This window comes from Chiloscyllium plagiosum, unplaced genomic scaffold, assembly GCF_037043375.1.
Source record: "Chiloscyllium plagiosum isolate Xiang-an unplaced genomic scaffold, Cpla_swu_hap1 HiC_scaffold_27, whole genome shotgun sequence".
NCBI classification, from domain to species: Eukaryota; Metazoa; Chordata; class Chondrichthyes; order Orectolobiformes; family Hemiscylliidae; genus Chiloscyllium; species Chiloscyllium plagiosum.
In genome coordinates, this window is record NW_028270165.1 from 51340080 (window position 1) to 51412168 (window position 72089).

Below are 72089 nucleotides of genomic sequence, written 5' to 3' on the forward strand. Positions count from 1 at the left end.
TACTCTGTGTCTGGATGGTTGACAGGCTGGGAGATTGTGGGTTGGACTTTGATTGACTTTGATTGTTCCGGACGGTGTCAAAGGAGGTTAAAGCTTCAGCAGAAATGAAGCAGAGCTGAGAACGGACAACAACTGTGTGGGAACAGGGAGATCAATAGAGGACAAAGAAACCAGGACCTGAAATCCGAGCTGACACCAGACTACCCTGTGATCAGTGCTTTGATTAGCAGCGTCAGCCCTCTACGTTTACCTCGCTTCCCATTCGACTTGAATGCCACATCTCCCCTCAATATTTAGGATCCAATCCTTGTCATCCTGAAGCTATGTCTCTGTAAGGAGTCCCAGATCATAATTATTCTCTTCAATGTGTGCAGTCAATTCATTCACTTTTGTTACATTGCAGCGCTATTACGACACAGAGTAACCCCCTCTGCTAAATTAAACCAGAAACACAGAAATGATTCACCCCACGCAGTAATATGTAAAAGTTTGAGAGGCAAAGTACTATCCCAGAGGTAAATATTTAAAGTAAGAATTAACAACTTTACTCTTTATGTCCAACACAGAGTATTAAAACTCACAAAAATGCCTGGTTTTATAATCCAAAACATCGGATCATTTTATTGGTATCAATATTATCAAAATACTTAATTCAAACTTGATTGGACTTTGGGGCAAAATTTAAACTGATTGGCCAAATTTGAATTTGTTTGTGCCTCATGGCAACCCAGTTGCTCTATTTGTGTTGACCAAATATTACATTCTCATCTTGTTTAGAACACTTTGTTTTGCTCAGCTTTTTAACTCCCTTCAAGGTACAGTACCTCTACCCCTTCAAGGTACAGTACCTCTACCCCTTCAAGGTACAGTACCTCTACCCCTTCATAACAAGCACAAATTCAGATACTGAGCTTTTAGTTTTATTGTTTGTAATCTTTTGAATCCAGTATTAATTGCTGGTTCGTTTATTCTCCTTGTTCCTTTCTATTTTTCTCTGACGTCCATTTTCCACATCACTACATTGCTTACCAACCTTGATTTGGATTGGCCATGCTAAATTGCCCATAGTGCCCAGGGATGTGCAGGTTAGGTGGGTTAGCCAATGGGAAATGCAGGGTTATTGTTTCATAGTAATAGAAGTAGGAGTAGGCCGTTTGGCCTGTTGAGCCTGCTTCACCATTTATTAAGATCGTGGCTGATCTATCCATCATCTCAGCTCTTCTTTCTTGTGTTATCTCAAACTCTTGATTCCCTAAGGGGTGGGGGCGCGAGGGGTGTATGAGCAGGATGCTCTTCGGAGGGGTCAGAATGGACTTGATGGGCTGAATAGCCAGCTTCCACACTGTAGGGCTTCTATGATTTACCGCAGTTGTGTTTGCCTCAGATCACAGCTCCCAGAATCTCCCACCTTCTGCAAATCGAAAGACAAATCCCACCCTGCCCCCTCGTATGTACGTTATCTAAATGCTTAATTGTTTCTAGTAAATACGGCCACACCTCCCTCTGCTGCCAGTAACGTTTACAATGCTGATGAAACAATGCCATTCCTGCAGTACTGAAAATCGTAAGGCTTCTAACAATACCAGTTACTGATTCACCGCTCCTCCTGATGGACAACATTGGAAATACAATGTTGGAGGCAGGCAGAAATGAGCAGTTTCACTCAAAATTCCACCTCACCCTTCACTGGGCACCCCAATAAGCACACTGACCTTACTGCTGGTAAGCCTTAAAGCACTTCACCCCCACAGTGCAATGATTCCCAATTTCCACCAAAATCCTAGACGTACTCAGTTGCTGTCTCACCAATGAAATATTTCATTGTCACTTCTTCTGCTTCCAGTAAAGGCAAAACACCTTTGAAAGCTGCTCTGAAAGTCCAATCTTCACAACAACACTTTTGCTTTCACACAAGATGATTAAAGTCATACAGCACAGAAACAGAGCCTTCGGTCCAACTCATCCATGCCGACCAGATATCCTAAACTCATCTAATTCCATTCGCCAGCATTTGGCCTGTATCCCTCTAAATCCTTCTTATTCACATACCCATCCAGATGCCTTTTAAATGTTGTAATTGTAGCAGCCTCCACCATTTCCTCTGGCAGCTCATTCCAAACATGCACTACCCTCTGTGTGAAAAAGTTGCCCCTCAGGTCCGTTTTAAATCTTTCCCTTTTCACGCGAATCCTATGCCCTCTAGGTTTGAAGTTGCCTACCATGGGGAAAGGATTTTGTCTATCCAACCTATCTATACCCCTTATAAACTTCTGTAAGGTCACCCATCAGCCTCTAATGCTACAGGGAAATTATCCCTGGCGTATTCAGCATCTTCCTATCGCTCAAACCCTCCAACTCTGTCTACATCTTTGTAAATCTTTTCTGAACCATTTTAAGTTTCACAACGTTCTTCCAGAGGAGGGCAACTGGAATTGCACACAGTTTTCCAAAAGTGGCCTAACATGACCTCCCAACCCCTGTACTCAATGCTCTGACCAATAAGGAAAGCGTACCAAATGCCTTCTTCACAGTCCTGTCTCCCTGCAATTCCACTTTCAAGGAATTATGAACCTGCAAGGACACTGTTTAGCAACACTCACCATTAACTATGTAAGTCGTGCCCTGATTTGCCTTTCAAAATGTAACACCTCACATTTATCTAAATTAAATTCATGTTGCCATTCCTCGGCCCATCAGCCCATCCGATCAATTCTAATTTACATTGAACTTTATTTCCTCTCTCATCCCCTAAAAGCTGAAAATCTCCATCCCACACACACTCCCCCCGTTCTGACTTTGCTGAACCTAATTCCTGCTGTAACTCATCCTGAAGGGTGTGGTTCATGCTGATTAACAGACCCACACTCGGAGGAAGTGGAGATCTAATTGAAACAGACAGAATTCTGAATGGCCTGGACAAAGTGCACATGGGGAAGATGTTCCTATTGGTAGGAGAGTCTAGGACCCGAGGGCACAGCATCAGAGTAAAAGGAATATCTTTTAGATCAAAGATAAGGCGAAACATTTTCAGCCGGTGAGTGGTGAATATGTGGAATTCATTGCTACAGAAGGCTGTGGAGGCCAGGTCACTGAGTAGATTTAAGATGGAGATAGATAGGTTCTTGAGTATCAAGGGGATCGAGGGTTACAGGGAGAAAGTGGGAGAATGGGATTGAGAAACTTATCAGCCAGAACTTAATAGTGCAGCACCCCTGATGGGCTCAGAGGCCTAATTTCTGATCCTGTGTTTTATGGTCTCTTGCTGTTCTGGACTAGGAGTGTTGAAACTTTATTGCTGGAACAGCACAGCAGGTCAGGCAGCATCCAGGAAACAGGAGATTCGACGTTTCGGGCACAGGCCCTTCTTCAGGAACTGGACTAGGAGTGTGCAAATTGGGAGCAGGAATAGGCCATTTAGCCTGTCGAGCTTGCACCAGCATTGAACAGATCATAAGTAGATCTGAGTATACCGACGTAAAAGGCTAAAACAAGGACCGCAGATGCTGGAAACCAGAGTCTAGATTAGAGTGGTGCTGGAAAAGCACAGCAGATCAGGTAGCTCCTCGGATGCTGCCTGACCTGCCATGACCTTGGAGTGCAGGTTCATAGTTCCTTGAAGGTCGAGTACCAGGTAGATAGGATAGTGAAGGCAGCATTTAGCATGCTTTCCTTTATCGGTTACAGCACTGAGTAAAGGAGTTGGGAGGTAGATGATGTTGCAGCTCTACAGGACATTGGTGAGACCACATTTGGAATATTGTGTGCTTGGAATATTGCATGCAACTCTGGTCTCCTGCCCATCAGAAGGACAGTGTGAAACTTGAAAGGGTTCAGAAAAGATTTACCAGCATGTTGCCAGATTTGAAAAAATTAGCTCTTGGGAGAGGCTGAATAGGCTGTGGCTGTTTCCCTGGGGCGTCAGAGGCTGAGGGATGACCTTAGAGGTTTATAAAGTCATGAGAGGCATGGATAGGGTAAATAGACAAAGTCTTCTCCCTGGGGTGGGGGAGTGCAGAACTAAAGGTTTTGGGTGAACGGGGAAAGACAAAAAAGAGCTCAAAGGGGAGCCTTTTCACACAGTAGTGCATATATGAAATGACCAGCCAGAGGAAATGGAGGAGAGTGGTATAATTACAGAATTTAAAAGGCATTTGGATTGGTCTATAATAGAAGGGGTTCGAGGGATATGGCCCAGGGCTGGCAAATAGACTAGATTAGGATAACTGATAGGCATGGACAAATTGGACCGAAGGGTCTGTTTCTGTGCTGTACATCTCTATGACTCCAATATAAAAGGTTCAGAGGGATATAGGTTAAACACAGGCAGGTGGGTCCAGTTTAGCTTGAGAACATAGTCAGCATAGTACTGGTCTTGCCTCCCCCATAATCATCACTTCTTTGTTGTTCAAAAATCAGATGAACTCAGCCTTGGATATATTCGATTACACCCAAACTGCAGGAAGGCGTCCCCACTTCTGAACTCAATTCCTCTTGCTAATATAACACTTGCCTTGCTCACTACTTGCTGCACCTGTCTGACAACTTGCATTGACTGGATTAGATGGACACAGAGGCCCCTTTTTCATCCACACATCATTTCTGATTAAAGGTTCGAGCCTGAACTGTCAATTCTCCTGTATTTGCCATTAAAAAAAAGACCTGGACTAACTTTCCCAGATTCTGTCCCCTCCCTGGATTCACTCCGTTTCCCTTCAGTTCCTGCAAGTCAATAGTTCAACTCAGGAATGGAAAAGGGGGTGAGAAAAGAGTGTGCTGTACTCACAGATGTTGGAGAGAGGAAGGGAGTTGCAGTTGGGGTGAAGCTCAATCTTCATTCAGAGAGAGAGGAGCAGCAACAACCACCTCAGAAGCACATGGTCCTACTTCCACATCCAGACGATGGGTTTGCTGTGATTGGCAGGAGGACCAGTCTACATCCGGTCCTCCAGAGCTTCTCATTGGTCCATCAAAACAAGGTCACGGAGTGTTTCCGCTTGTTGCGTGAGCATGCGTAATAGTTTGCTGACACCGTGGAACATGCGCAGTGCGTGGCTGACACCGAGTAGCATGCGCAGTATGGAGATGTTGGTATTACTGCAGATTTTCAAAGTGAAAAATCACACAATGCCAGGTTATAGCCCGACAGGTTTATTTGGAATCACTAGTTTTCGAAGCGCTGCTCCTTCATCGTTGGTTGTGGAGCAGAATCATAACACACAGACTTTATAGCAACAGGATTGCAGTGTCCTGGGATGGAATATTAAACAACTTTAGCTTACCTCTACCATTTTTTAGAATGACCATGTTAGTTTCGATTCCTTCACATGTAAATCCTAAAAGTTTTCAAAAGTTACGTTGTCAAGCTAGCTTTTAACAATAGGTGTCATCTCAATCAGACAATGCATTGAAGGTGTTAAGTTAAAGTCTGTCTGTGTCCCAATGTTAGGTCAGACGGATTCTATTTCTATCGTTGTATTACAGAATCTTACGTGTATGAGTTTGTGAGCAAAATAAAATGCGATTCTGCAAGTACAAATTCAACCCACGAACTTTTATGTGTGTGTGTGTGTGTGTGCAGGAGAAACCAAGTGATCATGTGTGTGTGAGAGAGTGTAATGGGGAATAAGTCTGAGAGGGTGTGTGTGTGTGTGTGAGAGAGAGAGAGAGTGTATAATGGAGTATAAGTCTGCGAGAGGGTGTGTGTGAATGCATGCACGCGCACGTGTGTGTGTGAGAGAGAATGTATGGTGTAGTGTGACATGAACCCAAGGTCCTGGTTGAGGCCATCTCAATGGGTATTGAACTTGGCTATCAGCCTCTGCCCAGCCACTTTCCGTTGCTGCCTATCCTGAAGTCTACCTTGAAGGATAGTCACCCGAAGGTCCAAGGCTGAATGTCCCGGACCGCTGTAGTGTTCCCCGACTGGGAAGGAACACTCCTGGCTGGTGATTGTTGTGCAGTGTCCATTCATCTGTTGCTGTAGCCTCTGCTTGGTCTCACCAATATACCAAGACTCAGGGCATCATTGTTTATCTCATACGCTGCAGGCAATGTTGGCTCAGTCACATGAGTACCTGCTGATGAAAATGTTGAAAATGTTGTGGTCAAGGATGAAGTGGATGAGTTGTAGGACAGTGCTCAGAGATTGGCAGCTGTTGGTATTGAGTACTGAGGCTGTTACCGTGATACCATCATCGTGAGGAATGCTGGTGTAGAGTACTGACATGTCCACGGATTCAACTAGTCCGTGGATGCTGAACTTCTGGAAGGATTGGATCAGAAGTCTTGATGAATGCTGTCAGTTCACGGTTGTGCTCTTTGGTCAGATCAGCTGGTAGTTGCCTGTCGTGTTCCTGGTCAGTTGTTTGTACACTTCCTTGCAGAAGTCCATTCTATTCCGAATTACTCAAAAACTGCATAAATCCATGTAAGATTCTGTAGCTCCCACTTTAGAAATAGAATCAGTCTGACCGAGCATTGGGACACAGACTTTATGTCTCACCTTCAATGCATTATCTGAGCTGAGATGACACCTATTGTTAAAAGCTATCTTGAGAATGTAAATTTTAAAAAGTTCTGGGATTTACAAATGAAGGAACCGAAACTAACATGGTCATCCTAAAAGATGCAAGCTCACCTGCACACTTTATCACAGCTGATCCACCCTAAAGTGCAGATCCTTGGACTGTGGGAGGAAGCCAGAACACCCAGAGGTAACCAACACAGACACAAGGGGGAGAACATGCCAAACTTCACACAGTCACCCAAGGGTGGAATCAAACCCAGGCTCCTGGCGTTATTAAGCAGCATTGCTAACCACTGAGCCACCACTCCACCCAGTGCTTTGAGGATCTGCTTTGTCTTTGCAGCTTTTAACTTCTCATGCGCCCTCAGCAGAGGCTGTGTCCTGCTGACATCGTTGGACCACACCCATTGCACCTCTCTTTCCCACTTCTCCAGCCCAGAGCACAGCGGTTCCTGAATCCTGGCACCAGATTCTGATGCCATCTGTGCTTCTGCTGCCAACTGCAGAGAACAGAGGCAATCCCCGTCACTATTCTGTCCCTTATCTCCCCCTCCCGAACGTTGTTCTTACTCCCACCACCATACAGTTAGTGCCCCCTCCCCCCAGCCCTCTCTCAGATCCCCTTTACCTGCCTGATCCTGGCTCACACCCTCCTGACCCTGTCCACTGACCCCATCGGAAGGCTCTGTACGGAGGGAAAGACCATCTCCCGGAATAAAAAACATCTGATTAACTTTCCGCCTTGCCTTCCCAGTGTGTCTGCAGCCCGGCTTCCAGCTCCACCTCTCTGAGCTGAAGGTCCTCCAAGTTGTGGTTGCCCTAGATCACATCATCCAGAGCCTTCCACCTTTTGCAAATTGAAAGACAAGTCTCACCCTGCCCTCTCCAGTGTCTATTGTGTAACTGCTTAATCATTTCTAGTGGCCGAGCAGAGACTGATAGCCAAGTTTGGAACCCATGAGGATGGCCTTCACCAGGATCTTGGGTTCATGTTACATTACAGGTGACCCCATTACACTGTACACATTCTGTCTCTCTGTCTCTCACACACAGCCATACATTCTCACATACTCACACAGGCACTCTCTCAGATATACGCGCTCTCTCAGATGCACACCCACACACACATCCTCTCAAAGACTTATACTCCTGCACACTCTCACTTAACCAAGCATGCACACACGCAAACACACACTCTCTCACCAGACTCACGTGTATGCACACACTCACTCACTCACTCTCATGCATGCACACATAGATAAGACTATGGGGTGAATTTGCATTTGCAGAATTATGTTTGTAGATACATTCTATTTTGCTCAAAAAGTGCACAATCTGCAGACAGTCAATCCATGTAATATTTTATAAATTCCTACTTTGACTCAAGACAGACTCGAACCTCACACCTTTCATGCATTGTCTGAGCTGAGATGGCACCTCTTTGTAAAACCTTAAGTTATCTCGAGACTGTGACTTAAAAGAAGTTTTGGGATTTACATACTAATGAACTGAAACCTGCAACCCATTCTAAAGATGAAACACTTAAAAGCAGTCGAGATTTGTTGAATATATCATATTGCTAGAAATTCTGTGTCTTATGATCCTGCTGTACAGCTACCTGACGAAGGAGCAACACTCCGAAAGCTAGTACTTCCAAATAAACCTGTTGGACTATAACTGGATTTTTAACTATGTTTCCATTGAAAACAGCCCACCCCTCCCACTGCTGCCAGTAAACTTTACAATGCTGAGGAAACAATGAACCATCAGTCCTGAAAAATGTACAATTCTAATAATACGAGCTACACATTGACTGCTCCTTCTGATATAAGACATTGGAAACCTCGCGCCGGAGATTGAAAGAAATTAGCAGCTTTAAAAGAAAAACCTGTTGGATCTCATAGCCTTCAATGTCTGAGTCTGACGGTAAGTTCAGGTAACTTTTGTTGGGACCCAACTTTGTTGCAGCTTCAGATCGTCACAGCAAAAAGGTGCACAAAAAGTAGCGTTTTTTTTAAAACACACACACACACACACACACACACACAATCCCCTGCATCCCACTTTCTTCTCTAGTGGTCACCTGAGTTGTCCCTTTGTAATTCGATCCTTGGTGCAGCCTCAGCCTGGAGGAAGTATTGCTTCACTCAGCAATTGCAAACCATAGCCTGTATGCAAGTAAGATTCTCCCCGCGCATTTGCAGATGGTCTGTCAAGAGTCAACCACACTGCTGTGGGTCTGGAGTCACATATTGGCCAGACCAGGGAAAGGATGCAGCTGGGACGACTGAGTGAATCCTTTCCCACAACGGCAGGTTCCTCCCCTAAAGCATGAGTGAATCAGATTGGGGTGTTTGTTCCCCGAAAATGGTTTCATAATGAGATTCTGAACTCCAGATTTCTGACTGAACTCCAAATCCGCCATCTGCTATGGTGAGATTCAAACCCGGGAGTCCCCAGAACTGGGTATTAATGCAGTCGATAATGGCACTCGGCCGAAGCTCCTTCAATCCCCCTGCGATGGGAGGTTAACTCACTGATGTCTCTGCAGGTGGGAGGAGCGGATGAAGCCCTTCCCGCACAGAGAGCAAGTGAACGGCCTCTTTGATCCTCCAAGCTGAGTAAATGGTGTGAAGTCCTGTACTTTTCACGGTCACCACACTGAACCTCCCTCATTCGGGTGTATCAGTATTCTTCCTGCCACACCAGTGTCCAAGCAGACAAAAGCAAACATTTCTTCTCGACTGGAATGGCTGCTGATATTCAAGTCCCAATGAATCAAATAACTCTGTCAGAAGCTGATGTATCTTTTGGTTTCAGATTTCTTTCCCCATGTCTTCCTGCAAATAAAACCATGAAATAAGTCACGGTCAGTACAGTCAAATGAACATAACATCGGTGACAATTCCTTAGATTGCCAGATACCTGCTGATCATATATTATTCATGACACAGAAACCTGAAAACCCTCATTCAGCCAGATAGCATTAAGTATATAAAGAGGAAAACTTCATTTAGGTGACAATGACCTGGAACAACCTTCCTACAAAGGTGCTGGAAATGGAGCTGAATGAAGGATATGAAAATGAAATGTCAAGGCTGCTTCAGGAAAGAAAGCCAGTAAAGTTGCTGAAAGACTTCCTGCTGACCTGTTAAAATAAAAATGAATACAAGAAATACAGGATGTAATTCCATTACTATATTAGAAGGTGAAAAATCATAGCCATGCAGCTTGTACAACAGCGAATATCAGATATACACCATATGAAGCAATCATAAAATCCCTGCAGTGCAGAAAGAGGCCATTTGGCCCATCGAGCCTACTCCGCCATTCTTTCAGATCATGGCTGATCTATCCATCATCTCAGCTCCACTTACCAGCATTATCCTGACTACCCTAAATTCACCTACCATCCAAAATCCCATCGAACTGTGTCTTGAATATGCCTGCTTCTATTGTTTTCTTGGGCAAAGACTTCCATAGATTCACCACTCTCCAGGAAACGTAGTCCCTCCTCCTCTGCCTTAAACCTACCCCTAATCTTGTTACCTAGTCTAACCCACCAGCAGAAACGACGAGATAGGGTGAGTCTGGGTGGCAAGCTGTTCGATGGGTCAGTGTGGACTTGATGGGTTGAATGGCCTCCTTCCACACTGTAGGGCTTCTATGATTTACTGCAGTTGTGTTTGCCCAGAACCACAACTCCCAGAACCTCCCAACTTCTGCAAATTGGAAGACAAGTCCCACCCTGCCCTCTCATATGTGTGTTATCTAACTGCTTCATCGCTTCCAGTGAATACAGCCCACACCTCCCACTGCTGCCAGTAACCTTTACAATGCTGATGCAACAATGCAATACCTGCAGTACTGAAAACCGTAAGGCTTCTGATGATACCAGTTACTGATTCACCGCTCCTTCTGATGCACAGCATTGGAAGTACATTGTTGAGGGCTCAAAGAAATGAGCAGTTTAAAACAAAAACCCACTGCAACCCTTCACTAGGCTTCCCACTCAGGACACTTTACTTAAAACACTTCAACCCCACATTGCAACAAATTCCCACATTCCATCAAAATCCTGGATATCCTCACTTAATCAGTTGCCATCTCGCAAATGAAAGATTTCATTTTAGCTCTACTCCCAGCGTAAGGACAAAATATCTTTGGAAGCTGCTCTGAAAGTCCAGTCTTCACAATAATACTTCTGCTTTCCTTCAGTCCAAATTGTCTGTGCTGACCAGATATCCCAAATTAGCATAGTCACATTTGTCAGCACTTAGCCTATATCCCTCTCAATTCACCCTGTTACCAGATGCCATTTAAAATACTGTAATTATACCAGCCTCCACCACGTCCTCTGGCAGCTCATTCCATGCTTGCATCACTCTCTGTGTGAGAAAGTTGTCCATATGGTTCCATTTAAATCTTTCCCCTCTCACCTCAAATCTATGCCCTCTAGTTTTGGACTTCCCTACTATGTGGAAATGTTTTTGGCTATTCACCCTATCCATGTTCCATATGAACCTTTATAAAGTCACCCCTCAGCCTTCAATGCTCCAGGGAAAACAGCCCCGGCTTATTCAGCCTCTCCCTATAGCTCAAACCTCCAACCTTGTAAATCTTTGCCAAACCCTGTCAAAGGTTCACAGCACTTTTCCTGTAGCAGGGTAACCAGAACTGAACGCAGTATTCCAAAAGTGGCTGAATCAATGTCCAGTACAGGGGCAACATGACCTCCCAAAATCTGTATTGAAAGACACTGACCTATAAAGGCAAGCATACCAAACACCTCCTTCGCAATCCTGTCTACCTGTGACTCCACTTTCAAGAAACTATGAACCGGCTCTCCAAGGTATCTTTGGTCAACAACACTCCCCATTAACTTCGCAGATCCTTCCCTGATCTGCCTTTCCAAAATCAAAACTTCAAAATGGGGTTGAGAAACGTATCAGTTGTCATTGAATGGTGGAGTAGATCTGATGGGCTGAATGGCCTAATTTCTGCACCTTTGTCATATGGTCTCTTTTTAGATTAGATTACTTACAGTGTGGAAACAGGCCCTTCGGCCCAACAAGTCCACACCGACCCGCCGAAGCGCAACCCACCCATACTCCTACATTTACCCCTTAAACCTAACACTACGGGCAATTTAGCATGGCCAATTCACCTGACCCGCACTGGTGTGGACTGTGGGAGGAAACCGGAGCACCCGGAGGAAACCCACGCAGACACGGGGAGAATGTGCAAACTCCACACAGTCAGTCGCCTGAGTCGGGAATTGAACCCGGGTCTACAGGCGCTGTGAGGCAGCAGTGCTAACCACTGGGCCACAGGGTGAGAGAATTTGGAGCAGGAATAGGTCATTTGGTCTTTCAGTCGGCACCAACATTGAACAGTTCATAACTGGATATAAATATACCGGCATCTAGGTGGACAGGGTGGGATTTTTTTCACTGCAGCATCGGAGGTTGAGAGATGACCTTAGAGAGGATTATAAAATCTTCAGGGGTATCGATGAGGTGAAAATCAGGTATTCTTTCCCTGGGATGGGTGTTTCAAGGTTAGGGAGCAAACTTTGAAGATGAGAGGAGAAATATTTTAAAAAGACATGAGGGGCACCTTTTTATTTTAAGACAGAGAATAGTTCTCATGTGGTATTAATGTCCAGAGGAGGTGATGGATGCAGGTACAGTTACAGTGTTTAAAAGACATTTGGATAAGTACATAGAGATGTACAGCATGGAAACAGACCCTTCGGTCCAACCCGTCCATGCTGACCAGATATCCCAAACCAATCTAGTCCCACCTGCCAGCACCCGGCCCATATCCCTCCAAACCCTTCCTATTCATATACCCATCCAAATGCCTCTTAAATGTTTCAATTGTAATAGGAAAGGTTCAGAGAGTCTGGGCCAAACACTGGCAGGTGGGACTAGTTTAGTTTCAGAACACAGTCAGCATGGACTAGCTGGACTGAAGGGTCTGTTTCTGTGCTGTATGACTGTAACTGTTCTATACTGGTCTTAAAACCATTTTCTTACCTTCCCCAACTTCTTTGTTCTTCAAAGTCAAATGAACTCAGCCTTGAATACATTCAATGATTGACCTAACTGCAGGAAGACATCCCCACTTCTGAACTCAACTTCTCTTGCTAATAGGATAAAAACAATGACTGCAGATGCTGGAAACCAGATTCTGGATCAGTGGTGCTGGAAGAGCACAGCAATTCAGGCAGCATCCGAGGAGCTTCGAAATCGACATTTCGGGCAAAGGCCCTTCATCAGGAATAAAGGCAGAGAGCCTGAAGCGTGGAGAGATAAGCTAGAGGAGGGTGGGGGTGGGGATAGAGTAGCATAGAGTACAATAGGTCAGTGGGGGAGGAGATGAAGGTGATAGGTCAGGGAGGAGAGGGTGGAGTGGATAGGTGGAAAAGGAGCTAGGCAGGTCGGACAAGTCCAGACAAGTCAAGGGGACAGTGTTGCTGGAGGTTAGAAACTAGGATGAGGTGGGGGAAGGGGAAATGAGGATTTCGAAGCTTCTCTTGCTAATATACCACTTGCCTTGCTGATTGCTTGCTGCTCCTCTCTGACAACTGGCATCGACTGGTGTAGAAGGACGCTGAGGCCCCTTTGTCCATCCACACATCATTCCTGATGAAGGGCTCATGCCCAAAACATTGACTCTCCTCCTCCTCAGTTGCTGCCTAACCTGCTGTGCTTTTTCAGCGCCACAATATTCAACTCTGATCTCCATCATCTCACTTTCATCACATCTCAACATATCACCATTTAAACAATGCGCCTCCTCTCTGCGTTTTTTTTAAACATCAAAGGCTATAGATTGTGTCACTGCATTTGCCATGTGTTTGCAAACTGAGACACAGACCTGGATCAACTTTTCCAGAATTTATTCCCCCGCCGCCCCCCGATTCACTCTTTCCTTTCAAGTTAACAATTGAACCCCAGAATGAAACAAAAAATGGAAAAAGTGGTGAGAAACAGACTGTTGTACTCACAAAAGTTAGACAGAGGAAGGAAGTTACAGTCTGGGGTGAAGTTCACAGAGAAAGGAGCAGCAGCAGCTTCAGAGCTCACGGTCCAACCTCCACATTTCGACAATGGCCGGCTCTGATTGGCAGGAGGACCAGTCTCCTTCCGGTCCTCCAAGGTTCTCCATTGGTCCATGGAAAGGAGCTGACGCGCAGTTTCTGCGGGCGCAAAGGAATATGCGCAGTGCTTTGCTGACACTGGCGGTCATGCGCTTTGCTTGCTGACACCGCGGAGCATGCTCAGTGTGCAGGAATTTGTTACAAATTTTAAAGTTAAAAATCACAAAACACCAGGTTACAGTCCAATCTGCTTGTTTGGAAGCACTAGCTTTCAGAGCGCTGCTCCTCCATCAGGTGGTTGTGGAGTATAAGATCGTAAGACACAGAATTTATGATCGTATACTCCACAACCGCCTGATGGAGGAGCAGCGCTCGGAAAGCTAGTGCTTCCAAACAAGCCGATTGGACTGTAACCTGGTGTTGTGTGATTTTTAACTTCGTACACCCCAGTCCAACACGGGCACCTCCACATCATGACAAATCTTAAGTGTCCAAATGCGAAGACGAGAGAAAAATGCCGAAGCAAATTTTGTCGAAATGTTTTTCCCTGTGTCTAGACATGTTATTCCTTTTGCATTTTGTCTGGCTGCTCAACGTTTCTGTCGTTTCCCCAGGGTAGAGGTATTGCAAAACTACAGGGTATAGGTTTAGGGTGAGGGGAAAAGATTTTAAAATATTTAAAAGACTCGGAATATAACATTCACCCCTTACAGGGCGAAAGTGAGGACTGCAGATGCTGGAAATTAGGGTCGAGAGTGTGTGCTGGAAAAGCACAGCAGGTCAGGCAGCATCTGAGGAGCAGGAGAATCGACGTTTTGGGCAAAACCCTTCATCAGAAAATAGCCATGGGGAACTGCAGGGCTGTAGCGTAATCGAGTGGGTCTGGGTGGGATGCTGTTGGGAAGGTCAGTGTGAATGGTCTGCAGGGATGATATGCCTTAGCCATGCTTATATTGAGAAATGGTTACCCCAAATCTGCTGTGGGACGAGTGGGTTCCAGTTCGTGGGACACTGACACCAGTCCTGGGGAAGGTGGGATTTGTGCTGTCTTTCGCTTCCCATTCTGCCCCTAGTCCATTTTCTCCCCACCCACTGCCCCGCCCTTTCTCCCTTCTTCACACTGCACCCCGATTCTATCCCCAACCCTCTGAACCCCAGTCATTCTCTACTCCCCAACCTCTGTCCCCTCTCCATTTCTCTCCCTTCTTCACCACCACCAGTGCCCCCGCCCGTCCTTTCTCGTGCCTCAGCCCTCTTTGATCTAGTGGCCGAGCAGAGGCTGATAGCCAAGTTTAGAACACATGATAATGGCCTCAGCCGAGACCCTGGGTTCACATCACACTACAGGAGACCCAGCTACACAATACACTCTCACACACACAAGCACACTCTCTTACATACTCACACGCTCGTGCAGACCCTCTCTGATAGACATGCTCTCTCTCAGACACACAGTAATACATCCCCACACTCAACCCGACGCATACACCATCTCACATACTAATACTCCATCACACACACACACACACACTGTACCCAGCATGCACACGCACACACACGCTCTCTCTCATGCATGCACTCACATATAGAAGTCTTTGGGGTGAATCTGCGTTTGCAGAATTATATACTTGGAAATAGAACCAGTCTCACTCAAGATTAGGATACAGATAGACCCTACCCTCACAGCTTTCATGCATTGTCTGATCTGAGGTGTCACCTCCTTTTATAGAACCTTAAGTTACCTGGAGAATGTGATTTTTAAAAAGTTCTGGGATTTATGAACCGAAATGAATGATTAATGAACCGAAATCTACAACCCGTTTTAAAAGATGAAAGACTCAACAGCAATCTAGGTTTCTTCAATATATCATTTATGTTGCATGACACTATAATCTTTTATTCTATATTCTGTGTCTTATGATCCTCCTCCACAGCAACTACAGGTCCAAGGAGAACTGTCCCAACTTTCCAATCTACCTTCAGAACTGACACTCCTCAGGCACGGCACCATTCACGTCAACCTGTTCCTACCCTGAGACCAACGAGCCACATTCCGTGGGCGTAGCCAGCTCCAGAAGCAGCTGAGACTTGCTCAGTACGAAATACATTGTACATTGCTCCCAGAATTTCAAGCCGCAACGAGTTTCAAGAACATCTGCTTCTCAGTCTGTCTCCTGCTCCCAGAACACTGCTGTTTGTCCTGTCCCCAGGGACCGGGCTCTCTGCACTAGCGGATAATTGAACCATTTTGTTTCTGCTTGCAAGCTGTGCTGGTGGAAGGCAGAGCCCATTCGCTCTTCTGCTCTCTCTCACTATCACTTGGGGTAGGAGCCGTCATTGACACGAATGCATCAAATGGCAACTTTGAACTTGTTCCAAAGGTCTGTTATCGGAGAAATGGCAAGGTGATGTGCTATCGGGACAGACAGAAATGGACACCGGAGACTCTTCCCTCAGGTAAATTGATATGAGTGCCTTCTTGTGCAGCCTGTTTGGTGTTCAGAATTTGCCTTGACACAGCAATCCTGCAGAAAGTCTTTTGTTACACGGGTGTCTGATTCTTTACCGCAGGAAATGGACAAAGAAAAGCAAGTCATGTGTTTCAACTTCACCAGTTCATTACCATCTGAGGGAAGAGGTTTCACACTTGAGATCAGAACACACCGACAGAACAGGACGAGACAACTCAGAGCTCCACAAGGGTGCCAGCGCAACTGTGTAAATCTGACCCTAACCACTCTCTGCACGAAAACGTTCTTCATAATGTTATTTTTACTTCCTCTCCTCAAGACTCTGCCTAATTGTTAGCGATCATTTCAGGCGTGGTACCATTTTCACTATATTATTTTCTCTGTCTAAACCCCTCATGTCTTGGAAAATGTCAACTGGGCCAGATTTCAAACTTCTGTCTCCAAGGAGAGCTGTCCCAACTTTCCAATCTGCCTTCATTATTGACATTCCTCATACACGGCACAATTCACGACAACCTGTTCAGCGCTGTCTCCAATCACCTGCTCTTCTGCTGTCTCCCTCTCTCTGAATCACTTGGGTAAGAGGTGTCAGTTTCACTAAAAAGGCCCTGACCATGCGGTTGCCTGACACTTTAATACATCACCCTGTTCCCTGGCCAACATCTCTGTTTCAGGCTTGGAGCAGTGTTCGAGCTCCAGATGAAACAACAACACCTCATTTTCCACTTGCCGAATCGTTGAGGATCCTTTCAGGTGTGGGAGCATTTTCACAACATTATTTCCTGTTTCTGGGTCCCTCATGACTTGGAAAAGTTCGGTTCTCCGAGGAGAGCTGTCCCAATTTTCCAATCTACCTTGATTGCTGACATTCCTCAAACACTGCACCACTCACGTCAACCTGTTGAACACTATCTCGAACCATTTCACTTCCCTGTTTTCCGCCTCATTCGTAATCCAGACAGCCCAACCTCGTTTCACGAAGGCGTTTTTTGAGAAAATTAATCAGGCAGTTTTGCACAAGTCAAGTTAAAAAACGCGGACTCGCCCGCGATTTGAACCCGGGACCTCTCGCAATTCGGCATAGTAAAGGACCCTAAGCGAGAAACATACGCCTAGACCAACGAGCCAGAGAGCCGGCACGCTGCTAGCGCCCCACACCGCTTGCGCGACCTGAGACTTGCTCAGTATGAAATACATTTGAGATTGCTCTGAGAATTGCAAGCGGCAAAGAGTTTCCTGAACAACTGCTTCTCATTCAGTCTCCCTGCTGCTGTTTGTCCCGTCCCCAGGAACCGGGCTCTCTCCACTGGCAGATAATTCAACATTGGGCCAGTATATCACTGGGAAATATTTATGTCCAAGCTTTTTTCGGAAGCATATTAGAAGGCGAGGTGCAGAACAGAGCGCTGTTATACCGGAAAGCTGCTAAAGACGACATTGAGTGAATAGGAGAGAATGCTTTCTCAGCTGGGTTATGGTCCCAACACGCACCCGTTGTGCCAGGGGTTCCACCTCGGTTCCACTCTTCCTTCACTCGCAACACCCCACACCCACCTCCCGTGGTGCCAAGGCACTTTCCCCTGCAACCGCCGAATGTGTCACACCTGCCCATTTACCTGCTCCCTCCTGAATATCCAAGGGCTCAAACATACTGCCAGGTGAAGCAGCACTTTTGTCACAACCTAGTCCACTGCATTCGCTGCTCACAGTGTCATTTCCCCAATGTAGCATGAAGCATAAACTGGGTGACTGCTTCGCAGAACATCCCGGTTCTGCCCGCGGAAAAAAGGCCCTGACCTTGCGGTTGCCTGCCACTTTAACACATCACCCTGTGCCCTGGCCAACATCTCTGTCTCAGGCTTGCAGCAGTGTTCTCGCTCCAGATGAAAGAACAACACCTCATTTTCCACTTGGAGACCTTACAGCCCTCCGGTCTTCAATATCGAGTTCCATAACTTTAGGGCCTGAACTCCCCCATGTCCTTGACCCCTACCACACAAACGACTCCTTGTTATCACCTCGTCTGCTATGACACACTACGTATTGTTAGCCGCTAACAGTCTCCATTAACAGTTATTCGCCCTCTCACTCGGATCGTTATTCACTCCTACGTCCTTCCTATTGTTCTCTCTCTGAGCTGGCGGCAAACACAGCAATGTACATCGGAGACTCTGAGCCAGCTGAAACTTGCTCAGTGTGAAGTACATTCCACATTGCTCCAACAATTGCAAGCAGCAAAGCGTTTCCAGAACATCTGCTTGTCATTCTGTCCCCGGGGCAGAATGCCCACTTTGTCTCATCCCCAGGAACTGGATTATCTCCACTGATGGATAATTAAACCATTTTATTTCTACTTGCACGTTGATCTGGGGGGTGGGACGGGGTGTAGGGTGGGGGCGGGCAGAGTGTATTCGCTCTTCTGCTCTCTCTCTCTCTCTCTCTCTCTCTCTGAAACCCTTGGGGTGAGAGGTGTCAGTTACATTAATGCGGGGAACATGAACAACTTTGATTGTGAACTTTCTCCAAGGGTCTGTTATCGGAGAGGGAGAAAGATGCTGTTTCGGTAGGACAGAAAGAAATGGACACCGAGAACTCTTCGCCCAGGTAAATTCACATTGTTGTGCAGCCTTCTTGGTGTTTGGAAATCGTCTTGACGCAGCGATCTTACGGAAAGTCTATTGCAAAGTGGGCATCGCTTTCTTTGCTGCGACCGCGCAGCAGTTAACATCTGAGCCCCAAGTGTCCCAGATGAAGAGAATCCGAGTGAAACCTTCACTCACTGAGAGTCATCCGCACGGCTCTGAGCTGAGGGACTGCTGGCAGTCCAACGCTAAACGGATGGTTAAAAATGAACGAGTTTTGCTCCCTCAGCCTCTCTGTCCCGGAGACAGGCAGTGGGACGGCATTAACACGTAGCATCATTTTCGCGCAGACAGAAGCCGTTCAGCCCATCGAGTCCAAGGTGACTGTCTGTCACTTGCCTCTCTCTGAAGTTATTCACAAACGGTGATCTGTCCTAATCGTGGGGGAATGTGTCTGAGTCGTAATGCGGTTTCTGACATGCCGACCGTCGTATCATTCACGTCCGAACCGGCATGGCGAATTACTGCAGGGAATGGACAAAAACGTAAGGCATGTGTTTCAACTTTATCAGCTCATTGACATCTCAGAAAAGTGGTTTTACAATTCACTTCAGAGGAACTCGACGGAGAACAGGAGAAGACCACTCAGACCTCCAGAAGCGAGTCACTTCGCCTGCGTGAATTTGGCGAGTCTATCAGTATGATACATGTTACTCAGACACTCGAAGTTTTGGGGAGCAGATGCAAAGGCAAGATATAGAACAGAGGCTCACGACAAAGGAAAGCTGCTCAAGGAGAGTTTGAGCAATAGCAACAGAGGATGGTTTTGAGCTATGGGCCTCTGTGTTGTGGGGTCCGCACGCTTTCGTTGCGTCACCTGTGTTTAGTATGCCGTGCGTTTTCTCAGAACCCTTCAGCTTTTCGACAGGTATCTGGCATGCACGTTCCAGACTCATATCAAAGATCTCCACTGCTGTTATGTAATATACTGCTGCGCAGAGGTGTGGAGGCTGTGTTAATATGAACATTCTGTTGGTCGAACATGCCCACCGAATTCAATTTTGTGTCCATTGAAACTGTCCCTTTGTCACTGTCAGACAGGGATTTACTGATCCTAACCATTCCTTGTACGAAAACGTTCTTCCGAATGTCACTTTTACTTCTTTTCCTCATGAATTTAAAACGCTGATGAATCGTTCTCGATCCTTTCAGGCGTGGGAACACTTTCACGACATTATTTCCAATCTCTAGACCACTCATGACTTGGAAAATTTGCCACGCCGGATTTCAAACTTCTGTTCTCCGAGGAGAGCTGTCCCAATTTTCCAAACTACCTTCATTGCTGACCTTCCTCAAACAGGGACCACTCACGTCAACCTGTTCAACGCTATCTCCAATCATTTCACTTCCCCGCTTCCTGCCCCATTCGTACTCCAGGGAGCCCAGCCTCGTTTAACGAAGGTGCCTTTTGAGAAGTTTAATCGGGCATTTTTACACTAGTCAAGAAAGCCAGGATCTCTCGCAAGTCTGCCCGTTCGAAGACCCAATGCGAGAATCATACCCCTAGATCAACGAGCCACAGGCCGCTGGCTCCAGCACCTCCTGAACCAGCTGAGACTTGCTCAGTGTGAAATACATTCGCCATTGTTCTCAGAATTGCAAGCAGCAAAAGAGTTTCCAGAACAGCGCTTCTCATTCTGTCTCCCTGCTCATTTTGTTCATTTTGAAATGAACAAAACCAGCAGGTCTAGTCCATCTGTTGAGAGAAAGGAGAGATAATGTTTTGAGCCCAACGATCCGTCTTCGGAGCTGATGGAATGACTGGGCGGGTAAAGACCGTGGAAGAAGGTGGACAGGTTCTAAAATGATTGAACTCGGCGTTGGGTCCTGAAGGCAGCACGGTCTCTCAGGAATAAATGAGGTTCCGCTCTTCCAGCTTGCGCTGTGCCTTGTGGGAGCACTGCAGCAGACCAGAGACTGAAATGGTGTCATGGGAATACAGTGGGAGGTTGAAGTGACAGGAAACTGGAAGCTGACGGTTTATGGGAGAAAGGACACAGAACGGGGGATGTGCTACAAAAGTGTATAGAAAAGCCAAACCCCCAGACCAGACCCTGAACTATAACCATCAAAACATAGACAAGAGAAGCTGCATTAGGACGCTGTTCAAAAGGGCTACAACACACTGCAGCACTGCCGACCTGTGAAAGGAAGAAGAACACATCTACAGAGGCTTCACCAGGAACGGATATCCCGCAACTTCATCCACAATGGCCGAGCAGACAAACAACGGGATGAAGATCTGCCACGACCCAACACACTCACCACTTTACCTTATATAATAAACCTCACAGAACTTACAGCCAGACATCTCCGACCACTCGGATTCAGGACAGCCCATAAACTGACAGCCACGCTCAGACAACAACTCACCAGAACAAAAGACTTAACCACATCATGTGGAAAACAAAGATAGTTTACAAGATTCCATGCAAAGGCTGCACGAAAAGTCGACAGTACAGGACAAACAGGCAGACAACTAGCAATCTGTAACCATGAACAACATCTACCCATTAAACACTGTCTCTGGTACCCACACAAACACAGATGATAAGGACGATAAAATCGACTGGGACAGCACAACGGACATAGTACAACTAAACAGAGGACAGCCAGAGAAATTCAACAAACACAGCACTCATCCAGGAATTCCACCGATAAACACATTGACATATGCCAATCACTGCAACGAACAACTCGAACCGTCAAACAAAAGCAGCAGAAACATAACCAAATACATTCCAGAAGACACAGTACAGCAGCGCTTCACAGGTGGCTCCATCGCACTGAAGATGTCAACTAGACAGAGGATGTAACGCCTGCAAATCAACTTCCCAGCTCGGCGAGCTGCGACAATCGGCAGCCGAGCTCCAAAGCTTTCTGCAAATCTTGAACGGAAGTGTAATTCCTGTCGAAATTTGAGAGCATCCTGTTCATGTCACTCAGTTCCTGCAAGCAAAAACTTTGTTGTGGTTCTGTTCGCCGAGCTGAGAATTTGTGTTGCAGACGTTTCGTCCCCTGTCTAGGTGACATCCTCAGTGCTTGGGAGGCTCCTGTCAAGCGCTTCTGTGATGTTTCCTCTGGCATTTATAGTGGTTTGTACCTGCCGCTTCCGGTTGTCAGTTCCAGCTGTCCGCTGCAGTGGCTGGTATATTGGGTCCAGGTCGATGTGCTTGTTGATAGAATCTGTGGATGAGTGCCATGCCTCTAGGAATTCCATGGCTGTTCTCTGTTTTGGCTTGTCCTATAATAGTAGTGTTGTCCCAGTCAAACTCATGTTGCCTGTCATCTGAGAGAGATCCCGGGTTCAAATCGTCGTTTCGGACGTGAATGACAAGACGATCCGCATGTCAGAAACCGCATCCCGGGGACAGAATGACAAGCAGATGTTCTGGAAACTCTTTTGCTGCTTGCAAATCTTGGAGCAAAGTGGAATGTATTTCACACTGAGCAAGTTTCAGCTGGCTCAGAGTCTCCAGTGTACATTGCTCTCTTTCCCGCCAGCTCAGAGTGAGAACAATAGGAGGGACAAAGGAGTGAATAACGATCCGTGTGGGAGGGTGAATAACTGTTAATGGAGACCGTTCGTGGCTAACAATAAGTAGTGTGTCGTAGCAGACTATGTGATAACAAGGGCTCGTATGTGTGTGGTAGGGGTCAAGGACATGGGGGATTTCAGGCCCTAAAGTCATGGAACTCGATCTTGAAGACCGGAGGGCTGTCGGGTTTTGAAGTGGAATATGAGGCGTTGTTCTTCCATCTGGAGCTGAGCTTTGCTGGAACACTGCTACAAGCCTGAGACAGAGATGTTGGCCAGGGAACAGGGTGGTGTGTTAAAGTGGCAGGTAAGCAGAAGCTCAGGGCCTTTATTTGCGGGCAGAACCGAGATGTTCTGCGAAGCAGTCACCCAGTTTATACTTCATGCTCCGTTGGGGAACAGGCCCTTCAAGCCTGAGCCGATCCAAATGTACTGTCCAAACCTGTCGGTCAATTCCTAAGCATCTGTATCCCTCTACTCCCCACCCACTCATGCATTTATCCAGACGCATCTTAAAAGAATCGACCGTGCCTGCCTCTTCCAACTCTGCTGGCAACGCGTTCCAAACGCCCACTACCCTCTGTGTGAAGTAAAACGCGCTTTCGCTTTGAATAAGTGCTGTCCTTGCCGCGTTCATTGTCACGGGAACTCTGCCGCATCCCTAATTCAGGCAGTCGGATCTCGTTTAATGATGCTGCTTTTTGAGAGTCTTGACTGGCCGGTTTTGCATACTGCAGTGTAAAAAAAAAGGGTTCGTCAGGGATTTTGAACGTGGAATCTCTCGCATGCCCACACAGCAACCGGGCTGAAGCGAGAATCATACCCCTAAACCAACGAGCCACAAGCTGAAACACCCTGCATTTTTTGAGCAATGTGCCAATCCCTTAAATGCTGCTTAGTTCCTTGAGAATCTAACCTTTTAGTTGTGAACATGAGGAAAGGAGCAATCCTTTTCTAGGGTGCAAACTGTATACATGCCAAACTGAGGGAATACGCAGGCAAAATAGCTTTAAAAGAGATAGAAAGTATTTGAGCACCTTTGGAGTGTCTGCTCCCTCCCTGGATTCACTCCAGTTGCTGCAAGTGAACAGTGTTTCACTCACCCCTACCTCCCCTTCCCCCTCGCTGCTGGAGGATGGTTTATGGAAAGGGGAAGACATTGCTTTGCTCCCAGATGTTACCCAGAGGGAGGGAGTTTCACTCTGAAACTGACAGGGCTGCATCCGTATTGTGACGTCATCAATGGAGGGCGGGCCGCGCAGCTGCCCTGCAGTTGAGGCACGTGTGGAGGGGAGGACACTTCGCAAATCCCACTCTCCTCTAAGTCAATGCAAATTCAGTTCAAGCAAAGCAAGGGGTTCAAATATACTTTAGAAAACCTCCTTTGTGCCGTGGGAAAACTCCGGTCGCGGGAAATGCGGTGATACAGATTCAGAGTAACAGAAGCAGGAGTAGACCATTTGGTCAAGCCTGCTCCGTCATTCATTAAGATCACAGCTCCACCAACCTGCACTATCCCGACTACCCTTAATTCCCCTACCATACAAAAACCCATACAACTGTGTCTTCAATATACTTCATTAAGCTGTCTGAACTGCTCTCTTGGGCAGAGAATCCCATGGAGTCACACAGAGTGACACAGATGTACAGCACGGAAACAGACCCTTCGGTCCAACTCATCCATGCAGCCCAGATATCCTAACCTAATCTAGTCTCATTTGCCAGCACTTGGCCCAAATCCCCATAAAACCTTCCTACCCTCCAACCTCCAACAATGGCAACATCCTTGTAAATCTTTTCTGCACCTTTTCTAGTTTCACAACATCTTTCTGATAGGAAGCAGACCAAAATTACATGCAATATTCCAAACGTGGCCTGACCAATGTTCTGTACAGTGGCAACATGAGCTTCCAATATCTATCCTCGATGCTCTGACCAACAAAGGAAAGCACACCAAACGCCTTCTTTACTATCCAATCTGCCTGCGTCTCTACTTTTAAGGAACTATCAACCTGAACTCCAAGGTCTCTTTGGTCAGCAACACCTCCAAGGAACTTACCATTAAGTGTAAAAGTCCTGCTCTGATTTGTTTTTCCAAAATGCAGCACCTCATATTTATCTACATTAACCTCCAACTGCCATTCCTCAGCCCATTGGCCCATCTGATTAGGGTCCCGTTGTGATCTGAGGTAACCTTCTTTACTGTCCACTACACCTCCAATTTTGGTGTCATCTACCAACTTGCTAACTATATCTCCTCCGTTTACATACAAATCATTTATATAAATGACAAAAAGTAGCGGACCCAGCATCGATTCTTGTGATACACCATTGGTCACAGGCCTTCAGTCTGAAAAGCAACCCTCCATCACCACCGTCTGTCGTCTGCCTTCTAGCCAGTTCTGCATCCAAATGGCTAGTTGTCCCGGCATGCCATGAGATTAAACCTTGCTCACCAGTCTCCCATTAGGAACCTTGATGAACGCCTTCCTGAAGTCCAGAGAGATCACGTCCATCGCTCTGCCCTCATCAATCCACTTTGTTACTTCTTCAAAAAACTCAATCATGTTCATGAGACATGATTTCCCAAGCATAAAGCTATGCTGACTATCCTTAACCATCCTTAACTATCCTTATCCTTAACTATCCTTAATTCTTGCCTTTCTGAATACATGTAAATCCTGTCTCTTATGATTCTCTCCAAAAACTTGTCCATCATGGATGTCAGGTTCACTGGTCTATAGTTCCCTGGCTTTTCCTAACCACCTTTCTTAAATAGTGGCACCACGTTAGCCACCCTCTAGCCTTCCGGCACCTCACCTGTGACTATTGATGATCAAATATCTCAGTGAGAGTCCCAGCAATCACTTCCCCAGTTTCCCACAGAGTTCTAGGGTACTCCTGATCAGGTGTTGGGATTTATCCACTTTTATGCATGTCAAGATATCCAGCAATGTCTCATCTGTAATATGGGCATTTTTTCAACATGTCACCATCTACTTTCTCACATTCTATATCTTGCATGCCCTTCTCCACAGTAAACACTGATGCACAATATCCGTTCAGTATCCCGCACCCCCCGCCCCATCTACTGCAGCTTCAAACAAAGGCCGCCTTGCTGATCTTTGACGGGCCCTATTCTCTCCCTTGTTATCCTTTTGTCCTTAATGTATTGATAAAAACCCTTTGGGTTATCCATGACTCTATTTGCCAAAGCTATCTCATGTCCCCTTTTTGCCCTCATGATTTGCCTCTGAAGTATGCTCTTACTGCCTTTATACTCTAAGGATTCACTCGATCTCTCTGCCGATACCTGATATATGCATCCGTCTTTATCTTAACCAAAATCTCATTTTCTCTAGTCATCCAGCATTCCCCAACCTACCGGCCTTTCCTTTCACCCTAACAGGAATATACTCGAACTCAGACAATCACCTGATTAAGGAGCGTCGCTCCAAAAGTTAGTGTGCTTCCAAGTAAACCTGTTGGACTATAACCTGGTGTTGTGTGATTTTTAACTTTGTACACTCCAGTCCAACAACGGCATCTCCGAATCAGGAATATACTGTGTCTGGACTTTTGTTATCTCATATTTGAAGGCTTCCCATTTTCCAGCAGTCCTTTAACCTGCGAACATCTGCCCCCAATCAGCTTTTGAAAGATCTTGCCTAATACCTGATTCTTCCTCCAATTTAGAACTTCAACTTTTAGATCTGATATATTATTTTCAATCACTATTTTAATGTTAATAGAATTATGGTTGCTGGCCCTTAGGTTTTGCACCCTCGCCAGTATGTACATTCATATTGTGAATTAGAAAATGTCCTTGTACACACTTAACAAATTCCTCTGTTTGGCAGATAGGTAAATGGGCCGGAGTTATACCTTGGGTCCACTCTTCCTTCATTCCCATCAACCCGAACCCCATTCCCACCCCAATAGTCCAACGGCACTTTCCCCTGCAACTGCCGAATGTGTGACACCAGCCCATTTACCTACTCCCTCCTCACTATCCAAGGGCCCAAACTTACCTTCCAGGTGAAGCAGCACTTTTCCTGCACTTCCCACAACGCAGTCTACTGCATTTGCTGCTCATAATGTGGTCTCATCTACATTGGGGGAAACGAAGCATAAACTGGGTGACTGCTGCACAGAACATCTACATTCTGCCTGCAAAAAAGACCCTGAGCTTCCAGTTGCCTGCCAATTCCACATCCCACCCTGTTCCCTGGCCAATATCTCTGTCTCAGGTTTGCTGTAGTGTTCCAGCGAAGCTCAGCACCAGCAGAACGAAGAGCACCGAATATTACACTTGGGGACCATACATACCTCCGGTCCCAATATCGAATTCAATAATTTTAGGGCCTGAAATCCATCGTATCCTCGTCCCTTCCACACACACCAAGCCTTGTTATCACATAGTCTGTCATTAACACACTACCTATTCTTAGCCACGGACAGTCTCCATTCACCATCCCAAGCGGATCGTTATCAACTCCCTTTCCTGTCCAACGGTTCTTCCCTCGCTTTGGTCTCTGTCCTGATCTATCATTAACTGCGTCCGCCTTCCTCCCACAGTATCTCCTGCATATAAATCAACGTTTTCCCAATCACCATCAGTTCTGTGGAAGGGTCACAGGCAACTCCTGTTTTTTGGTTCTGATATACAGCATCCACAGTTCTTTCACCTTTTTATTGAGGTAGAGTTGGAAATTGTTTCGAGAGACAGAAGGAGAGGAGGGAGAGACAGAACAGACATGAACTGTTGATCTCCGTTGTTTCTCAAAACGTAAAATCATTGTCGTGCGATCACTTCCCTTAAGCATGAAAAAAGACCCCAGGCGTTGCGTGAGCTTGTGGCGCAACGGTAGCGTGTCTGACTCCAGATCAGAAGGTTGTATGTTCGAATCACGTCAGGCTCACTGATGTCAACTCCTTGCATTTCAAATCAAGAAAGGAGTACGTTCACTCCGGATATCTGTTGAGCCAAATCTTCTTTGCGGAAGCTTTCGATCACACGTGAAGCTTTGCTCCCTGTTTGATTTGTGAACACTGTGTGAGGGAAGTGGCGTGCCCATTTTCTGGGCAAAGGCTCAGCTCCCCCCAGTTCATCACGGGATCTAAACACAGCCGTCTCCCTCTGGGCAGCCGCTTCGTTCAGTTGGTGATAGCGCAGTGTGAATAATGTAATACCAATGTTTTTACAACATAATCCAGAGACTCCCAGCTTTATGTTTCAATCTATCTGTAGAGTGATAGCGAGTTCAAACAGAAATGTTTCCCACCAACAGCAAATCCTTTCCTTTCACTGGACACAGTTAAAATTATCTTTATTCAACAGGAGAAGCGGAAACTCTAGTCCGACGGCCCCTCTCCACATTAACGGTGAGCCTGAATTTTATAAACGGTGTCAGTAAAATCCAGTGGCGGACACTGATTTGGTTCAATCGATTTTTTTGTCAAGCGTAATTCACCGAGAGGATGCTGCTGTGTGAAACAGCGTGGGGAATTACTGCAGGGCCTCCTGCGCATGGGACACACCGCAACTGATGTGTTTCACCTTCACCAGTTTATTCCTATCTCGGAGAAGAGAAGTTTGATGATTCGGATCATAGCAGCCAGACAGAGAACAGGAGAAGAGCACTCAGACCTTCACAAGCTTGTCACCACAGCTGGGTCATCGTGGCCCGTATCAGTATGGGATAGTAATCTGCATCTACTGACTGGAATCACAGCAAATTGGAGTGCTGGTGGGAATATCACACAGGAGAAAACGGCTTCGACATATCACCTGGAGTGGCTCCCAATGCGCAACTCCGCTCACCTCAACTGAATAACTGTAAACAAATTACTTGATTCAAAGGAATACTCGGTTTTGAATCTGCATTGTGTCATACACCTTCGTGAATGATGTCAAAACACCTTCATTGCTGTGATGGAGTATCCTGGTGGGCAGAATATATCCGTTGTCAAATTTCCTACGTTCTGTTGGTCCAACTCCGATTTCACTCAGAATCACGAAATGTGTGACAGCACAGACTGAGGCCATGCAGCCCACCTTAGCTCTGCTAGCTCAACACAATATAGATAGAACATAGAACATAGAACATAGAACAATACAGCACAGAACAGGCCCTTCGGCCCACGATGTTGTGCCGAACTTCTAACCTAGATTAAGTACCCATCCATGTACCTATCCAAATGCCGCTTAAAGGTCGCCAATGATTCCGACTCCACCACTCCCACGGGCAGCGCATTCCATGCCCCCACCACTCTCTGGGTAAAGAACCCACCCCTGACATCTCCCCTATACCTTCCACCCTTCACCTTAAATTTATGTCCCCTTGTAACACTCTGTTGTACCTGGGGAAAAAGTTTCTGACTGTCTACTCTATCTATTCCTCTGATCATCTTATAAACCTCTATCAAATCACCCCTCATCCTTCGCCGTTCCAACGAGAAAAGGCCGAGAACTCTCAACCTATCCTCGTACGACTTCCTCTTCATTCCAGGCAACATCCTGGTAAATCTTCTCTGCACCCTCTCCAAAGCTTCCACATCTTTCCTATAGTGAGGCGACCAGAACTGCACACAGTACTCCAACTGTGGCCTAACCAAAGTCCTGTACAGCTGCAACATCACTTCACGACTCTTGAATTCAATCCCTCTGCTAATGAACGATAATACTCCATAGGCCTTCTTACAAACTCTATCCACCTGAGTGGCAACCTTCAAAGATCTATGTACATAGACCCCAAGATCCCTCTGTTCCTCCACCTGACTAAGAACCCTACCATTAACCCTGTATTCCGCATTCTTATTTGTTCTTCCAAAATGGACAACCTCACACTTGGCAGGGTTGAACTCCATCTGCCACTCCTCAGCCCAGCTCTGCATCATATCTAAGTCCCTCTGCAGCCGACAACAGCCCTCCTCACTGTCCACAACTCCACCTATCTTCGTATCATCTGCAAATTTACTGACCCACCCTTCGACTCCCTCATCTAAGTCATTAATAAAAATTACAAACAGCAGAGGACCCAGAACTGATACCTGCGGAACTCCACTTGTAACTGGGCTCCAGGCTGAGTATTTACCATCTACCACCACTCTCTGCCTTCGACCGGTTAGCCAGTTTTCTATCCAATTGGCCAAATTTCCCTCTATCCCATGCCTCCTGACTTTCCGCATAAGCCTACCATGGGGAACCTTATCAAATGCCTTACTGAAATCCATGTACACTACATCCACTGCTCTTCCCTCATCCACATGCTTGGTCACCTCCTCGAAGAATTCAATAAGACTTGTAAGGCAAGACCTACCCTTCACAAATCCGTGCTGGCTGTCCCTAATCAAGCAGTGTCTTTCCAGATACTCATAAATCCTATCCCTCAGTACCCTTTCCATTACTATGTAAATATGTAAATAAGTGTCTCATTCTGTCGCCTTCTCCCTGTAAATCTGCACATTGTTACTTTGAACATGCCCACCGAATTCTCTTTTGTGTCCATTGAATCTGCCCCTTTGTCACTGTCAGACAGTGACTTACTGAGCCCACTCCCTGTGCGAAAACGTTCTTCCTAATGTCACTTTTACTTATTTTCCTGATGACTTTAAATCTCTGCCAAATCATTCTCGATCCTTTCAGGCCTGGGAGCATTTTCACTGCATTATTTCCTCTGTCTAAAACCCTCATGACGTGGCAAACTTCAATCAGGCCAGCTTTCAGCTCTCTGTTCTCCAAAGAGAGCTGCCCCAAACTTTCCAATCACCCTTCATTGCTGACATTCCTCAGGACGGTACCATTCATGTTAACCTGTTCAGCGCTGTCTGCAATCACTTCACTTCCCCGCTTCCTGAAGTGTCACCCTCAGAATTGAGCGTAATACAGGTGGAAGATTCATTCAGACTCGGATTGCGCGGTCGAAATATCTGCAATACTTGTTTTCACTTTGAACAAGTGTTTCCCTTCGCCGTGTTCACTGCAATGGCAGCTCTGCGCCGTCCCTAATTCAGACAGTCCGATCTTATTTAACGAAGCGGCTTTTTGAGAAAATTCATCAGATATTTTTGCTCAGGTCAATTGAAGGAATGATGGTTCACCTGGGATTGGAACCCGGGAACTCTCACACGGCTGCATATGCGCGAAGACCCAAAGCTAGAATCATGTCCCAGATAAACGAGCCTCCAGCCATGGGTGCAGCCACCTCCGCAAGCAGCTGAGACTTGCTCAGTACGAAATACTTTGTGCATTGCTCCCAGAATTGCAAACAGGGAAGAGTTTCAGGAACATCTGCTTCTCAATCTGTCTCGCTGCTCCCAGGACGTTGCTTTTTGTCCCGTCCCCTGGGACCGGGCTCTCTCCACTGGTGGATAATTGAACCATTTCGTTTCTACTTGCAAGCTGTGCTGGTGGAAGGCAGAGCCCATTCACTCTTCTGCTCTCTCACACTATTACGTAAGGCAGGATAAGTCAGTTACAGTCATGCGTAGGTAATGGGAAACTTTGAACTTGTTCCAAAGGTCCTGTTAACGGAGAGATAGAAAGATACTGTGCTGTCGGGACAGAGAGAAATGGACACCGGAGATTCTTCCCTTAGGTAAATTGATATGAGTGCATTTTTGTGTAGCCTGCTTGGTGTTCAGAATTTGTCTTAACCCGCTGGACCCGCTGGTGGGCCAACAGGGCAGAGAAAAACATGAAGGCCTTCCCACAATCGGGACAGCTGAAGGGCCTTTCCCCTGTGTGGTCCTGCTGGTGGGCCAGCAGGTGGGAGGAATGTCTGAAGGCCTTCCCGCAGACAGGGCAGGGGAATGGCATCTCCCCGGTGTGACTGCGCCGATGAGTCTCCAGGGCAGACGGGAAACGGAAGCCTTTCCCACAGTCGCCACACTTCCACGGTTTCTCCACGGGGCGGGATTCCTCAGGTTTCTCCATGGATGATGCTTCAGCCGCACACAATCAAATTTCCAGCCCCTTCCTGTCGTGAATTCCTCTTTCCAGGTCGTATAGCTGCTACACGCTCCACGCACAGTGCGCTGCAACAGTGGGGTCTCTCGTCCAGTCCCAGTGATGCTGAAAACATACTCACTCAGTCAGGAACCAAAAAGCTTTGATCCCTCTCACAGAAATCAGTCGAAAATCGTTGCGGTCCTGGTGGACTGAAAGACTGTCAGACATTCACGGCGAAGTGAGGATCGCAAATGCTGGAGAGTCAGTCGAAAAATGTGGCACTGGAAAAGCACAGGGATGTCAGACAGCATCCGAGGAGCAGGAGGGTCAATGTTTTGGGCATAAGCCCTTCATCTGTTGATTGAGAAACTTCCGCCATCAGATCTTCAAATACGCTGTAAAAAGAGATTACAAAAGTCATCACTGCCAGTGCAGGGTAGAAATTCTGAACAAGGAATTCTACTTTCTGCCGAATATTCTTTTCTTTTATTATTCCACAAAATTGAAAGCACCATCCCACTCTCTCTCCCCCTCTGTTCTCACTCCGCTCTAACCAATTCCCCTGAAGGTGCTGATTCAGGATCTTACAGGGGCAGAAAAGCAAAAACATCAAGACTGATATCTCTCTGAATTTTGGATACCACCACCTGAAAGTTAATATCTTTCACAACACTGGGATCCTGCCGAGAGTGAGCAGGTCTGATTTTGGGAAGCAAACACAATGTGTGTCAATTCAGGGTGAACCTGCCACGCAGCTTCTTTAGGAACAACCAGACACAAAATGGTTAACATCCCCGGGAAGGGGAAGCAAAATGACACCAGAGAGAAATTGAATATACTGACATGGCAAACATTAGTGGAAAGCCAGAGTCATAGAGGTATACAGTACAGAAACAGACCCTTCGGTCCAACTCGTCTGTACCGATCAGATATCGTAAATCAATCTGGAACCGTTTGCTCATACGTGGCCCATAGCTGGGGTCATCCCCACCCCCCTGTCCTGAGACCTTGATGCCTCCAAGCTGACCTTCAAAGGTTTGGTTTTTCCCTCCATTCTTTCCCGGTTGTCTTTTGTAAGTTTTGAAAACTTTCCCAATCCTCTGAGTATAGGATTTGGGAAGTTGTGTTGTCGCAGTACAGGACATTGGTTAGGCCACATTTGGAACATTGCGCACAATTCTGGTTTCCTTCCTATCAGTAAGATGTTGTGAAACTTGAAAGGGCTCAGAAACATTTCCAAGGATATTGCCAGGGTTGGAGGATTTGAGCTAAAGGGAGGCTAGGGCTGTTTTCCCTGGAGCGTTGGAGGCTAAGGGGTGACCTTATAGAGGTTTATAAAATCATGAAGCGCATGGATAGGATAAATAGGCAAAATCTTTTCCCTGCTGTGGGGGGAGGGGGAGGTCCAGAACAAGAGAGCACAGGTTTAAGGTGAGGGCGGAAAAAAACCCAAAAGAGATCTGAGGGGCAACCTTTTCACAGAGGGTAGTAAATGTATAGAATGAGCTGCAGGAGGAAGTGGTGGAGGCTGGTCCAAATACAACATTCAAAAGGCAGCTGGATGGGTACATGAATGGGTAGGGTTTAGAGGGATATGGGCCAAGTGCTGGTAAATAGGATAGATTAATTTCAGATATCTAGTCAGCATGGACGAGATGGACTGTTTCTGTACTGTACAGCTCTATGGCCATCTACTTCATTTTGAAATTTTTGCACTACCACTTGGAACACCCTGTTAGGGTTCAGAGAGTGCCAGGTCCTGACATCTCCTTCCTCACGTCTCCGGTGTATTTTAAATCAATAGTACCATTTGTACGTTACTGGGTTAGTACTTTAAACACAGACACATACAATATAATCAGAATTTCTATTCGGTACAGACAGGGATGACTTGTTTCAACTTTGCTAACAGGGTATCAGAAGGGGAGGATCTGCAGACAGAAATCTTGGAAGAAATTCCATAACAAGATCTGACAGGGTCACTCAATATCATTGGGGGGGGTTGAGTCTGGAAAGAGAAATCCATTCGACCTGCTTCAAAAGGTACTGGACATCAGTGTGAGCAGAGGAGCATTCAGAGAGGAACACACCAGTGAACTGAGCTTTAACTGTTTACACAGAATGAGTGTATGTGTCCCAGTGAACTGACTTTGGAAAAGAGCTTTAACCAGTTACACAGACTGAGAGGGGGGCTGGGGCATTTATTTTACCCTGGAGCATCAGAGCCTGTGGGGTGACCTTAGAGAGGTTTATAAAATCGTGAGGGGCATAGATAGGGCAAATAGCCTAGGTCTTTACCCGCCAGTGTGGGGGAGTCAAAAACCAGAAGGCATAGGTTTAAGGTGAGAAGGGAAAGATTTAAAAGGAGCCTAAGGGACAACTTTTCATGCAGAGGGTTGTGCATGTATGGAATGAACTGCCAGAGGAAGTGGTGGAGGTGGGTACAATTGCAATGTTTTCGAGGCATTTGGTTGGGTATATGAATAGGAAGGGTTTGGAGGGATATGGGCCGGGTGCAGCCAGGGGGGATAAGATTGGGTTAGAATATCTGGTCAGCATGGATGAGTTGGGCCGAAGGGTCTGTTTCCGTGCTGTACAGCTTTATGACTCTATGACTAGCACTCGGAGCATGGCTCCTTCATCAGGTAATTGTGGAGAATAAAATCATAAGGCACAGAATGGATGGAAAAACATTACAGTGCACTGAAATGATAGGTAGAAAAACACTGGATTGTTAAGTCTTTCATCGTTTAGTATGGGCTGCTCATATCATTCATTTGTAAATCCCAGAATTTCCTGAAAGACATCTTCTTGAGATAACTCAAGGTTTTATAACAAAACGTGACATCTCAGATCTGACAATGCATTAAAGGTGTGAATTCAGAGTCTGTCTGTATCCCAATCTTGAGTCAGACTGGTTCTATTTCCAAAGTGGAACTTACAAAATATTACATGGATTGAACAGCCTGCAGATTGTGCATTTTTGAGAAAAATAGAATGTCTCTGCAAATATAATTCTGCAAATACAAATTCACCCCCATGGATGTATGTGTGTGAATGAGACAGAGAAAAGTCTATTTTGTGCTGTATATCCCTATGTCTACTTGATAACAGATGCTTTATTTCTGTTGGTGTAAATATTGTTGTAAATCATAGCGGGGTATGAATAGTTAGATGTTAGGGTGAGAGAATGCCTCAAGAGGGGCACTATAAGAATCCTTGGAGAGCCCTATTTCTGGTTTACTTCCTCATGAACAAACATTAAGCATGAGCATTTATTTATTTCTAATTTTGTTCTGTTTCTCTTGTTTGATTCCCAGCTAGGACTACACTCTGTGTCTGGATGGTTGACAGGCTGAGAGATTGTGGCTTGAGTCTTGAATAACTGAATGTTTTATTGTTCCAGAAGGTGTGGGGGTGGGGATCAAGGCTTCAGCAGAAATCCAGCAGAGCAGAGAACAGACCAATATCTTACTCTGTGGGAAACTGAAATCCGAGCTGATCGTGGCTGATATATCCATTGGCTCAGCTCTTCCTCCCTGCATTATCCCAACTACCCTTAATTCCCTGACCATGAAAACCCATCCAATTGTGTCTTGAATATACTTAATGAAGATACCTCTACTGATTCCTTTGGCAGAGAACTCCATAGATTGACTACTCTCAAGGAAAAGCAGTTCCTCCTCATCTGTCCTAAATGGCACGGTGGCACAATGAGTAGCACTGCTGCCTCACAGCGCCAGAGACCCGGGTTCAATTCCTGCCTCGGGCAACTGTCTGTGTGGGTTTCCTCCGGGTGCTCTGGTTTCTTCCCACAGTCCAAAGATGTGCGGGTTAGGTGAATTGGCCATGCTAAATTGCCTGTAGTGTCAGGTGTAGGGGAGTGGATCTGGGTGGGTTGCTCTTCTGAGGGTTGGTGAGGTCTTGTTGGAGTAGTGCATCCACCACTACCACTGGACATTCATTCCATATATGAACCACTCTCTGTTTATGAAAACCTTTTCCCGAATTGGTCCACGCCGTGCATTCATTTGCAGCAACCGAAAGGAAAGGGAAGAAAAAAATTGAATCCAAGAATGAAAAAAAAGGAAAAGGAGTTGAGAAGAGAGTGCAGTACTCACAGATGGTTGACAGAGTAAGGAGGTTGCAGTCTGGAACAAACTCACTCTCCATTCAGACACAGAGCAGCAGCAGCTTCCGAAGCTCGTATTCCAACTTCTGCAGTCAGACAATAGGAAGGCACTGATTGGCAGGAGGACCAGTCACCTTCCGGTCCTCCAAGACTTCCGATTGGCCCACCAAAAGAAAGTCGCGAGGCGGGCTTTGCGTGCAGTGAGGAGCATGCGCAGTTTCATCCAGACGCTGGCGAGCATGCGCAGTCTGCTCTCTGGCGATGCTGCTGTTACTGACAGAATTGAAGTGTCTGAATGCCAAGAGAAGTTAAAAAAGGGAGATCCACCCTTTCTTCCCCCTGTGATTCCTACCTTTCCTACACGCTCCATGACTTTATAAATCGAAATAAGGTCACCCGACAACTTGTGGTCGTCGATAGGGCGAACAGAACTGTACTCAGTCCTCTCCACGTGGTCTCCCCAATATCCTGTACAACCTCAACGTGATGTCCCAACTCCTGCACTGAACGGGGTGAACAATGAAGGCAAGTGTGCTAAACGCCTCTTTCACAACCCTGTCTACCAATGATGCAACTTCCAAAGAACTATGTCCCCGATTTGGAGATGCCAATGTTGGACTGGGGTGTACGAAGTTAAAATTCACACCACACCAGGTGATACTCCAACAGGCTCATTTGTAAGCACAGCTTTTGGAGCGTTGCTCCTTCATCAGGTGATTGTGTCTTATGTTCCTGCTCCACAAACACCCCATGAAGGAGCAGCTTGTGCTTCCAAATAAACCAGTTGGACGATAACCTGGTGTTGAGAAATGTTTAACTTTATGTACCTGAACCCCTCCCCCACCATGTCTCTCTGTTCTCCAACATAAAGCAGGGCCCTACCATTAACTGGACAAGTTCTGCCCTTGTTTTAGCAAAATGCAACGTCTTCCCTTCATCTGTCACGCTCTCTCGGACACTCTCACACACACCCTAACACTCACACCATCTCACAAGCTTATACTCCATCAAACACACACTTCATTAGCATGCATGCACAAACTCGCATGCACGCACACTCTCGTGCGCACACAGTCTCACATAAGTCTATGGGGTGAATTTGCATTTGCAGAATTATATTTGCAGATATATTCAATTTTGCTCAAAAGCCACACACACTGCATGTAATATTTTATAATCCATGTAATATTTTATAAATTCCCACTTTGGTTAATAGAACAAATCGGATTCAAGATTGGGATACAGACTCGAACATCACACCTTTTATGCAGTATCTGAGCTGAGATGTCATCTATTTTTATAAAACCTTAAACCATCTCGACAAGGTGAATTAAAAGTAATTCTGGGGTTTACATATTAATGAACTAAAACCTGCAACCAATGGTAAAAGATGAAAGACTAATCCGCAATCTAGATTTATTCAATATCTTATCAGTTGCATGACACCGTCAGCTTTTGCTATAAATTCTGTGTCTTATGATTCTGCTCCACAGCTACCTGATGAAGGAGCAGCGCTCCAAAAGCCAGTGCTTCCAAATAAACCATTTGGAAGATAACCTGGTGTTGTGTGATTTTTAACTTTATCCACCCCAGTCCAACACCGGCACCTCCACATCGTTTCCAGTGGACATAACCACACCTCCCAGTGCTGCCAGGAAACTGTACAATGACAATGGGATGATGTAGTACCTGCACTCCTGAAAAATTCACAATTTCTAACAATACTGGCTACTCATTCACTGCTGCAACTGATACACAACATTGGAAACATCGTCCAGGAAGCTGTCAGAAATGAGCACAACAGGTCAGGCAGCATCTGAGGAGCAGGAAAATCAATATTGCCCGAAATGTCGATTTTCCTGCTCCTCGGATGCTGCCTGACCTGCTGTGCTTTGCCAGCACCACTCATCTTGACTCTGATCTCCAGCATCAGCAGTTCTCACTTTCACCTGTACGAAACGTGCAGTTTTAAAACAAAAATCTGTTGCAATTCAAAGCTCTCAATGAGAGTCTGAGCTCGGCGTGAAGTTCAGGTAATCTTTATTGCAACCCAACTTTGTTACAGCTTCAGAATCTCCCAGCAGAAAGGCATAGAAAAAGTAGCAATGTTTTAAAAACAGCCCACAGTCAAAGTGCACACACTCCCTCCAACCCCTCACTTTCTTCATTATTGGTCACCACCAAGTTGCCCTTTGTAATTGGATCCTTGGTACATCCTTAACCCGGAGAAAGTATTGCCTCACTCAGCTTTTTCAACCCTTATCCTGTATCCAAGTAAGTTGGATGGGCAGTTCAGAGTCAACCATACTGCTGTGGATCTGGAGTCACGTGTAGGCCAGACCGGGTAAAGGATGCAGCTGGGACGACTGAGTGAATCCTCTCCCACAACGACAGTTTATTTCCCTAAAAAAGAACTGAGTGAATCAGGTGGGGGTTTTCTTCCACTCCGACCTCACCGACAATGGTTTCACCGTTAGATTCTGAACTCCAGATTTCTGACTAAATTCCAATTCCACCATCTACCGCGATGGGAATCGAACCCGGGAGTCCCCGGAACCGAGTTGATAGTCCAGTCGATAATGGCACTCGGCCATCATTCCTTCAATACCCCTGCAATGGCACACGAACTCGCTGGTGGCTCCCCAGGTAGGAGGAGCGGGTGAAGGCGTTCCCGCACTCGAGGCAGCTGAAGGGCCTCTCCCCCGTGTGGACCCGCCGGTGGGTCTGGAGGTTGGAGGCCTGGGAAAAGGCCTTTCCACACTAGTGGCAGCTGAAGGGCCTCTCCCCCATGTGGACCCGCTGGTGGGTGTGGAGGTTGGTGGAATCACTGAAGCCCTTCCCACAGACAGGGCAGGGGAATCGCCTCTCCAAAGTGTGGCTGTGCCGATGAGTCTCCAGGGCAGATGGGAAATGGAAGCCTTTTTTGCAGTTGCCACACTTCCACGGTTTCACCACAGGGTGGGATTCCTCTGGTTTCTCCATGGCCGGAGCGTCAGCCACACACAACATGTGCAGAGCCTATCCCCACCGTGAATTCCTCTTTCCAGGCCATATAACTGCTTTAGGCTCCACACTCAGTGCACTGCAACGGTAGGGTCTCTCATCCAGTCCCACTGATGCTGAAAACGTCCCCAAACAGGAACCAAAACGCTTTGCTCCTTCTCACAGAATCATAGTTGAAAACTGTTGCAATCCCGATGGATTGAGTGACTGTCAAAGTGAGGACTGCAGACACTGGAGAGTCAGATTTGAAAAGTGCAGTGCTGGAAAAGCACAGCAGGTCAGGCAGCATCTGAGGAGCAGGAGAGTCAACAGTTTGGGCATAAGGCCTTCATCTGTTGGTTTTGAAACTTCCGTCTTCAGATCTTCAAATACTCTGTAAAGAGAGATTACAAAAGCCATCACTGTCAGTGCAGGGTAGAAATTCTGAACAAGGAATTCTACTTTCTGTGGAATATTCTTTTCTTTTGTTATTCCACAAAATTGAAAGCACCATCCCACTCTCCCTTCCCCTCTGTTCTCACTCTGCTCTAACTAATTCCCTGAAGGTGCTGATTCAGGATCTTAAAGGGGCAGAAAAGCAAAAACCTAAAGACTGACATCTCTCTGCATTTTGGATAACTCCACAACACTGGGATACAGTTGGCAGTGAGCAGGTCTGATTCTGGGAAGCAAACATAAGTGTGTCAATTCATGGGGTAACCTGCAATGCAGCTATTTGTGGAACAAAATGGTTAATGTCCCCAGGAAGGTGGGAGCAAATTGAGACATCAAGGCATTAACACCGACATACGTCAGTGAAACTCTTCTGCTCCCAGTCAGGGCAAAACATCTTTGAAAGCTGCTCTGAAAGTCCAGCCTTCACAACCACACTTCTGCTTTCACCAAAGATAATTAGAGTCATACAGCACGGAAACAGACCCTTAGGCCCAACTTGTCCGAGCTGACCAGGTATCGTAAATTAATCTAGTCACATTTGCCATCACTTGGCCCCTATATGGGCCGGGTGCTGGCAGCTGGGACTACATTGGGTTGGCTATCTGTTCGGCAAGAATGAGTTGGACAAAAGGGTCTGTTTCCGTGCTGTACATCTCTGTGACTCCAGTCGCATTTGCCATCACTTGGTCCCGATCCACTGAACCCTTCGTATTCATACACCTATCCACATGCCTTTTAACTGTTGGAATTGTACCAGACCCCACCACCTCGTCTGGCAGCTCATTCCATAACTGCACCACCCTCTCCATCAAAAACGTTGCCCCTGAGATCTCTTTTACATCTCCCCCACGCCCACCCCCCTCCCCGGGCACTATGGGTAATTTAGAACCGCCAATCCACCCTAACCTGCACATCCCTATACACTATGGATAATTTAGCATAGCAAATCCCCCCTAAAATGGATAAAGTTACAAATCATACAACACCAGGTTGGAGACCAATAGGTTTCTTTTAAAACACTAGCATTTGGAGCACTGCTCCTTCATTAGGTGGTTGTGGAGAATAAGGTCATAAGACATAGAATTTATGGAAAAACATGACAGTGATCTGCCACTGAAATGACAGTGTCCATGTCATTGAAATGACATGTTGAACAAACCTGGATTGTTCAGTCTTTCATCTTTTCGATTGGGTCATTAACATGCAAATCCCAGAACTACCTGTAAGGCACCTTCTCAAGAGAATTTAAAGTTTTATAACAAAAAGTGACATTTCAGCCCAGCTCTGAAAATATAATTCTGCAAACATACACAAACAAGTCCACGGGAGTGAATGTGTGTGTGTGGTGTGTGCGCGCATGAGAGAGAGAAAATGTCTATATCCATCCTGTATGTCTCTGTCTATTTGAGAACAGATGCCTTACTTCTGTTGGGGTAAGTATTGTTGTAAATCATAGCTGGGTACTAATAGTTAGATATAAGGGGGAAGAGAATTCCTCAAATAGGGCAGTATAAGAATCCTGGGAGAGCCCTATTTCTGGTTTACTTCCTAATGAACAAACATTAAACACAAGCACCTATTTATTTCAAATTTGGTATCATTTTTCTTGTGTGATTCCCTGCTGTGACTACACTGTGCCTGGATGGTTGACAGGCTGGGAGATTGTGAGCTGGGACTTGATTGACTGAATGTTTTATTGTTCCAGAAGGTGCAGAAGGGAACAGGGAGATCAACAGAGGACAAAGAAATCAGGACCTGAAATCTGAGCTGACACCAGACTACCCTGTGATCAGTGCTTTGATTAGCAGTGCCAACCCTCCACCTTTACCTAGCTTCCCATTTGAGGACACCCTCAATATTCAGGATCCAATCCTTGTCATCCTGAAGCCATGTCTCTGTAGGGAGTGTCAGATCGCAATTATTCACTTCAATATGTGTAGTCAATTCATTCACTTTTGTCACAACGCAGCACACATACAGACACACCATTTTTAGTTTCAATTTTTGTGACGTTTGGTATCCAGTTTTGATCGCTAGTACATTTACTGTCCTTGTCCCTCTCTATCATTCTCTTATGTTCATTTTCCACATCACTACATTACTCACTGGCCTTGATTTGGATTGGCCATGCTAAATTGCCCAGAATGTCCAGGGATGTGCAGGTTAGGTGGGTTAGCCATGGGAAATGCAGGGTTAAAGTTTCGGAGTAATAGAAGCAGGAGTAGGCTATTTGGCCCATCCAGCCTGCTCCACCATGCATTAAGATTATGGCTGATCTATCCATTGTCTCAGCTCCTCCTCCCTGCATTGTCCCAACTACCCTTCATTCCCCTATCATGCAAAAACCCATCCAACTGTGTCTTGAATATACTTAATGAAGCTGCCTCTACTGCTTCCTTGGACAGAGAATTCCATAGATTCACAACATTCCAGGAAAAGCAGTTCCTCCTCATCTCTGTCCTAAATTTACTCCTCCTAATCTTGAGCCTGGTTTCATTCACCAGCAGAAATGACTGGATAGGGTAAAGTTTCATCCCCACAGTGCAATGAATTCCCATTTTCTACCAAAACCTCAGATGTACTCACTCACTCAGTTGCTGTCTCACAAATGCAAGATTTCATTGTAACTTCTGCTCCCATTAAGGGCAAAACATCTTTGAAAGCTGCTCTGAAACTCCAGCCTTCACAATCACACTTCTGCTTTCATCGAAGAAGATTAGAGTCATACAGCACGGAAACAGGCCCTTTGGTGTGTGGGGGGGGAGGAACCTAATTGAAACAAGGAATACTGAACAGCCTGGACAGAGTGGAATTTGGAAAAGGTGTTTCCATTGGTTGGAGGGATTAGAACCAGTGGGCACAGCCTTAGAGTAAAGGGAAGACCTTTCAGAATGGAGGTAAGGAGAAACCTCTTCAGCCAGAGAGTGGTGAATCTATGGAATTCACTGCCACAGAAGGCTGTGGAGGCCAGGTCACTGAGGATATTTAAGATTGAGATGGAGACGTTCTTGAGGTGACCTGACAGAGGTTTATAAAATCAAGTGGGGCAGAGATGAGGTGACCGCTGGGTATCCTTTCCCTAAGGTGGGGGTGGGGGTTTCAAGATTAGGCAGCAAATGTGAAGGTGAGTGGAGAAAAGATTTTAAAAAGGCAGTGGGGGGCACTTTTCTTTTTACACAGAGTGGTTTGTACGTGGAATGAATGTGGATGCAGGTTGAGTAACAACATTGAAAAGACATTTGGATAAGTATATGAATAGGAAAGGTTCGGAGGAATATGTGCCAATCACAGGTAGGTGGAATTAGTTTAGTTTGTGAATATAGTCGGCCTTAGACTAGTTTGACTAAAGGGTCTGGTTCTGTTGGTGTCTGACTCTGTAACTGTTCTATACTGGTGTTAAATCATTTACTTGCCTTCCCCCAGAAACATCCCCATCTTTGATGTTCAAAAATCAGATGAACTCAGCCTTGAATAATGTTCAATGACCCCCTAACGCAGGAAGACATCCCCACTTCTGAACTCAATTCCTCTTGTTAATATACACCTTGCCTTGCTGATTGCTTGCTGCACCTGTCCAGGCAAAAGTGAGGACTGTAGATGCTGGAAATCAGAGTCGAGATTAGAGTGATGCTGGAAAAGCACAGCCGATCAGGCAGCATCTGAGGAACAGGAAAAATCGACATTTCAGGCAAAAGCTCTTCACCTGCACCTGTCTGACAACTGGCAGTGACTGGTGTAGAAGGATGCAGAGGCCCCTTTACACATCCACACATCATTCCTAATGAAGGACTCGGGATCGAAATGTCGACTCTCCTGGTCCTCGGATGCTGCCTGACCTACTGCCTTTTTCCAGCCCCACACTTTGACTCTAATCTCCAGCATCTGCAGTTCTCACTTGTTCCACATCCCAATATATCACCATTTAAACAATACATCTCCTTTCTGCTTTTTTTTCACAGCAATGGCTACAACATCACATTGAGATACTGCATTTGCCACATGTTTGTAAATTGTGGTCTTCTCTACATTGGGAAGACCGAGCGTAAACTTGGGGAACAGATTGGCGAGCATCACAGCTGGGTCTGCAGAGGCTGACCAGACCTCCCAGTCACCACTCATTTTAATTCCCCTTCCCACTCCCTTTCTGACAAGAACATCTTAGCCTTCCTCTATTGCCACAACGAACCAACCTGCAAATTGGGGGAACAACACCCCATCTTCCGTCCGGGCAGCCTACAGCCTGTAGGACTCAACATCAAGTTCTCCAATTTCAAATAACCTCCCTTTCCATCCCCCGACTCCCTTCTCAGCCCCGTCCCCCTCATTTCCACTTCTCCCTTTCACTAACCCGATTTCTTCCACCCATTGACTCATCAGGCCGTACCCTCTCCCTGTCTTCACTTATCCCCACTTTAGCCCCCGTCCCGGGCCCCAGCACCCATCCCCAGTCCTGAGGAAGGGTTACACCCGAAACATCGACTTCTCCACTTCCTGATGCTGCCTTGTTTGCTGTGTCCTTCCATCCTCCTGCCTGTCTATTTTGCCAATTGAGACACAGACCTGAACCACGTTTCCAGAGCCTGTTCCCTCCCTGGGTTCACCCCCTTTCCTTTCAGTTGCTGCAAGCCAACAATTGAATTCCGGAAAGAAATAGAAATGGAAAAGGGGGTGAGAAAAGAGAGTGCCGTACTCACAGATCTTAGACAGAGGAAGGAATTTGCAGTCTGGGTGAAGCTCAATGTTGATTCAGAAAGAGAGGAGCAGGAGTAGCAGCTTCAAAAACTCATGGTCCAACTTTCGCATTCAGACAATGCTGTGGCTCTGATTGGCAGGAGGACCAGTATCCTCCCGGTCCTCCAGGGTTTCCTGTTGGGCCATCAAAGGAAGGTCGCGGGCCTTTTTTTGCGGAACGCGATGAGCATGCCGTGAATTTGGCTGACACTGGTGGGCATGTGCACTGCGTTACTGACACTGGAAAACATGCGCAGTATGATCATTGGGGATGCTGCTGTTCCTGTCAGATTTTAAGAGTCCAAATGCCAATAGGACAAAAAAGGGGTCGAGCTACAATTTGTTTTTTCGCTGTGGTTCGACACTTCATTGCTTTTGCATTCTATCTGGATGCTCAACTTTTGTATGTCTTTTCACCACGTTGGGGGGTGAGTCCAGAACTGGAGGGCATGGATTTAGGGTGAGAGGGGAAAGGTTTCTGAGGGGTAACCTTTTTGAACAGACGGTGGTGCGTATCAGCCACAGGACGTGGTGGAGGCTAGTACAATGATAGTATTTAAAATGCATCTGGATGGGGATATGAATCGGACAGATTCAGAGGGATAAGGGGCAAATACTGGCAAATGGGTCACGAGATTAATTCAGGATATCTGGTCGGCATAGACCAAAGGGTATGTTTCTGTGCTCTGTGACGCTATTTCTAGATAGTTGGAACAACTTAACCATTCACCCTTTACAGTCAAGATCAGAGTGGTGCTGGAAATGCACAGCAGGTCAGGCAGCATCCAAGGGAGCAGGAAAATCGACGTTTCAGACAAAAGCCTTGAATGCTGCCTGACCTGCTGTGCTTTTCCAGCACCACTCTAATCTCCAGCACCTGCAGTCCTCACTTTCGCCCATTCACACCTCCCAGCCTCTCCTGAGCTGTGGCCTGACTGTGCTTATTTCAGTGAAAGTTTTAGAAAGATTTCAGCAGCTCTTTGAAAAACTTAAACGTGCTTTCGGACTTTAACGATGTTTCTGAAGATATCATTTTAGGTATTCTCAATTTTGAAGATCAGCCATTTCTCACCACTCCCAACTCCCAGGTAGAGTCATCACCATCCATTTTCTGTGTGTGTGTGTGTGTGTGTGTCCTTTTGAAGGGCTTAATACAGCGGTCAAAGCTGGTTCGAGGCATGAGAAAGGACGGGTGTGGTGGGGGCTGTGGAGAAAAGAGACAGAATGGATGGAGGACAGAGAGGGAGAAAATGGAGGGGGTAGAGAGAAACTGTGGGGAGGGGAACAGAGAGAGAGAGAGAATAAGTGGGGTTGATAGAGAGATTGGGCGGGGGAGAGAGTTTGGGCGTGGCGGAGAAGTGGGAGATGGCACAGGGCAGGGTGATACTAGGCACACGGATACACAAGATGACCACTGAGCCATCAGTTGGTCAACTTGACACACAAGATGGCCACCGGATCACAATACGGAGAGAAACAGCAGAGCTGATACAGACACTGCCTGGGGCCACCAGAATGCCAGCACAATGGACTCACAACCCAGGTGATTAGTTTAAGGCGGGTGGGGGAGAGAATACTCATGAGTAATGAACACTGCCCGCCGAAGTGTGTGGGTCCGGCCAACACCCATTATAGAAGTGCTAACAGCTTGATACAGACTCAATACCAAATGCTAATAGCCAGGGGTGCAAGAATCCTCCTTCTCAGGAAGAGCAATTAGCGCCCATTACTACAACAATGGATTTCCATGCAGACATTGAAATGGACAATGTCTGCACTGAAACTGACAACGACTGTGCGGAAATTAACAAAGGCTGTGCCTGAACTGACAAAGACTGTACCGAAACTATCAACGATTCTACAATGATTACCATAAACAAATCATGTTGCAAAGACAATAATCTCATCCCTGACCGATTGTATCACAAGATGTATAAAAGTTTCTTGACCTGTGCTCCGGGTCGAGAGAAGTCTTGCAGCTGACACTGTGCTGTTGGGTGTCTTTCTCTCCCCGGAGCCCCGGTATTTTCTCGTGCAATAAACTCTGTCATTGAACCTCAATTCTGAATCCGAGCCTGGTGTTTTTCCCCACAACAGGGGAGAGAGAAGGGGCGGGGGTGGCAGATGGTGGGGGGAGGGAGAGAGAATGGATGGAGAGGAGATGGTGGGGGCCTGGAAGAATAGAAATGGGACAGAGGGTGTGGTGAGAGAGAATAGATGGGGGCAGAGGGTGTGTAGAAAGACTGGTCAGAAGGCAGAGGGTGAGGAATGAAATGACAGGGTTGCAGAGAGTTACGTGAGAGAGAATGGACAGGGTGTTTGGAGTATAGAGGGAGAATGGACAAGAAGCTGCAGATGGAGAGAGAATGGACAAGGGGCGCTGTGGATGGCGGGGGAGAATAGACAGTGGGAGCTGTGGGTGATGGGGGGGAATAGACAGGGGGAGCTGTGGCTGGCCAACATCAAAAAGGTTGATGACAGTCAACACTTAGTTTTTCTGTTCCAGAAACAACCTTTCACTGGAGTCTCCCGGAAGAGGGGTGTCTCGTATGTATTCCTTCAATTTGTTTTAAAATAATTGTTGTGTATCTTAATTGTTAAGGTATACCTGGCACATAGAGAGATGGCTGTGGTTGTTGGAGGTCAGTCATCTCAGTTCCAGGACGTCTCTGCAGGAATTCATAGGGTAGTGTCTTAGGCTCAACCATCTTCATCAATGACCTTCCTCCATCATAAGGTCAGAGGTGGAAATATTCGCCAATAATTGCACAATGTTCAGCACGGTTCACAATTCCTCACAAACTGAAGCAGTTCAGTTTGAAATGCAACAAGATCTTAACAATATCCAATGGGCTGATGAGTGGCAAGTAACATGTATGCCATGCCAATGCCAAACAATGACTCATCCCCAAAAGAGATAACCTGACCACGGCCCGTGATATTCAACAGTGTTACTGTCACTAAACACCCCACTATCAACATTTTTGGGGTTTACCATTGACCAGAAACTCAACTTGACTAACAACAGACACAATGGCAACAAAGAGCTGGCAACAGGTCAGGAATATTGAGGCGAGAAACTCCCCAAACCCTGCCCATCTTCTACAAGGCACAAGTCAGCAGTGTAATGGAATACTCTCCCACCAGCTTGGATGGGGGCAGCTTCAACAACATTCAAAAAGCTTGATACCATCCAGGACAAAGTCGCCTGCTTGATTGGCACCATCTCCACATACATCCACTCCCTCTGCCCCACTGTTCAGAAGCAGTAGTGTGTATGATCTACAAGACACAACACTGAAATTCACCAAAGATCCTTAAAAAATACCTTCCAAACCAACAACCACTTCCATCTAGAAGGATCAGGCAACAGATACTTGGGAACACAACTTCTTGCAGGTACCCCTCCAAGCCACTCATCATCTTGACTTGTAAATATATTGCTGTTCCTTCAGTGTTTCTGGGTCTAAATCCTGGAATACCCTCCGTAAGGACATTATGTGTCACCGTACAGCGTGTGGACCACAGCAGTTGAAGAAGGCAGGTCAGCATTACCTTTTCAAGCGGAACTAAATGCTAGCCAGCCAGCAATGCTCATGTACTATGAATAACTTTTAATAAATGGTTGGAATCTGCAAACTAAAAAAAAATCGACGTTCAGGTGGATCAGACGTCGGGCTTTGATTTGGTCCTTACTTGAGGACGGATAAAGAGCGATACACTGACACTGAATTGGAAATAGAGTTTCGAGTTAAACACCTGTAGTGTTTCACTCAGTGGATCAATTGAAAATCGATTAAAGATTGGCTCCTGGCGTGTACGTCAGGAACACATGAAAAAGGACGGTTAAGAAGGCATGTGGGACTCTTGATTTCATCTCTTTCATGGCTGATGTACTACCCAAAATCCCATGCGACCAAGATACTGCTCTATCGGCTGTGGGCAATGTTCATGGTGCGCATGTGTGAGATCGGAATGGGGCCCCGCTCCTCGTCGTTCTGATGGACGGTGCGACCAACCTTTGGGAATCCCAGGAGGACCGGAAGGAGTCTGGTCCTCCTGCCAATTAAACCCCCGCCATTGGCTGAATGTGGAAGTTCGACCATGAGCTTCTGAAGTTGTTGTTGCTCCTCTCTCTCTGAATGAAGATTGAGCTTCAGTCCAGACTGCAACTTCTTTCCTCTGTTTAACATCTGGGAGTACCGCACTCTCTTTTCTCGTCCCCTTTCCCATTTCTTTTCTCATCCTTGGGTTCAGCTGTTGGTTTGTAGGAGCTGAGGGAAAAAGAAAGTCAATCGAGGTGAAGGGACAGACTCTGGAAAAGGTTGGTTTAGATCTGTGTCTATTAATGTTTGTCAGGCTTGGTTTCCTGAGCTTGACACATTTACTTGTCTGGCAAAAAAGGATGGTGTCTTGATCCATGTTGGGGATGGAAGTGGATTATGCTGTGGGTGATTTGCTCGTAGTAGTCCAATAAGTATTGGATAAGTAATCATGACACACAAACCTTGAGTTATTGACTGTTTATTCGGGAGCTCACGGGGAGAGCCAAGTCGACCTAATACTCACAAGTCACTCCGATGAGAAACAGAGAGTTATGTGATTATATAGGGTACAGTCATTTAACACTTAGCAAACTGGTAATTGCAGGATATTGAGCAACGAAGTCACTTTGCCCAGCGACGTAGTGTCTGGACAGTGTTGGTCAGTAGCTAATGTGTACAATAGGTCCTTGCAAAGAGAAGGATATTCCCATGCAAGGAAAGAATTTGTTCATCAGGTAGCAGTACAGCTGCAAGGCCGAGTGTCTCTGTTGAGTCTGGGAATTAAGGGTAGCTGGGACAATGCAGGGAGGAGGAGCTCAGATAATGGATAGATCAGCCCTGATCTTAATGAATGGTGGAGCAGGCTGGAAGGGCCAAATGCCTATTCCTGCTTCTATTACTATGAAACTATAACCCTGCATTTCCCATGGCTAACCCACCGAACCTGCAGGAGGTATATGGCCCCTTTGTCTTACAGGAGTGGGTGAGACAAGTCTCAAATAGGCAGGAGATGTTATGTGGAACATGCACACCCATAGCTGGTTCCATTAAAGCAATTCTCATACGACCCTGCAGTTCAGGACTTCAGCAAACAGGTGGCAGGAGGAAAACCTATCCTTAAACATTTTGACTAAAATGTTTAATTTTGAATTATATAACACATTTGCTGCACAATAGAAATAGACAGGGAGAGTAAGACAATTAAGAACATTTGCCTGAACATCGGTGAATCTGTATAAACAGGACACCAAGTGATAACATTCATGGCTGTTCCTTTGTGAAATTAATAACAATGTTTGATTCTGACCTCAAAATGAAACTCGCTACAAATTGACTTCTCCCTTGAATTATTGTCCTTCACTATTATCTGTCTAGTTCAGAACATGCAGTGCTTTTGTTAACTTTTTGTGTTTGTGACAGTATAGCCTTTGTAAACTTGTGTATAAAGGTAGTCTTCGAGGAGAAAGTGAGGACTGGAGATCAGAGCTGAAAATGTGTTGCTGGAAAAGCGCAGGATGTCAGGCTGCATCCAAGGAGCAGGAGCTCATGCCCGAAACATCGATTCTCCTGCTCCTTGGATGCTGCCTAACCTGCTGCGCTTTTCCAGCAACACTTTTTCAGCTATAAAGGTAGTCTGTTTGTGATAGTACAACAGAGTAGCCTGCCAGGGCTCTTGAAGGGAGAACAATGTCCTACTCTCCTGGGTTATTAGAATCCAGTGAGCCTGGCTTATAGGTATCAGTGTTAAGTTGTACTAATAGCATCACTGTTACATGAAGGGGATGATTAAAATTAAACTAAAAGGTACGATCTCCGGGATGAACTAAGAGAGGCTTACAAGTTGAGTTCATAAGGAATTCCTTGGGCCGTCTCAAATCTGTACTTCATCAAGAGTTCTTCATTACTATTACCAACAAAGTGCGATCCATTGTCCAAGCTAATGCACGCAGGTATACCAAAGCAGGGAATAATTTCCTTCAGCAAAATCTTCACCATAGTCTCAGCAGCAGTGTTAGGGGAAGGGTAGGCTTCAATCCACTTAGAAAAAACATCAACAATAAGCTAAACATATTTATAGCACTGACATTTCTGCAACTCAATGAAGTCCAGTTGAAGTGTCTCAAAGGGACCCTCCGCCAAGGGAGTTCTACCCGGAGTGCAAGGCAAGCCTTTTCAAGGGTTTTATTCCTGACAAATAAGACACCGGCCGCTAACCCTTTGACCTCGTTGTTGGAGGCGGGGATGCCACCAAGCCATCAGGAGAAAGTCGGCGACTGAACAGGCACCACCGTGAGTTGTACAATGTACACAGTCAATAACCCATAGAGCAAGATCATCAGACATACAAGTTTAACCCACGGGAGGAGTCCAGAGTTGGAATTGTCCCCCTGCCTGTCAGACCCCCCCCCCCATTGTCTAAATGCAGAAGTTGGACCATGAGCTTCTGAAGCTGCTATTGCTCCCCTCTCTCTCTCTGAATGAAGATTGAGCTTCACCCCACACTGCAATGCCCTTCCCCTGTCCAACATCTCTGAGCACGCTACTCACTTTTCTCACCCCCTTTTTCCAGAGTGGTGAAGGGAGGTGATTTGAAATTGGAGAACTCAATGTTGATCCTCAGGGCTGCAGGCTGCCCAGGCACAAGATGAGGTGTTGTTCCTCCAATTTGCAGTTTGCTTTGTTGTGGCAATGGAAGAGGCCAAAGATGATCATATTGGGAAGGGGAATTAAAATGGGTGGTGACTGGGAGGTTCAGTCGGCTTCTGCGGACCCAGCTGTGATGCTCGGCGAACCATTCCCCAAGTTTATGCTCAGTCTCCACGATGTAGAGAAGATCACAGTTGGCAAACACATGGCAAATGGAGTGCCACAATGTAAAGTTACAGCCTTTGCTATGGAAAAAAAAGCAGAAAGGAGGTAAATTTCCGATGCTGTAGATCAGAGTCGAAAAGTGTGGTGCTGGAAAAGCACCGCAGGTCAGACAGCATCCGAGGAGCAGGAGAGTTGATGTTTCAGGTACCAGCCCTTCATCAGGAATGATGTGTGGATGTGCAAAGGGGCCTCAGCGTCCTCCTACACCAGTCACTGCCAGTTGTCAGACAGGTGCAGCAAGCAATCAGCAAGGCAAGTGGTATATCAGCAAGAGGAATTGAGTTCAGAAGTAGGAATGTCTCCCTGCAGTTAGAGGGTCATTGAATATATTCAAGGCTGAACTCATCTGATTTTGGAACAACGAAGAAGTGGATGTTTGTGGGGGAAGGCAAGAAAATGGTTTCAACACCAGTCCAGAATAGTTAGTCAGACAGCACAGAAACAGACCCTTCAGTCCAACTAGTCCATGCTGACTATATTCAGAAACTAAGCTAGTCCCACCTAGATTGGGCCATATCCCTCCGAACCTTTCCTATTCACGTACTTATACAAATGTTAAGTTGTAGAACGAAGAGATCTTGGAGTGTAGATTCATACTTCCTTGAGAGCAGAGTCTCAGGAACATAGTGAAGAAAGCGTTTGGGATGCTTTTCTTTATTGATCAGGGCATTGAGTACAGGGGTTGGGAGGTCATGTTGCAGCTGTACAGGACATTGGTGAGACCACTTTTGGAATACTGCATTCAGTTCTGGTCTCTCTGCTAGAGGAAAGATGTTGTGAAACTTTGACAGGAGTTGGAAAAGATTTACAAGGCTGTTGCCAGGTTGGAGGGTTTGAGCTACAGGGGGAGGCTGAATAGGCCAGAGATATTTTCCCTGGAGCATGAGAGGCTGATGTTTAATGGTAAGGATAAATTATACAAGAGGGACGGGTTGCAACTTAATAGGTGGGGGACCAGCATTCTGGCAGGTAGGTTTGCCACTGCAACACAGCTGCGTTTAAATTGGGGGGGGGGGGGGTAGAGGGGACAAACTGGAAGTTTAAGAAGAAAGTTAGAACAAGAGAAGTCAAGAAAGACAATGGAATCAATGGAGCAGAAAACTCAAAAGAAAAGAATCATGCCGTAAGGTCAAGTGAAATAGGGATTGATAGGAAGGGTGAGGGGAGTAACAAATTAAAAATATTAAATATGAATGCATGAAGCATTAGAAATAAGGTGGATGAGCTTGAAGCTCATTTGGAAATTGGCAGTTACGATGATGTGGGGATAACTGAGATGTGGCTTCAAGTGGACAGAGCCTGGGAAATGAATATTCAAGAGTATACGTGCTATCATAAGGACAGACTAACTGGCAGAGGGGGTGGGGTAGCCCTGTTGGTAAGGAATGATATTCAGTCCCTTGCATGGGGGGACCTAGAATCAGGGGATGTAGAGTCAGTATGGCGAGAACTGAGAAATTCTAAGGGGAGAAAGACCCTAATGGGAGTTATCTACAGGCCCCCAAACAGTAGCCTGGATGTAGTGTGTAAGTTGAATAAGGAGCTGAAATTGGCCTGTCGCAAAGATATTAGTACAGTTGTTATGGGGGATTTCAACATGCAGGTAGACTGGGAGAAATCGTGGATGCATTAGTGATCATTTTCCAATGTTCTATAAATTCAGGATCAGTTCCTGCAGATTGGAGGGTGGCTAATGTTGTCCCACTTTTTAAGAAGGGAGGGAGAGAGAAAACAGAATTATAGACCAGTTAGTCTGACCTCAGTGGTGGGAAAAATGCTGAAGTCAATTATAAAGGATGAAATTACAACACATCTGGATAGCAGTAACAGGATAGGTCAGAGTTGGTGTGGATTTATGAAGGAGAAATCATGCTTGACTAATCTTCTGGAATTTTTTGAGGATGTAACTCTGAAGACGGACAAGGGAGATCAAGTGGATGTAGTATACCTGGACTTTCAGAAAGTCTTTGACAAAGTCCCACATAGGAGGTTAGTGAGCAAAATTAGGGCACATGGTATTAAGGGCAAAATACTGACATGGATTGAAAATTGGTTGGCTGACAGGAAACAAAGAATAGTGATAATGAAAGTAAGAATAATGGCAGGCAGTGACCAGTGGTGTGCCGCAGGGATCAGTGCTGGGACTGCAGCTTTTTACAATGTACATTAATGATATAGATGAAGGTATTAAAAGTAATATTAGCAAATTTGCTGATGACACAAAGCTGGGTGGCAGGGTGAAATATGAGGAGGATGTTAGGAGAATACAGGGTGACCTGGATAGGCTAGGTGGGTGGACGGATGCAGGGCAGATGGTGTTTAATGTGGATAAATGTGTAGTTATCCACTGTGGTGGCAAGTACAGGAAGGCAGATTACTACCTAAATGGAGTCAAGTTAGGTAAAGGAGATCTAGGTGTACTTGTACATCAGTCAATGAAAGTAAGCATGCAGGTACAGCAGGCAGTGAAGTAAGCTAATAGCATGCTGGCCTTCATAACAAGAGGAATTGAGTATAGAAACAAAGAGGTCCTTCTGCAGCTGTACAGGTGAGACTGCACCTGGAATATTGTGCGCAGTTTTGGTCTCCAAATTTGAGGAAAGACATTCTGGCTATTGAGGGAATGCAGCATAGGTTCACGAGGTCAATTCCCAGAATGGCGGGACTATCTTACGCTGAAAGATTGTAGCGACTGGGCTTGTGTACGCTTGAGTTTGGAAGGCTGAGAGGGGATCTGATTGAGATGTACAAGATTATTAAAGGATTGGACACTCTGGAGATAGGAAGCATGTTTCCGCTGATGGGTGAGTCCTGAACCAGAGGACACAGTTTAAAAACAAGGGGTAGGCCACTTAGAACGGAGTTGAAGAGAAACTTCTTCACCCAGAGAGTGGTGGGTGTATGGAATGCTCTGCCCCAGAAGGCTGTGGAGGCCAAGTCTCTGGATACTTTCAAGAAAGAGTTGGATAGAGCTCTTAAGGATAGTGGAATCCAAGGTTATGGGGATAAGGCAGGAACAGGATACTGATTGCGGATGATCAGCCATGATGGTGCTGGCTCGAAGGGCAGAATGGCCTACTTCTGCACCTATTGTCTATTGTCTGATGGATGTTCATAAGGGGCATGGATTGGGTGAATATCCAAGGTCTTTTCCCCTGTGTTTGGGAGTCCAGAACTAGAGGGCATATATTTGTGGGCGGCATGGTGGCACAGTGGTTAGCACTGCTGCCTCACAGCGACAGAGACCCGGGTTCAATTCCCGCCTCAGGCGACTGACTGTGTGGAGTTTGCATGTTCTCCCCGTGTCTGCGTGGGTTTCCTCCGGGTGCTCCGGTTTCCTCCCACAGTCCAAAGATGTGCAGGTCAGGTGAATTGGCCATGCTAAATTGCCTGTAGTGTTAGGTAAGGGGTAAATGTAGGGGTATGGGTGGGTTTCGCTTCGGCAGGTCGGTGTGGACTTGTTGGGCCGAAGGGCCTGTTTCCACACTGTAATCTAATCTAAATCTAAATTTGAGCTGAGAGGGGAATGATTTAATAGGGACCTGAGGGGCAGACCTGCTCGCTCTCAGCAGTATCCCAGTGTTGTGAAAGATATTCACTTTCAGGTGGATTTATCTTGACGTTAGTCTTGACTATTTTGCTTTTCTGCCCCTGTAAGATCCTGAATCAGCATCTTCAGGGGAATTAGTTAGAGCGGAGTGAGAACAGACGGGGGAGAGAGAGAGTGGGATGGTGCTTTCAATTTTGTGGAATAACAAAAGAAAAGAATATTCCACAGAAAGTAGAATTCCTTGTTCTGAATTTCTACCCTGCACTGACAATGATGACTTTTGTAATCTCTTTTTAACAGAGTATTGCACGATCTGAAGACAGAAGTTTCAAAATCAACAGATGAAGGGCTCTCCATTGTCTGCAATCCTCACTTTGACATCAATGTCTGACAGTCACTGACTCCATCGGGACGACAACAATTTTCCAACTATGATTCTGTGAGAAGGAGCAAAGCTTTTTGGTTCCGGTTTGAGTACGTTTTCAGCATCAGTGGGACTGGATGAGAGACCCTACTGTTGCAGTGCACTGAGTGTGGAGCCTGAAGCAGTTATACGGCCTGGAAAAAGAAATTCACGGTGGGGAGGGGCTCCACACGCGTTTGTGTGTGGCTGAAGCGTTGGCCATGGAGAAACCCGAGGAATCCTGCCTCGTAGAGAAACCGTGGAAGTGTGGCGACTGTGGAAAAGGTTTCCATGTCCCGTCTGTCCTGGAGACTCATCGGCGCAGCCACACCGGGGAGAAGCCGTTCTTCTGCTATGTCTGCGGGAAAGGCTTCAGCGATTCCTCCAACCTGCTGACCCACCAGCGAGTCCACACGGGTGAGAGGCCCTTCAGCTGTCCCGATTGCGGGAAGGCTTTTCGTGATTCCTCTGCCCTGCTGACCCACCGGCGGATCCACACAGGGGAGAGGCCCTTCAGCTGCCCCGAGTGCAGGAAGGCCTTCAGTAATTCCTCCACCCTGCTGAGGCACCGGCGGATCCACACGGGGGAGAGGCCCTTCAACTGCCCCGACTGCGAGAAGGCCTTCAGCAATTCCTCCAACCTTCAGACCCACCGGCGGATTCACACGGGGGAGAGGCCCTTCATCTGCCCTCTGTGCGGGAAGGCTTTTCGTGATTCCTCAGCCCTGCTGACCCACCGGCGGATCCACACGGGGGAGAGGCCCTTCAACTGCCCCGTGTGTGGGAAGGCTTTTCGTGATTCCTCAGCCCTGCTGACCCACCGGCGAGTCCACACCGGGGAGAGGCCCTTCAGCTGCCCCGAGTGCAAGAAGGCCTTCAGTAATTCCTCCAACCTGCTGACCCACCAGCGGGTCCACACGGGGGAGAGGCCCTTCAGCTGCTCCGAGTGCGGGAAGGCCTTCAGCAATTCCTCCAACCTACTGACCCACCAGCAGGTCCACATGGGGGAGAGGCCGTTCAGCTGCCCCCAGTGCAGGAAGGCCTTTACCCAGGCCTCCACCCTACTGAGGCACCGGCGGATCCACTTGGGGGAGAGGCCGTTCCCCTGCACAGAGTGCGGGAAGGCCTTTAGCAATTCCTCCAACCTACTGACGCACCGGCGGGTCCACACGGGGGAGAGGCCATTCAGCTGCCCCCAGTGCAGGAAGGCCTTTACCCAGGCCTCTGCCCTGCTGAGGCACCGGCAGATCCACACGGGGGAGAGGCCCTTCAGCTGCCCCGAGTGCGGGAAGACCTTTACCCAGGCCTCCACCCTGCTAACCCACCGGCAGATCCACACGGGGGAGAAGCCTTTCAGCTGCTCAGAGTGTTGGGGAGGGGTTCAGAGGCACTAGCGGCTCCACTAGGGGGAAGAGGCCCTTCAGGGGCCCCGAGTGCAGGACGGGGTTCACCTGCTCGATTTAAGCTGCTGACCCACCAGTGTCTCCACACCAGGGAGAGGCCGTTCACCTGCTCCTCCCAACTGTGGACGTACTGAAGCGGCGACGGCCGAGTGTCATTATCGACTGGACTGTCAAACCAGTTTCGGGGCTGCTGGGTTCGAATCCGACCGCGGCAGATGGCGGAATTGGAATTTGGTCAGAAACTGGAGTTCAGAATCTAATGATGAAACCATTTTTTGTTGGGGTGGGGGTGGGTGGAGAAAACCCCCATCTGATTCACTCACATCCTTTTTAGGGGAGGAAACTGCTGTTGTGGGAAAGGATTCACTCAGTTGTTCCAGCTGCATTCTTTACCCAGGCTGGCCTACATGTGACTGCAGACCCACAGCAGTGTGGTTGACTCGACACTGCCCATCCAACTTACTTGGAATACAGGATACGGGTTGAAATTACTGAGTGAGGCAATACTTCCCACAGGTTAAGGCTGTACCAAGGATCCAATTACAAAGGGACAACTTGGTGGTGACCAATAGTAAGGAAAGTGTAGTTGTGGGGGGATGTGTGCGTACTTCGGTCTTGAGCTGTTTGAAAAGTAGCTACATTTTCTCTGCCTTTTTTGCTGGGGGGATCTGAAGCTGTAACAGAGCTGGATCGCAATAAAGGTTACCTGAACTTACTGAGTTTCCAATGTTGTGTTTCAGATCGAGCAGTGAATGAGTAGCCAGTATCGTTAGAAATTGTAAATTTTTCAGGAGTGCAGGTATTGCGTCATTTCATCAGCATTGTAAAGTTTCCTGGCAGCACTGGGACGTTTGGGCTGTGTTCACTCGATGTGGAGGTGCCAGTTTTGGACTGGGGTGGATAAAATTTAAAAACTCTCACAACACCAGGTTTATTTGAAAGCACCAGCTTTTGGAGTGCTGCTCCTTCATTGGATAGCTGTGAAGCAGGATCAAAGACATTACATTTTATAGCAAAAGATCACCGTGTCATGCAACTGATAGGATATATTGAACAAACCTAGATTGCTGTGATTGTGTGCATGTGAGTTTGTGCGTGAGTGTGCGTGTAAGAGTGTGTGCATGCTTAGTAAAGTGAAAGTGTGTTGGAGTATAAGTCTGTGAGAGTGTGGGAGTATGTGTGCTTTACGTTTTACTAAAACAAGAAAGGGCAGGATGTGTACAGTTAATTGTAGGACCATGGGTCATGTTGTAAAAGAGAGAGACATAGAGTCATAGAGATATACAGCATGGAAACAGACCCTTCGGTCCAACCTATCCACGCCGACCAGATATCCCAACCCAATCTAGTCCCACCTGCCAGCACCCGGCCCGTATCTCTCCAAACCCGAGATATGGGGAGGTGGGGTTTAGGTACGTAGTTCTTTGAAAGTTGTATCACTGGTAGACAGGGTGGTTTAGAGTACTGGGTACAGTTCGGGTGGCCCTGTAATACGAAGAAGACTATTAGAGAGGGTTCGGTAAAGATTTACTAGGACGTTGCCAGAACTGGAAGGTTTGAGTTATAAGGAGAGGGCGGGACATCTTTCACTGAGCACAAGGAGGTTGAGGGGTGACCTCATCGAGATTTATAAAATCCTGAGGAGTGAAGTTCGGTGAATAGCAAAGGGCTCTCCCTTCGTGCAGGGGAGCTCAAAACTAGGGGGCATATTCTTTCAAGGTGAGAGGAGAGAGATTTAAAAGGAACCGGAGGGGCACTGTTTTGACAGAGGGTGGTTTGTGTGTGGAATGAACTTGCTGAGGAAGTGGGAGATGCAGGTACAGTTACAACATTTAAACGACATTACAACATTTACAACATTACAGTTACGACATTCAGATGGGTACATGAATAGAAACGTTTAGAGGAATATGGGCCAAATGCAGGCAAGTGGGACTGGTTTAGTTTGGGAATCCTGGTCGGCATGGACGCGTTGGACCGAAGGGTCTGTTTCTGTGCTGTATACCTCTATGAACTGGAGGTGATCTTATTGAAACCAATAGAATTCTGAAAAGGGCTTGATAAGATAGATGCCGATAAAATGCTCCTTTTTGGGGAGAGTCAATAGAATCCCAACAATGTGGAAACAGGCCATTCAGCCTATCTATTCCACACTGGCCCTCTGAAGAGTGTCCCACCCATATCCATCCCCTCACTCTGTATTTCCCCTTCCCCCACCTCACCCCAGCTCCAAACTTCCAGCTCAGCACTGTCCCCATGACTTGTCCTACCTGCCTATCTTCCTTTCCACCTATGCACTCCACCCTTCTCTCTGACCTATCACCTTCATCCCCATCCCCATTCACCCATCATACTCTTTGCTACCTTCCCCCCACATCCTCCCTGACCTATCCCCTCCATCCCCACCCCCATTCACCTTGTACTCTATGCTACTTTCTCCCCACCCCCACCCTCCTCTCAATTGTCTCTCCACCCTGCACGCACTCTGCCTCTATTCCTGATGAAGGGCATTTGCCTGAAACGTCCATTTTCCTGCTCCTTGGATGCTGCCTGCACTGCTGTGCTTTTCCAGCACCACTCTAATCAAGAATCTGGTTTCCAGCATCTGCAGTCCTTGTTTTTACCCTGTATTTCCCATGGTCATCCACCCTAACCTGCACATCCCAGGGCACTATGGATTGGTCATGCTAAATTATCCACCATAACCTGCCCATCCCGGGGCACTATGGATTGGTCATGCTAAATTATCTACCACAACCTGCCCATCCCGGGGCACTATGGGTAATTTAGTAAGGCCAATCCACCACAACCTACACCTTAATCTATAAATTAGATTAGTCCGCAAGGGTGAAAAAATCAGTGACGGTAAAAAGCACAAGTACAAGGTTAGTGACAGGTGTCTGCCTCGGGCCGCACGGCGCCATTTTCCTAACGGCCGCCCTCCCGCCGCTACCTCGCTCGAGCGACTTCTCCTCCCAACCGCCTTCGCCCCCACGTGACGTCTGCACGGGGGGATGGGCGGGGCCGGGGGAGCCTCACCGTCACCAAGCAACAGCGTCACCAATGGACCAACAATCGAAACTGGATACTAATGTCACAAAAACTGAAACGATACATGGTGTGTCTGAATGTGTGCCGCATTGTAACAAAAGGGAATGAATTAACTGCACACATTGGAAGTGAATAATTATGGTCTGAGACTCCTTACAGAGACATGGCTTCAAGATGGTAAGGATTGGATCCTGAATATTGAGGGGGGAGTCAGATGGGAAGCGAGGTAAAGGCAGAGGGTTGGCATTGCTCATCAAAGCACTGAGCACATGGTAGTCTGGTGTCAGCTCGGGTTTCAGGGCCTGATTTCTCTGTCCTCTGAACTCGCTGTTCCCACAGAGTAAGATGTCGGTCTGTCCTCAGCTTTGCTGGACTTCTGCTGAAGCTTTCACGCCTCTTTTACAGCTTCCAGAACAAGTAAACATTCAGTCAATCGAAAGCAAACCTACAATCTCAGCCTGTCACCCATCCAGACACAGAGTGTAGTCACAGCAGGGAATCAAACAAGAAAAATGAAACAAAATCAGAAATAAATAAATGCTTAATGTTTGTTCATTAAGAAGTAAACCAGAAATAGGGCTGTCCCAGATTCTGAGAGTGCCCTACTTGAGGAATTCTCTCTCCCTTCGATGTATTAGTACTGTTGGGGCAAAGTAACTCGTGTGTCAAATCGTTTAAAGCAAAGTAGTCAGGAGAGGAGACCTTGAGCAATTAACTAGCTTTATTCATTGCCATGGGGAGTCAAACAAAGTCTGACGTATTCTAATGTAATACAGAATGTTACAAGTTTTATGGTAAATCACAAGCACAATCTCCATTAATTACGCAACTGAGGGGCAGTCGTAAGTTTCACAAACGTTGTCCAGACCTACGTTTCTTAATGTCTACAAATCTGAATGTTATCTTATGCTGCAGGTTCAGCTAGGCTCGAATTACCGATAATGGACAGAGAGAACCAATCCATCATTCTATGAAGCAGCACAGTCTAATGGCCCGAGGAGCAGAGACAGCCTGCAGCTGCAAGGTCAGGCTATCAAAACAGAATTCCTTAGCCAGGGCTCAGACAGCATTATGTTAACAGGCTACATTTTACTGCAAACATTGCTTCGTGACAAAATGGCTTCCACGTAGTTTTGTGTCAGGGGTAGCTAGGTTTTCTGTTTTTATTTTTAAAATGCAGCTGATTCCCACAAGTAACTGCAACAGGTGCAAGTACATCACATGCAACATTCCTCATTGCAGCTTCACGCCGGTTTTGCATCCTCTGTTTTTCCTGCGCCTTGGCTCCAGCACATTCAGCTTCCTTCCCTCATTCCCATCCCCCCGCCCTGATGGCCAAGCTGACCCGCAAAACTTTGGTTTGCCCCTCCATTCTTTCCCAGAGTTGAATTTATGTTGTAGCTGCACCAGACATTGGTTAGGCCACTTTTGGAATATTGTATGCAGTTCTGGTCTCTCTGCTAGAGGAAGGATGTTGTGAAACTTGAAAGTGTTCGGAAAAGATTGACAGGGATGTTGTCAGGGTTTGAGCTGAACAGGCTGGGGCCATTTTCTCTCGAGCACCAGAGGCTGAGAGGTGACCCTACAAACTTTTATAAAATCAGGAGGGACATGGATAGGGTAAATAGACAAGATCTTTTCCCTGGATGGGTCATAGCTTCAGGGTGAGGGTGAGATTTAAAATGAACATAAGGGGCAACTCCTATATTCAGAGGATGGTGCGTGTAAGGAATGAGCTGCCAGAGGAAGTGGTGGCGGCTGGTACAATTACAGCATTTAAAAGGTACCCAGCTGGTGTAATGGAAAATTAACATTTATTGTGAAATCTATAAAAGCACAGGGAAACAAAGAAGTAAGGGCCTGACTTTGCAGACAGGCAGAAAAAAATGTAAAGTTAAACCGACCTAACAGCAGACTTACAAGGCCAGTAAACTACCATATCAACAGTCAAGGAATAAGAAAAACAACTCCATACATGAAAAGGACCTCAAATGTTCCAGGCTCCTGGCCTTGAGCTGTTGATAAGGAGAAGTGAATCCAGACAGGACTGACAGTTAAGGCGAGTGTTGTAGAGCAAAGAGACCTTGGACTGCAGGTTCATAGTTCCTTGAAATTGGAGTCGCAGGTAGGCAGGATAGTGAAGAAGGCGTTTGGTATGCTGGCCTTTATTGGTCAGAGCAGAGAGTACAGGAGTTGGGAGGATAAGTTGTGGAATACTGTGTTCAGTTCTGGTCTCTCTGCTGTAGGAAATATGTGTGATACTTCGAAAGATTGACAAGGCTGTTGCCAGATTTTGAGGGTTTCAGCTACATGGAGAGGCTGAATAGGCTGAGAATATTTACCCTGGGCATGGATAGGGTGAGTACTTAAAGTCTTTTCCCCAGGGTAGGAGAGTCTGTGGCACAGCAAGGAACCGTAATGACCTCCTCAGGAGACAGACACATGCTGCAACTGACAGGGTACCCTTCGTTGTTCTGTACTTCCCAGGGGCTGAAAAATTACGCCATGTTCTTCATGACCTGCAACACATTATCAATGAGGATGAGCACCTCACCAAGACCTTCCCCACACCTCCACTACTTGCCTTTAAACAACTGCTAAACCTCAAACAGATCATTATTCGTAGCAAACTGCCCGGCTCTCAGGACAACTCCATGCAACCCTGTCACGGTGGACACTGCAAGACGTGTCAGATTGTGGACATAGATACCACTATTATGCGTTGGAACACCTCCCACCTTGTACATGGCAGGTACTCATGTGACTCAGCAAACGTTGTCTATCTTATATGTTGCAGGCAAGGATGCCCGGAGGCATGGTACATTGGGGAAACCGAGCAAAGGCTACGACAACGGATGAATGGGCACCGCACAACAATCAACAGACAGGAGGGTTCCCTCCCAGTTGGGGAACACTTCAGTGGTCCAGGACATTCAGCCTCGGACCTTCGGGTGACCATCCTCCAAGGTGGACTTCGGGAAAGGCAGCAGAGGAAAGTGGCCGAGCAGAGGCTGATTGCTAAGTTCGGTACCCATAGGGAGGGCCTCAACCGGGACCTTGGGTTCATGTCACATTACAGGTGATCACCATTGCACGACACACACACACACATATATTCCTACACAAACACACACGGACACAGGTACACACAGAGGCGCACACAGATGCCCACACACACTCATATGGACACACACACTCCCACACTCTCACATGCACCTCCTCACAGACTTAAGACACTCTGCACTCACTACATGCACACACACACACATTCTCACACTCACAACTCCCAACCCAGACAGACAGACACACACGGACAGACAAAGACCCACATGCACACATATATTTTGTGTGGTGAATTTGTACTTGCAGAATACATTGCACTTTGCTCAAAAACTGCATACATTCATGTAGAACTCTGAGCTCAAAAACTGCATGAATTTATGTAAAACTCTGTTATATCACTTTTTAGATTAGAAGCAATCTAAACATCAGGTCATAGACAGAGAACACAAGGGGCTAACTCCTTCAAAATATTGTCTAGCTATCACCACTGTTAACAGCTAACCCGAGAATGCAACTTCTAAAAAAAGGGTTTTGTGATTTACACATGAAAGAAGTGAAACTATCACTGTATTCTGACAGACGAAAGGCTTAACAGACAATCAATTTTTCAATGTATAATTTCAGTTACATCACACTGCAAATTTTTGCGATAAATTCTGTGTTACGATCGAGCCCTCCACTATCACCTGATGAAGGAGCGTCGCTCCGAAAGCTAGTGTGCTTCCAATTAAACCTGTTGGACTACAACCTGGTGTTGTGTGATTTTTTAACTTTGTACACCCCAGTCCGACAGCGGCATCTCTAAATCAAGGCAATCGGAGTTTTTTTAAAACCCGAAAAGTAACGAAGTTTAACGACGCGAACTCGAAAATTAACGAAGGTAATCGGAGTTTCTTTAAACCGAAAAGTAACGACGTTTAAATGTCGCGACCCCAAAATAAACGAAGCAACAACCCGAAAAATAACGAAGTTCAAATGAAACGAACCCGAAAATAAACAAAGTTTAGGCAATCGGAGTTTTTTTAAACCGAAAACTAACAAAGTTAACACAACCCGAACCGAAAATAAATGAATTTTAAGCGATCGATTTTTTTTCTATTAAAAAGATAACACCAGAAAATAACCAATCTCTGGAGATTGATTTTGTTTTACTTCTGAAAGCAACGAAGCTCGGGAGAAAGATTTTTTTTAAAAAAACCAAAAATTAATAAAGCTTGGGAATTCAGGTTTTAACCCTCCCCTCAGAGTTCAGCAATTTTCGAAGACCACTGTCCGTAAGTACCAAAGCACCCTCAACTTCAATTAATCTCTCCCCCCTTTTTAAACATTTAACAAGTCCCCCAGACTCAACCATTGCTAAGACCGATCCTTTCGGGCTGGACTGGTCACGTTAGACACGACTTGACTGACAGGAAAACCAAACGTTCTAAAAATAATCACGTCTGGCAGGCCGAATTCCTCTACACTCAATAGTGAAGGATATTTAACTCGTACACTGCTGTTCACAATCTGTCCGAGCCGAAACGTGTCACGGCACCAAAATGATGATCTGCGTCTCCTCAAGAGGGGCCTCTTGGTTCGAGATCGGTCAAAGGAATCGACAAATGCGGTGTATTCGAAAAGCAAGGTTCATTAGTTTATTGAATTAAGGTATCTTAACGCAATTCTATCCAGCAACACAGAGATTGAAGCTTCTGTGTTCCGTGATGAAGTTGCGCAATTACATTTGAAAATTGCACATTATTTATAAGGTTTTTAAGAAATAATAGTCTTAATTACGAGAAAGACCAATCACATATAATAAGGTGACATGATTTACAGCAAGTTAATCCAATGATATTTTCTTTAAGAAGGATATCTAATTTACATAAATTGTCATGCCATGTACTAGTTCAAGATTAGTTCAAATGGTCAAATAATGTGTCAGTATTCATCTTATGAAAATTCTATTGTCCTCTTATCTTTGAACTGCAAGTTAATTCTGCGAATCAGCAGTATGTTCAGCAGTATGGTTCACAGGCCATTTTGTAGTATTAGAACATAGAACATAGAAGAATACAGCGCAGTACAGGCCCTTTGGCCCTCGATGTTGCACCGATCCAAGCCCACCTAACCTATACTAACCCACTATCCTCCATATACCTATCCAATGCCCGCTTAAATGCCCATAAAGAGGGAGAGTCCACCACTGCTACTGGCAGGGCATTCCATGAACTTACGACTCGCTGAGTGAAGAACCTACCCCTAACTTCAGTCCTATATCTACCCCCCCTTAATTTAAAGCTATGCCCCTTTGTATTACCCGACTCCATACGCGGGAAAAGGTTCACACTGTCAACCCTATCTAACCCCCTAATCATCTTGTATTCTTTTAAATCGAGAAGCCATTTTGTTGAAATAAAAATGTACATATTTTGTTGCCTAAATTCCAACTTTAGATCCTCACACCCACCTCCCAATTCAATCTATCATGACCAGACTAGGCAACAGTTTCTTCTCCCAAGCCATCAGGCTCCTTACCACTACATGATTGGACTCTTTTCCGTCTGACTATTTTTGCACATTTTCGAATTTCTGCTAGAAAAATGTCTATTATTTATCATTCTTTTATTATGCTGTAACTTGCGTGGTTTGCACTCTGGTCCCTCGAAGGAGAGGAGATGACAGAAACATTGGAAGCTGGTGAGAGAGCGTTCACAAAATTAATCCCGGGAATTGACGTGTTTGCTAATTTTGCAATGTTGCGTAGCTTAGCTGAGCATTCGTTCGAGTTTGGAAGAATGAGAGGAGATCTGAATGAATAAATATCAGAATTTTAGTGGGCCTGAAAGGTTAGTTGCCAAAAAGGTAGTGTTCATTTGTGGGAGAGTTTCAGACCAGAAGGAATAGCCTCTAAAGTGTTTGCATATTTATGATGGAGATGAGGTGGATTTCTTCTCTCAGAGGGTAATGAATGACAGGGCTATTGAAGTTCTATCACTAAGTATAGTCAAGGCAGATGTTGGGCAGAATTTTAATCAATGGGGAATCAATAATAAGGCATGAATGTGGATTTTTGGATTATTATATTAATCATTATGGTAATAAATGGTGGAGCAGATTCGATGGGGTGAATGGATTATTTTGGCCAAAGGGCTTATAAACATCCTGTGGGACCTTGACAGGGGAGATATGGATAAAATGCTTCAACTTATGTATGATATTCAGACCTAGGGTTCCACAGGATCTGTCAGTCAACATTTTTCAGCATTTTTAGGAGAACGGGAGCGAGGGTGATAATAGCCACAGTAGAGTAAGAATGGAGGGAGACTGTAGCATTACGATTCACATTTTTGAGGGAAGGAGAAAAGAAAGAATGTTCCACAGAAACCAGAATTGTCTGTTTTGAATTTCTATACTGTGTAGACAGCAATGTCTTCTGTAATCTCCTTTTACAGGATACGAGAAAGGGAGGATTTACAGCCAGAAATCTCAAAACAAGATCTGATAGAGACAATCAATTCATTGGCACGGGAATATCATCGGCCTTTGAATCTAGTAGAATCTTTTTATTTCTTTCCTGTCCTGTCTGCTTCACAAGGTTTCAAACATCAGTGAGACTGAGGTATGCATACCTGAGTGAGAGTGTTCCAATGAACTGACCGTGGGAAGAGCTTTAAGCGGGTACACAGCCTGAAATAGCAACACTCCATTCGCAGCAGCAATAGATGGAACACGTTCCATACATGAGTGGTCTTTCAACCAATTGTTAAAGCTGGAGAGAGACAATGATTCCCACATCATGGAGAAATCGTGAGAGCCAATATCTTTGCCCTTTCCATTCCTCATCCTGGGAGGGAGAGAGAGAGGGAGGAAACACTATTCACTTGTAGCAACTGAAGTGAATCCAGGGAGGGAGCAGACTCTGCAAAGGTGTCAGATGCTCTCTGTCCTTCTTAACGGTATATTAATTTTTTTCCCCTCAGTTTGATACGTTTATTTATATACAATTTGCATTGTGGAAAAAGATCGTTTCTTTCCTCATGTTCAGAATTAAAAGGGTAGTTACTCATGGGATGGAGCAGAATCTAAGGGATTGGCACGTTGATATAAAATGTAGACATATGTTGCTTCATATGGTGTATATCTGATATTATTCGCTGTTATAAAAGCCTTGTGGCTATTATTTTTCACATTCTAATCTAGCACTGAAGTTATATTCTGTATTTCTTGTCATCTTTTTTATTGAATAGGACAGCAGAAAGTCATTCAGCAACTTTACTGGTTTGTTTTTCTCAAGTAGCCTTGACATTTCATTTTCATTGTCCTTGATTCAGCTCCATTTCCAGTGTCTTTGTCGGCAGCTTGTTCCAGGTTATTGTCACCGAAATGAAGATTTCCTCCATACACACTTAAGGCTATCTGGCTGCATGAGGGTTTTCAGGTTTCTGTGTCCTGGATAATATGTGATCAGGCATCTGGCAAACTACAGGAATTGTCACCTATGTTATGTTCATTTAACAGTATTGACTGTGATCACGTATTTTGTGAATTTATTTTTGCAGGAAGACATGTAGAAAGAAATCTGAAAGCAAATGATACATCAACTTCTGACAGAGCCACTTGAATCATTGGGACTTGAATATCAGCAACCTTTCCAATTGAGAAGAAATGTTTGCTTTTGTCTGCTTGAGAGATTTTGAACACTTTGGCAGGAAGAATACGGAGACACCCAAGTGAGGGAGATTCAGTGCACTGACTGTGAAAAGTGCATGAAACCAGTTACTCAGTTTGGGGAATCAAAGTCTCACCCCTCACGGTGGAGAGAGACTGTGTACCCATTCTGTTGGTAATTTCAAACCCAGAGCGACACAAGGAAAGCTCTTCCCATGGGGAAACTGTGGAAATGTGGGGACTGTGGGAAAGGGTTCCCTTCCCCGTCAGTGCTGGTGACTCATAGAAGCATTCACAAAGGGGAGAGGCGATTCTCCTGCTCTGTGTGTGGGAAGGGATTCAGTTGGCTGTGCAACCAGCTGATGCACTGGCATGTTCACACTGCGGAGAAGCCATTCACTTGCTCCAAGTACAGGAATACATTCGTCAATTCTCCTGGCCTGCTGAAACATCCTTGGGTCCGCACTGGGGAGAGGCCGTTCACCTACTGTCACTGCAGGAAGAGGTTCATGAGTTCATCTACCCTGCAGACATACCAGTGGGTCCACACTGGGAGAGGCTGTTCTCCTGCCCTGAGTGCAGGAAGGGATTTGGTTGGGTGGACAACTTCCAGAGGCATTAGTGAGTTCATGTGCCATCACTGGGATCGAAGGAGCAATGGCCGAGTGGTATTATCAACTGGATTACTACCTCAACTGTGGGAATTCCCGGTTTTGAATCCCGCCATGGCAGATTGGAATTTGGTCAGAAATCTGGAGTTCAGAATCTAATGGTGAAACCATTTTCAGGGGGAAAACATCCTCATCTGATTCACTCATGTTTTTTTAGGGAAGGAAACTGCTGTTGTGGGAAAGGATTCACTCAGTCGTCCCAGATGCATCCTTTACCCGGTCTGGCCTACACATGACTCCAGACTCTCAGCAATATGGTCGACTTTAAACCCCTGTCCCCACCCCTGCCCCCGGAAAATGAGTGGGGAGAAACTTACTTGGATACAGTATATGGGTTGAAATTGTTGAGTGAGGCATTACTTCCTCCGGGTTAAGACTGTATCAAGGATTCAGTTACAAAGGGACACCTTAGTGCTTACCAATAATAAAGCAACTGGGGTGTCAGGGGAGGTCAGGGGTGTGTGTGTGTGTGCTTTGAGATTCAGCTGTTGAAGAAAAGGAAAGCTACTTTTTGTAATTTTTTTGCTGGGGAGATCATGAAGCTGTAACAAAGTTGGGTCGCAATAAAGGTTACCTAAATTCGGACTCAGACATTGAAAGATTTAAAATCCAACAGGTTTCTGTTTTAAAGCTGCTCACTCAGCTTCCAGCACTACGTTACCAAAGTCATGTATCAGAAGGAGCAGTGAATCAGTAGCGAGTATCGTTAGAAACTGTTAAGATTTTCATCTCTGCAGGCACTGCATAGTTTCATCAGCATTGTAATGTTTACTGGCAGCAGCAGGAAGTGTTGTGGCTGTGTTCATGAGAAACAACGTTAAAAATCACATAACACCAGGATATAGTCCAACAGGTTTATTTGGGAGCACGAGCTTTCGGAGCGCTGCTCCTTCATCAGGTAGCTGTGGAGCAGGATCATAAGACACAGAATTTATAGCAAAAGATCAGTGTCATGCAACTGAAATGATATATTGAACAAACCAAGATTGCTGTTAAGTCTTTCACCTTTTAGAATGGGTTGCAGGTTTCAGTTCATTAATATGCAAATCCTAGAACTTCTTTTAAGTCATATACTCGAGATAACTTAAGGTAGATAGGATAGTGAAGAAGGCGTTTGGTATGCTTTCCTTTATTGGTCAGAGTATTGAGTACAGGAATTGGGAGATCATGCTGCAGCTGTTCAGGACATTGGTTAGGCCACTGTTGGAATATTGCATGCAATTCTGATCTCCTTCCTATCGGAAAGATTACAGATTACATTGCAATGTGGAAACAGGCCCTTCGGCCCAACAAATCCAAACCGACCCGTCAAAGCACAACCCACCCATACCCCTACATTTACATTTACCCCTTACCTAACACTACGGGCAATTTAGCATAGCCAATTCACCTGACCTGCACATCTTTGGACTGTGGGAGGAAACCAGAGCACCCGGAGGAAACCCACGCAGACACGGGGAGAACGTGCAAACTTCACATAGTCAGTCGCCTGAGACGGGAATTGAACCCGGGTCTCTGGCGCTGTGAGGCAGCAGTGCTAACCACTGTGCCACCGTGCCGCCCATAAGATGTTGTGAAACTTGAAAGGGTTCAGAAAAGATTTACAAGGATGTTGCCAGGGTTGGAGGATTTGAGTTATAGGGAGAGGCTGAACAGGCTGGGGCTGTTTTCCCTGGAGCGTCGGAGGCTGAGGGGTGACCTTATAGAGGTTTACAAAATTATGAGGGGCATGGATACGATAAATAGACAAAGTCTTTTCCCTGGGATCGGGGAGTCCAGAACTAGAGGGCATTCCATTTGGGTGAGAGGGGAAAGATATAAAAGAGACCTGAGGGGCAACTTTTTCACGCAGAGGGTGGTACGTGTATGGAATGAGCTGCCAGAGGATGTCGTGGAGGCTGGTACAATTGTAACATTTAAGAGGCATTTGGATGGGTATATGAATAGGAAGGGTTTGGAGGGATATGGGCTGGGTGCTGGCAAGTGGGATTAGATTGGGTTGGGATGTCTGGTTGGCGTAGACGGATTGGACCGAAGGGTCTGTTTCCATGCTGTACATCTCTAAGACTCTATGACTCTATTTTATAAAAAGAAGTGACAGCTCAGACAATGCATGGAAGGTGTGAGGTTCAAGTCTGTCAGTATCCCAATCTTGAGTCAGAATGGTTCTATTTCCAAAGTAGGAATTTATAAAATTATTACATGCATTGACTGCCTGCAGATTGTGCACTTTTTGAGCAAAATACAATGTATTTGCAAATATAATTCCGCAAATTCACCCTATTGACTTACATGCATGTGTGTGTGTATGAGTGTGTGTGTGTGTGAGAGAGAGACTGTATAGTGTAGTGGAGTCACATGTCGTGTGACATCAACCCAAGGTCCATTTGAAGCCATCCTCATGGCTATTGATACCCAAGTTTGGAATCCAAGTAGAACTTAGCCTCTGCTCGGCCAGCAGAAATGATTAAGCAGTTACACAACACACATTGGAGAGTGTAGGGTGGGACTTGTCTTTTGATTTGCAGAAGGTGGGAGGCTCTGGATGCTGTGATCCAGGGCAAATACATGCTGGTGGAAATTCGGCTCAGAGAGATGGAGCTGAAAGCCAGGCTGCAGACCTTTGATGAAAAAGATAACCAGTCATTTTATTCCAGGAGTCGGTCATTCCTCTCCGGACAGACCCTTCTGATTGAGTCAGTGGACAGGGTCAGGAAGTATGAGCGTGGATGAGGCAGGTAAAGGGGATCTGAGAGAAGGCTGCAAGGGAGTGGAGGAGCGAACTGGCTGGGTGCTGGGAGTACGAACAACATTGGGGAGGTGGTGGTAAGGGACAGAATAGTGACAGGGATTGTCTCCGGTCTCCGCAGTTGTTAGCAGGAGGCCAGATGACATCGGTGTCTATCTGGTGCCAGGATTCGGGAACCAATGTGCTCAGGGCTGAAGATGTGGGAAATGGAGGTTACAGCAGGTGTGGTCCACAAATGTCAGGAGAGAGCCTCTGCTGAGGGTGCGTGAAAAGTTAGAAGATAACTCTGGACGGCACAGTGGCTCAGTGGTTAGTACCACTGCCTCACAGTGCCAGGGGATCATGTTTGATTCCATCCTTGGGCAACTGTCTGTGTGGACTTTGGCACGTCCTCCTCCTTGTGTCTGTGTAGGTTACCTGCAAGTGCTCTGGTTTCCTCCCACAGTCCAAACATCTGCAGTTTAGGGTGGTTTGGCCATGCTGAAGTGTGCAGATTAGAGTGGGTTAGCCATGAGGAACTGCAGGGCTGTAGGGTCAGTGGATGGGTCTGGATGGGATGCTATTTGGAATGTCAGTGTGAATTTGATGGGCCGAATGGCCTGTCAGAATTATGATTCTACTGCTTTCGCCACGTAAATATTGAGAAATGATTGACACAAGTCTGCTGTGGGAGGAGTGCGTTCCAGTTCGTGAGATATCAACACCGGTCCTGGGGAAGGTGGGCTTTGGGCAGTCTCTCCCCCCCACCCTCTGCCCCCCTGTCTAATCTCTCCCCACCCACTGTCCCCGTCCATTCTCTCTCAACCCCCTCCCTCTGCCCTGCATTCTCTTCCTCCCCACCTCTGCCCACCAGCCTTTCTCTTTCCCTCACCATCGGTCCCCACAATCTTCTCCATTCCCATCACCCTCTGTTCCCCCCAGTGTTCTCATCCTCCCACCCTCTGTCCCCCTGTCAATTATCTCTCTCACCCCCTGTCACTCTGCCCCTCCGTCCATTCTCTCTCCTTCTCTTCCACCCACTCCCTGTCCTTGCGGATGCCTCAAACCCTCTTTGATCGCTGTATCAAACCCTTCTAGGAAGAGAGAAAGAGAATGGATGTTGATGACTCTACCTGGTAGACACGGCTGCATGAAAAATTACTGATCTTTAAAATTGAGAATAGCTAAAATGATATATTCAGAAATATTATGAAAGCATGTTCAACTTTATAGAAAAGCTGCAGACATCTTTCTGAAACTTGCATTCAAATATGTCCAGTTAGTCCACAGTTGAGGACAGGGTGTAATTTGTGGATGGCCCATTCCTAGTCTTGTGAAATTGATTCTGACTATGCAGAAATAGAACCATAGAGTTGTACAAACCCGTCGGTCCATGCTGACCAGGTATCCTAAATTAATCTTGGCCCATATACCCATCCAAATGTCTTTTAAATTTTGTAATTGTACCAGCCTCCACCACTTCTTCTGGCAGCTAATTCAATACATGCACCACCCTTTGCGTGAAAAATTTGCCCCTCAGGTCCTTTTTATATCTTTCCCCTCTCACCCAAAATGAATGCCCTCTAGTTCTGGACTCTCCCACCCCAGCGAAAAGACCTTGTTTATTTAACCTGTCAAAGCCCCTCATGATTTTATAAATCTCTATAAGGTTTTATAAACCCTCAGCATCCAACGCTGTATGAAAAACAGCCCCAGCCCATTCAGCTTCACCCTGCAGCTGAACCCCTCCAACCTTTGCAACATATTTGTAAATCGTTTTTGAACCCTTCTAAGTTTCACAACATCATTGCTACTCATGATTAATAGGCTGTGAACAATCTATCTTGTTCAGGGCATAAGATGGGGCATTTGTTGAGGGGAATTAACTTTCAAACTGTTTTTTTCTGACCCTGAGGTCCCTTTAAATCTTTTCCCTCTCAACCGAAATCTATGCCCTCTAGTTTGGGACTCACCTACCCTGGGGAAAAGACATTCAAAAGTTGAGGAGTCACACAAAATGCAAACGCAATAAAATGTCGAGCTACAAGTTTAAAAAAATGTGGCTTCAGCTTTTTTTTTAAACTCCTGTTGACATTTGACATTCGGGTACA

At 46.1% G+C, this 72089-nt stretch overlaps 1 protein-coding gene and 1 non-coding gene across 2 annotated transcripts; both read left to right on the plus strand.

Moving 5' to 3' along the window:
• The first annotated feature begins 27135 nt into the window (after window positions 1-27135).
• Window positions 27136-27207, plus strand: trnaw-cca (transfer RNA tryptophan (anticodon CCA)). Its single transcript has one exon. It is a non-coding gene; the product is annotated as a tRNA-Trp (tRNA).
• A 20475-nt stretch (window positions 27208-47682) lies between these two features.
• On the plus strand, window positions 47683-56517 carry LOC148144031 (uncharacterized). The gene is made up of 2 exons (XM_087974555.1): window positions 47683-47863; window positions 54307-56517. The coding sequence occupies exon 2, from the start codon at window positions 54631-54633 to the stop codon at window positions 55801-55803; it is 1173 nt and encodes a 390-aa protein (XP_087830681.1). The 5' UTR covers window positions 47683-47863; window positions 54307-54630; the 3' UTR covers window positions 55804-56517.
• The last annotated feature ends 15572 nt before the right edge of the window (window positions 56518-72089 follow it).

What these genes read in the sequence shown, in the direction of transcription:
- LOC148144031 (XM_087974555.1), top strand. Translation starts at nt 54,631, where the DNA reads ATGGAGAAACCCGAGGAATCCTGCCTCGTAGAGAAACCGTGGAAGTGT.